This window comes from Cupressus sempervirens, chromosome 7, assembly GCF_028749045.1.
Source record: "Cupressus sempervirens isolate cs-2001-9-10 chromosome 7, ASM2874904v1, whole genome shotgun sequence".
Lineage (NCBI taxonomy): Eukaryota > Viridiplantae > Streptophyta > Pinopsida > Cupressales > Cupressaceae > Cupressus > Cupressus sempervirens.
Genome location: NC_143124.1, coordinates 130,918,873 through 130,990,961, shown reverse-complemented (window position 1 = coordinate 130,990,961; position 72,089 = coordinate 130,918,873). Strand labels below are relative to the sequence as shown.

The window sequence follows — 72,089 nt, the reverse complement described above, 5'->3', positions numbered from 1 at the left end:
GAGAGATGATGATCTCTCTGTACTAAATCCTTTGCATCGGTCAATTCCCAATGGTGCATTATTCCTTTGTATTTAGATCACTCAACTTCTCTTGATAATGAATACAATGTGTATAATTTTCTTTTTCTTATTTTATAAAATCAAAAGTTCTTTCTTGAGGTTAGAAATTTTCTAAAAATTTCCAAGTTTTCTTGAACCTAAACTAAGAAAGAAAAATATTTGCATATTCTATTCATTTCAATGTTCTTCATAAGAGAGTAAATAAGTAAACTAGGTCCTTCTTTAATTTTAAAAAAATAAGAAAATAATTAGAAAAACAACCTCTAACTATAAAATGGTAAGATAAATGATGATTTTTATATTTTTGATTAAGAAGCAAATGAAAGACTTGATCTATGTACAAAAGAAGCTCCTACAATTGGCCAAAATAGACCAAAATGGCTAGTAATAGGATATTAACAACATTTTAGCCAAAATTATGACTAATAATTTATTCAAAAATAGGCCAAGCATAGTTTGCAATGAAGAAAAAACTAGGAGAATATATTTCTCTATCCTCCCCTATTCGTGGTACTAATACATGAAGCTTTAGCTCCAAATCATGCATAATAGAATAAGTGATAATATTTCTAGTACTAAACCTTACCTTATCATAGTCTTCACATGTTTCTCTATCTACTCATCTTTGACATTCATAGCATCTACCTACTTCATAGTCTTGGTAAAGATCCTACATTGTTTCTCTTCAAAAGCTAGGGCTTTGGGGAAACCCTATGACACAATATATAAGAGGTGACTCACTGGAGGTCTTCCCAGTCTCAAAATTGATACTAGACAAATTGATTTCAATACAATTATGGAAAAGACTCTGCAAAGGTATCACTATTATTTATATCATTTTCAATATTACCTTCCTAGTGAGAATCACTCAAAATTTCAATATTTTAAAAGTTGTGATTATGAACTCCATCCAACCTAGTGGATCTTCTAACACTCAAACCATTCTTATCATGTTTGATGTTTCTAAATACTGCTCATGAATCTTATCCTAGTAACCAAATTGGGTATAGAACCAACAATTGTCTCATTTCATTTCATATGATGACATCTTATTCTTTCAATCAATAAAGCATGGTATTTATGATTTCACTTTTTCTATTCATGTCAATAAGCACATTCGAAAGGGATAATTACCTCATAGGAAAGAAATTTTATGGTAAATAATTTGGGTTTGGACTTGTCACTACTTTTTTTAATAAGTTTCTAAGGCTTTATGACATACATTTTAGGTAGCCTGTGATACTGTTGGAAATATAAGAGGAGTAACTAAGAGGGGATGGGTGAATCAGTTACCACTAAAATAATTCTAGATCCCTTCTATGTCAATGCAAACTTCATTTTAACTCATAGCTTAGTTAGAACTAGATATTCATTGTAAGTCGGCTAACAAAGAAATCTTATATTAATCATGTCTATTTAACCTTTAGTAACTTAGTTGTAGAAAGATAAAGCAATAAGAAAATAACATGAACACAAGAGACACCAAGATTTAATGTGGAAACCCAATTTGGGAAAACCATGAATGCAACTATTTACAACTTTTCACTCTTCTGAAGTGAGCCATGTTAGGAGCCAACCATGTTAAAGGATTTGAATCATCTTATTAGGAGTGGCCTTATCAAAGGTCTTCAAGACACTTCAATCTAGAAATGCAACCTAGTTAGAGGATTTAAAAAATGATTGTTAAGTCAACTCTATTGAGAGATTTCTCCACTGCTACAATTGTTAGAGACGTGCAATGATTGACCTAATTAATGAAGCAACTGGATTGCAGATTCAAATCACTATTTAGATTTATCCTCTAGATCCTCTTTGATCAAAATATTATTTTTAGCTCCTTGGATGTTTTTCCTTTACTCAAAAATCCTTCTTTATTTGCATCTTACCTTCTTCCACACATCTTCCTTTTTTCATACTTTCTTAATTCACAACTTGAACTTTCATATATATGAAACCCAATATCAACTTGGTTTGAATAGACTTTCAAACAAACAAATAATTTCCACTAAGTCAACTGGCATAAACCAACAAACAAACAAAACTGATTTGTTGAAGGTCACTGACATTGAAGACTAGGTCACTCTATTACCACTAAGTTCCTTGGCAACCAACCTAACTTAGTTTATGTAGGATTCCTTTGGTGACCAACGTAGCTCAGTCTTCACTTGATCATTGGGATTCTTCTAATCTTTTTCATGGTGTATACTAGATTCTTCTAAATTCAGTTCCAAATAATAGTGCTCGCTTAGAGTATAACATTTTTGTAACATCAATGACAATATACAATTGAATAATTGTTATCAACAATCGCCCTCTTCAACATTGATGACAACACAACATGTCATTAATAAAATAAAACTTAGAGAAATAAAAAAAAAGATTTATAATATCTTATAATATCCTTAGTTTCATTCTGATTATCCATTCATGAGAACAACCTCTGAGATTCTCCCTCTATCATCCTATCTTCAGACTCTATTAGATAAAGTTCTCCATCTTGTAGATTACTATCTTTGATTCTTCTATGATTATATCAAATTCTCCCTCAATGAATATATGGCACAATACTCTTCCTCATTGACATCAAATGCCAAAGACTCCATACAATGACTCTTCAATGTACCTAATGTACTGATTCATATGCCATGAGCTCTATCTCCTTTGCATCAACTTGATAGATCTCCAATATAGTTGTTTTGATGCATCACTAATTTTTACTCTAGTGAGAATTAGATAAGAGAATGACCCCTAACTTTCCTATAAGATACAAAATTACATCCTTAGGTAAAGGCTTGGTAAATATGTTAGGAACCTACTCCTTTGTGTTTACACATTCCAATCTTACCTCTTTGTCTTGCACTAATTCTCTTAGAAAATGATACTTGATTGCAATGTATTTTCTCTTGGTGTGCATTATTTGATTTTTAGATATATTGATTACACTTATGTTATCATAATAGATAACCACTGGATCCTTAATTTCTTCCTTCATTCCTAAGAACAATTGCTTGATCCACATTATGTTGGAGCAATTAACTTCTACAACAACATATTTTGCTTCTACTATAGACTGAGAAATGTAATTCTTCTTTTTTCTTGTCCAAGATACTAACCTTTTTCCATGAAAAAATGCTCCTGTATTGGTGCTCTTCCTATCATCAATACTTCCATCTCAATCAACATCATTAAAGGACTCCAACTCAAATTTTCTTCCTTTCTTGTACCATAAACTGTAGTCTTGCATGCCTTTTAGATATCTCATCATTCTTTTTATTTCTATTATATGATTTTCCATGGGATTTATAAAGAATCTTGCAATTATACCAACTGCTAATGCAATATCAGGTCTTGTGTGAACAACATACTGAAGTTTTCCAATTATAGATCTATAGGTAGTCTAATTTACCTCTTTTGAATCATCATTCTTAGATAGCTTATGTCCAATAGAGATAGGTGTTCTAACTAGTTTCAAATATTCCATTCCAAAAGTCTTCAGTATCTCCTTGACATATTTTGAATGAGAAATGTAGATGCTATCCTTCATTTGATGAACTTGTAATCCAACAAAGAATTTTATTTCTCCAAACATTGACATTTCAAATTCTTTCCTCATTTCTTTGTAGAATGACTTCATAATTCATCAAGACCTATAAATAAGATTTCATCCATAAATATTTCTACTAATAATATATAATTGTGTAGTCATTCTTTAATATGCAAAATACTGTTATCACTAGTTCTTTGAAAACCAATATTTACCAAATACCCATGTAGCCTCTAATACCATGATTTAGGAGCTTTCTTTAGACCATATAAAGCTTTGTGTAATTTACACACCATATCATTTTATTTTTTGGATCAATGAAACCTTTAGGCTGATCAATGTAAACTTCCTCTTCTAGAGTTCCATTCAAGAAAGCTGATTTTACATCCATTTGGTACACTTTGAATCCTTTAAATGCAACATATGCAAGTAGTGTTTTAACTCCTTCAAGTCTACAAAAAGGAGCAAATGTTTCTCCATAGTCTATGCCTTCTTCTTGAGTGTATCCTTTACACATTAGCTTTGCCTTGTTCCTTGATACTTCACCATTTTCATTCAATTCTTTTCTGAATACCCACTTTGTGCCAATTACATTTTTGTCCTTAGGTCTAGGAACAAGTGTCCAAGTATTATTCCTTTCAATTTGATCAATCCTTTCATTCGTTGCCTCTATCCAGCTTTCATTATTTAATGCATCTTTAATAACTCTAGGTTCAAATTCAGTAAGCAAGCATGCACCTTTTAGTTTTTTCCTTGTCATTATTCCTTCTATTTGATCTCCAATTATTTTCTTAGGAGCATGATGCCTTCTGGCATATCTAGAAAGTATAGGTATATTTCTTCTAGATTCAAGACTAGATTGACTTGGTTCTCCATTCTCAAAGGTTTTATTAGTTTGCAAAATTTTATCTATTCCTGTTGGTTGAGACTTGGTTCCCACAGACTATAACTCGGGTTCCTTTTACTAGAACCTAGCTTGAACTATCTCCAGCTTGGGTTGCACTAGATTTACTTCGATTGAAACTAGATGTAACTCAGGTTGCACTAGCTACAACTTGGTTGACATTCCAGAATTGGGTGACTCAGGTGGAGACATCTACTAAATGTTGGGTAAATTATCAAGCTTGAAATAGAGAAATTTTTTGTAGTTTTCAAGTTCCTTGCTTCTTTATTCTTCACTCTGTTTTGCAAACTTGTTGATTTTTACATGTGCACTCTCTACAATCTTGTGAGTAGAAAGATTCAAGCATTTATATACTTTTCTTTTGTTGGAATATCCAAGAAAACTACCTTCATCACTTTTCACATCAAAATTTCCTTTCCTTGTCTCTTTCAAGATATAGCATTTGTTTCCAAATACTTTGAAGTAATAGACATTAGGTTTATAGCCATACCATAATTCATAAGGTGTTTTATTTTTACCTTTATTTAGTTGAATTTAGTTCAAGGTATGAATAGTTGTGTTGATTACTTCTTTCTAGTATTTGGTTGCAACATTGTTTCTCTATCCTCAATGTTCTTGCACAATCCATGATGGATCTATTTATTCTTTCTATTATGTCATTCTATTGAGTTGTGCCATGTGCAAATACCTATCTTTTGCTTCCTCTTTCATTGTATAATTTATTAGACATGAATTCCTCTGCTCTATCTAATCTTAGGCATTTTAACTTCTTACTTATTTCTTTCTCAACTCTAGCCAGACACCACTTGAATTTTTGGAAAGCTTTAGATTTATCCTTAAAGTAATTACTTTCATCATTCTAGAATAATCATCTACAAAAAAAATGATATATTTGTCTCCATTATAGCTTTCAATACCTATGAGTCCACAAAGATCTGTATGAACTAGTTCCAAGATTTCTTTAGTATTCAAATTCTTACTTTTGAAGCTAGTTTTACCAATCTTTCAAATATGACATTGTTTAGATATGGTCATTTCAGGTTTCTTCAGGTTTGGAATACCTATGAATCTTTTGTTCTTACTTATAGTAATCAAATTATCCAAGTTTACATGACACATTCTTTCATGCCATAACCAACTTTCCTCTACTTGTACGACAAAGCATGAACCTATAGTGAGATCAAGATAGAATAGATTACATTTAGTTTGATTTCCAGTTCCAACTAGATTTCCTTTACCTTCCAAAAGCTTGGCCTTCCCATTCATGAATTCTACCTCGAATCTAATGTTGGTCAGTTGTACCACACTTCGAAGATTATTTCTGCGTCCTTCAATCCAATAGGAATTATCATAATTGATTCTATTAGTAAATGCAATACAACCTTTTCCCTTCACATAAAATGGTTCATTGTTTCCAAACTTAACACTTCCACCGTCATAGTGCTCCAAGTGTTCAAACTTAGTTTTATCACTAGTCATGTGATGAGAACAACCACTATCTATTATCCATTTGTCATTCTTGCTAACATGAGAAATAAGTGTTATCTTTTCATTTTCCCCATCATCTTAGTCATCTTTAGTAACAATATATACCATTTCATCTTCATCTTATTGTCAGAATCTTTAGCAATATAACAAGATTCCTTACCTTTGTCTTTGTAGTATTTGTAGCTCTTGAAATCTTTCTTTCCTTTGAACTTGTTGGATTTTTTGTCATCTTTACTTTCCTTGCTTGGACACTTTATATAAATGTGACCAACTTCTTCACAAAATAAAAAATAATGGAATTTTTCCTTTGTATTTACCTTTGCCTTTTGTTAACCTTCTTACAGGTAGGGCTTCAATGGCTTCAAGGTCATCATCAAATTCTTCTTCTTTTTCACTGTCAGACTATTTGCCTTTTGTTTTTCATTTGTTTCCACCAAGAGTTAGTTTGGCTTTGAATGTTGATTCTATATGGGGAGAAAGCCATTTATAACCTAGCCTTGTTGCCACATACTTGTTTTCTAGGAATTTTAGGCTTGTGTCTCCAATAGTTTCCAAATACAGATTCATGATTTCTTGCCATGCTTTGAAGTTGTCTTTGTTCAACTTTTAACTTAGGTCCTTGAAACCTTTTCTGTAAGTACCAATGGCTCTAATACCAAATTTTGGAAATATAAGAGGAGTAACTGAGAGGGGAGGGGTAAATTAGTTACCATTAAAATAATTCCAGATCCCTTAGCTATCAATACAAACTTCCTTTTAACTCATAGCTTGGTTAAAACTATATATTCACTATAACTTAGTTAACAAATAAATCTTATATTAATCATGTATATTTAACCTTTAGTAGCTTAGTTGCATAAAGAAAAATTAGTAAGAAAATAACATGAACACAAGAGACACCAAGATTTAATGTTGAAACCAAATTTGGGAAAACCACCAATGCAACTAGTCACAACTTTTCACTCTTTGAAGTGAGCCCTATTAGGATTCAATGTTGTTAAAAGTTACAAAACACACTATTAGGTGAGACCTTGTTAAATGATTTGAATAACCTTGTTAGGAGTGGCCTTGTTAGAGATTTTTAGGACACTTCAATCTAGAAATGCCACCTAGTTGGAGGATCTACAAAATGATTGTTAAGTCAACTTTATTAAGAGATGTCTTGATTGTTGCAATTGTTAGAGAGTAACAATGATTGACATGATTGACAAAACAACTAGATTGCAGATTCAGATCACTATTCACATTTGTCCTTTAGATGCTCTATAATAAAAATATTCTTTGTAGCTCCTTCGATGTTTTTCCTTTAATCATAAGTCCTTCTTTATTCACATCCTATTTTCTTCTACACATCTTCCCTTTTTTCATACTTTCTTAATCCACAACTTGACCTTTCATATATATGGCACCTAATGTCAAGTTGGCTTAAATACCCTTTCAAACAAACAAAATAACATCCACTAAGTCAGCTACCAACCAACTAAGAAACAAAACTGATCTACTGAAGGATGTCTGACATTGAAGACTGGGTCAATTAGTTGTGTGGCTACCATCCATAGATACACCATGAATATATACGATATATAGAACACACTAGAAAATAACCTCTTTGAACACTAGTCGATCTACCACCATGTACACTGGCTTATGGCATACAACATGTCATTAGTATGGATCTTGATATTGTAAATCCTCATGTAATATTAGCTATTCAATTTTGAGGTCACCGAGGAAATCTATTATTCAGGTAAATCCATTTATCCTCAAAATAATATCAGATAATTATATTTTTTGAACCATTGAAACATGCTTCTTCAAAACTATTGTAATAACAAAAGTGTGGTTTAATGTTCCTTTCAAAATTGATGTAGGAACATGGGATCTTTTTTAAATGTTATCTTGAGTATTACTTATGTCTTTGGAATAATATTCACAACCTCATTGATTGTATAAATTATAAATATTTAGAAATTAGATAATATTAATATTTTAATATGTTGTGTAGTATTCAGTTCCTTGTACTTTAATGAATGAATTTTTTATACATTTTCATATACTTCATTCTATCATGAAATAGATCAACATGCATAGCTTTTACTTCTTTTCTATTGTCATTAAATCAATTCTCTTGAATTGCATCACATGTATATAAGTTCTTTGACCTCATTCACATTTCTTCTAGTATTTAATCTTAGACACATTACTTCTACTCCATTATGAGTAGTGTTTTTGGTATTTGTACTCTAGGTTGAATTCTGACTCTTGATTTAATCCATGCTTATTCTCTACATCATGTATGATGTCTATATCCCTTCTCAATAAAATTTTAATATACCAACCTCATATATATCTCTTTTGATCCATTATCAGTCGTGTGTTGGGTATTAATATAACTCTCAGTTACATTCCTGCTCTTGATTTAAGCCCCTTTTGTTCTCCCCCTCATGTATGATGTCCATGTACCTACTCAATAAAGGTTTCCTATATGACACATTCCATGAGATGCACATTTGTTTGACAACATTGTTATTCAAAGATTTGTATGCGACTTTGTTGGAATATATCCTTATTCTTATTTCTACTTTAATAGAGAACTAAATACATAGGAATAACATGGAATGAAGAAGATCCCAAAATGGTATGAAATTATACCTACATGCTTGGGAAACAAGAGATTAATACCAATCATGATGGAATGAGCATTAACCATCTACAAATCTCAAGGATTGACCTTATAGAAAGAAAAATTCAACATTGGGAAAGGTAGGTATTTTTTAGTGTAATTTTTTTATTTCCTAGTAGGTTATTTATTTTTCCCTGTAGGTTATTTATTTTTCCCTATATTACTAGGTTTTTCCTACACTTTTATTAATCTTTCTTACGTTGATAAATCATGTCTTATTAGGTGAGTTGTTTTGAGGTGTCACCTTCCTACATGTGAGCATCCATTAGCTATCTTGGGAAGATACTTTTCTATCTTTAGTTTGATAGATGGTTGTTCCTCATTGGTCAGTGTTGCCACCTCCTCCTTCTTCCTAGTCTATATAAGCATGCTACCTAGCTTGTATTTGCATCTCTCATTTTTTCATCCTCTTAATGTTATTTTGCTTCTAGCATTTGTTGTTGTGATGTGGAGCCTAATCAGACTCAGAGGTTTATTCGGTGTGATTTTCTCCCCATATTATTTCTATGGGGGTTTGGGGGTAGCACCCCTATGAGGTCCTAGGGCAGCAACCCTGAAGCCAAAAATGCCCTTATATTGTAAAAGGCATTGGCTACTATTTTTCTATTATCCTAACCCTAATTTTCTAAGTGGTAAAATCTTGTATAAAAAAGGCTTAGGGTTAGGGATTTTATAATGTAATGGTGATATTGTAGCTTCTTGCTATGGTGTTTAGCTATAAGGGATTATGGATTGTAATCAAGTTGTAATCAGTAGATAATAATAATATTGGATTTGTCGTTGGTGAATGTAGCCCATGGATTAGGTGAACTGTGTTAAATCTTGGTGGCTTGTGTTCTCTTTTATGTGATCTATTATTTTCTAATATCTTTTATATTTGTATGTAACTATTATTTTTGTATGAGGTCAATCCTAAAATTTGTATTTCTCTCTTGGAGACTAACTCTGTGTTGCTATTTTGATTTTGTATCATTTGGATTCATAGTTTAGATATATATTCTTTGCACTAGTTTTCCAAGTTATTAATCTTTTCAGATTCTAACATGGTATTAGAGCCATTCTATGTGCAAGGGTAGATTCTAGTTTCCAGTATGCTCTTCTCTTGCATCTTCAGATGATCTTGCGAATTTGAAAAGTTTGACAAAAATATTTTTAATCTCTAGGGTTTACACATGTGTTTTATGAAATCTAGGTGATTGGAGCATTTTTTATTATATTGGTAACATTTGTGGTTGTTCCAATGCATCCAAGAGGCTTGAGAAATTCAAATTTGGCTTTCATTTCATCGAGATTGGAAATCATCATACAAGTTGGAAAACTGGGGTTTCAATCTCAAATCTGACAACCAACTTCCATATTTGTTGTTTTCAATCAATATTGCAAGTTCCAGCATGCCATTGATTTACTTATGTAGCTGATTCAACCATTGTATGTTATTTTTTTGTTGTTCGGGTCATTCTTTTGTTGCTAAAGGCATCTGATTTACACTAGAGCTACATCTTCTATATATCAACAAGAAAAATATTTTTTGGGTTTTGTTCGTAGCACCAAAAAACCATCTAGGTATCTTTTATTTTTTGCATGCATTCTGTATATTTTGCAAAATCAAGTGCAAAATACTATAGTAGTACCCCTCTCTATTGGCAGTCATAGATTTGGAGGCAATTTTCAAGTGCCTTGTTCTTGCTCATACAGACTCTGATTCTGACAATTTTTGTTATGATCTTGCCTTTTTTTTCTGCTCTATCCACTAGTCTAGTCATTTTTTAGTTTTCATGCATAAAGCTTTTAGAAATTGCAGATTCTCAGTTGTGACTTTGCACAATTCTCATTTTGAGAACTTTGTAGGATCATAACTTTCTCATACAACCTTGTATTGAGGTGATTATTATTTTAAAAGTGCATTATTTTTTGAGTAGATCATGGTGGTACTATTTATTTCTCCAAGTATTGTGCAAATTTTGCATTTTCAAAATATGCTCTTTGTGAGGGTTTTGTAATAGATTTAAATCAAGACCACTTAGTATTTCTTGCTAGTAGTACTTCTAAATGCACTAATATAAAGTGTCAAATCATATTTCTTTTGGGGGGCGGGGGGGGGCGGGGGGAGTTTCTTTGATTGAGTAAAAATGGGGGCCATTGTCGTGGCTGGGTTCTCTTCTTTTTAGCATTTCTTCTTTGCATTTCTTCATCATGGATCAAACAAATATGCCCATCCTAACTCCTTACAATTACTTTGAGTCAAAATCATGCATGAAAATTTACTTAAGGAAGGCAAGATTAAATAGGATAACTATGAGACTTGAAACTGAACCTAATAAATATGAAGATAAGTCTAAGTGGTTTAAAAAATGTGATGAGGCATATAGAACATTGTGTTTGTCTAGTTCTCCTAACTTGCTATTTCACATTGAGTCTTTAGATACACCAAATGAAATATGGATAGAGCTAGAAACACTATTTGGCACACAACATTCAATGAGGGGTCATATGTTGGAAAATGAACTAATTAGTTAAAGTCCAAGCAATTTCAACACAATTCAGGATTCCTTCACTAAATTGAAATCACTAAGGCTTCAGTGAAAACAATGTGGAATTGAAAAGAAAGATGAACAAATGATTCTTAGTATTCTCTATAAGCTAAGTTCATAGTATTTTGTATTTGTCTCTACCTTCTATGCTACTAAAGGTGCACTTGATATTCAATTCACCATGCCATCTTTAGATGATTTTGCTATCAATCTCACTAGAGAACAAGACAAGCTACTCTAGATTGGCACTCTTAAGTCCTCTAAGTCACATTCCTTGGCTACCAACCAAGGCACAAAAGAAAAACAAGGAAAAAGTAGTAAAAAAAATAGTAAGGATAAGAAACAAAAGAATAGCAAGGAGAATAAGGATTAGATACCAGTTTTTTCAAAAGCAACAATTGATACTCCATCTTCCAAGGGTGATAAGCTTAAGAAAGAAAGGGTCCAATGTGCCTATGTAAAATACCCAATCATGATGAACATAAATGTTTGAATAAATAAATTTATCACTTGACACACATTCTTGAGAAGACTAATATTAGTGTTCCTGAATCTATCAAAAAAAGTTCTAATGTAGGGTCTAACAAGGAAAAAGAAAACAAGGAGAAAGGAAAGGGCAAATCCCTTATTGTAGTGGCTTCCTCACCATCCACTTGGGTTCTTGATTCGAGTGCTTTGCACCACATGGCCTCATCTAAGGAAGAACTTACATCTTTGGAGTCATGTACTATGCCTTCTATTTTGATGGGTGATGACACTCCTATTAAGGTGTGTGGAATAGGGTCTATTGATGTGGAGGATAGCACTTTCCATGATTCTCTTTATGTACCCTCATTATGAACTAATCTCCTATCGGTATACCAGATCACTCACATAGGTTTAGGCAAGTGGGTTGATTTCACTCCTAATTTAGTGGAGATATGTGAGTTACACAATGATTCTATAGTTTTAGTTGGGAGAGCAAATCATCAGTCAATGACTCTATTTTTTTTCTCACTTTTTTCCTAATTCTTCTTTGACTATTTTACTCACTCACTCTAATTATGTGAGTAAATTATGGCATGAGTAGTTTGGCCATCTTAACTTCCGCTACTTGCATCAACTCAACCAATAGAGCATGGTCACAGGGTTGCCTTCAATTCGGTTCTCAGGTAGTGTTTTCTTAGGTTGCATTCTTAGAAAGCATCCTAAGGAAAAGTTTGACAAAAGTAAGGCATAAAGAGCTTCACAGATACTAGAGTTAGTTCATAGTGATTTGCTTGGTCCATTTCAGCATCCTTCTTTTAGCAGGGCTCGATATGTCCTCACATTCATTGATGACTTTTCTCAATATACTTGGGTGTACTTTCTCAAATAGAAGTCAGAGGTATTTGATCATTTTTTTGGACTTCAAAACTTTTGTAGGGAAGCAATTCGAAAAAGCCATCAAAATTTTGCATACTAACAATGGTGGTTTGAGAGATTTTTCACTTTAGAGGGGATTGATTTGTAGCATTCAGCTCCATACAATCCTCAATAGAATGGTGTTGTAGAGAGGTGTTACAGAATGGTATTGCAAAATGAAAGAATAGATTCTTGAAGGAAATGAAAAACTGTATGATCCACTCTAGATCTCTTCTACCATAGTATTGGGAAGATGCCATTAATTATGCTTGTTATATCTAGAATCATGTTCCTTACTGAGCCTTGAAGGGAGTTACTCCTTTTGAAGCGTGGAGTGGTTGGAACCCATCAGTTAAGCACTTTCATGTTTTTGGCTCTCCTGCATGGCCCCACTTTCCCATAGAGTAATGCAAGGCCTTGTATCTACAGAGTAGACCTTGCATATTTGTACATTATCCTAATGGTGTGAAAGGTTATTAGTTGTTCCACCCTACTACACAAGTTATTCATTGAGAGGAGTGTTTAGTTTGAGGAGGGATCTTGAAGATCAATTTCTATCACTTCTCCAACTCCTTCTACTTTGACATTGGACTCACTTAGAATACATGATAGATCTTCTGATGAGTTAGATTCACCTGAGCAGTCTTCTACCTCCATTCGATGCAAAGAGTGATTCAGAGGACTCGCCTCCTTCCTCTCCTAGTCATCATTCAAAGGTTGATTATTCCTGTCCAGATTCTCCATCTTCCAGCCCACTTTGGGCTAGATAGACCTTGCATTCTATAGGTGATTGGGTTGGATATCCATCAAACACCATGTAGACTCGTTCATAGTTATAGGATGCACCACATGTCTTCATTGCTACTACCTCAAATCCATAGTCCTTTCATGAGGCTTCTAGTATTCCTTAGTGGGAGATAGCTATGCAAGAAGAGTATAGTTCCTTGATGAGGAACCACATTTGGGATCTTGTCCCTCTTCCTAAGGGAAGAAAACTTGTTTGATGTAAGTGGATCTATCAGACAAAATTCGTAGTAGATGGGTCAATTGACAAGCATAACACTCACTTGGTTGTCAAACGATTCTCCCAAGTTCCTAGGTTTGACTACTCTAAGAATTTTGTGCTAGTTTCCTAAATGAATTCCATTTGATTTGTTCCTTCCATTATTGTAGCTAATCTTTGGGAAGTATATTAGATTGATGTGAAGAGTGATTTTCTTCATGATGACCTTCATGAGGAGATCTACGTGGAGTAGCCACAAGGATTCCTTTAGGATTCTTCACTTGTGTGCCATCTTTGGAAGTCTCTCTATGGCCTCAAACAAGCTCCTTGGGCCTGGTATGCCAAGATGGACTCCTTGCTTCCATTAGGTGGGTTCACTTGGTGCCATTCTGATCCTAATGTCTACATTATATAGGGTGATTCACTCCTATTTTTGGTTTTGTATGTTGATGATTTGTTGATCACAAAAAGTTCTTCACCCACCATTAAGGTTGTCAAAGTTTTCCTTCATGACATTATTTTGATGACTGACTTGGGCTTGTTGCATTACTTTCTTGGGATTGAGATCTTTCAGTCTCCTTCTGGGATCACCATCACACAGTCCAAGTATGCTCTAGATTTACTCTCAAGGTTTCATATGGATGACTATAAGCCTACTCTAATTTGCTTCCTTTCTAGAGTCAAACTAGAAGCTCAACATTCTTCTCCACTTTTTGATGGCACTTTCTACTAACCACTTGTTGGGAGTCTCATTTATTTGACTCAATACAAGACCCAACATCTCATATGCTATAGGCATGGTCTCTCAATTCATGCAGGAGGCTCATGAGATGCATCGAAAAAAAGCCAAGTGGATTCTTCACTACATTTAGGGTTCTCATAGTTGTGGGATTCACCATGTAGTAGGTATTGAGCTTGATTTGGTGGGCTGTACAAATTTAGATTGGGCAGGTGATTCTTAGTATTGCAAGTCTACTTTAGGTTACAACTTCTCACTTGGTTTAGATCCTGTTTATGGGTCAAGAAAAAAGCAGTCTGCTATTTCTCTATCTTCTATTGAGGCTAAGTATTAGGGGCTATAAATACTGCCATTGAGGTCATTTGGCTTCAACATCTTCTGACTAAATTTGGTATCCAGATTAGATGGTCATCGGTCATATTTTGTGACAACCAAAGTGCCATTTAGATCTCGTAGAATCTGGTCCATCATCAGTGGGCCAAATGCATAGAGATCCACATGCACTACATCCGAGAGCTCATCCATGGTCATGTCATTGACCTTCTCTATTGTTTGACTTCTGAGCAGGTTGTTGATATCTTCACCAAACCCTTCATTGAGAGAAAGTTCCTTCATTTGCAAGCTTTGTTGGCATTGAGGGATGCTTCATGTTTTGGGGGGGCCTCTTCCTCTCACTCAGAGTCTTGATTTTTTTTGGGGAGTTTCTTTTCTCTCTTTTGGGAAATTCTATGTATATGGGTACCTCATCAGGCCCAAATTCTTGGGACCCATTTTTACATCCACCTAAGCTTAGCTTATGTGGGGGTGTTAGTGTAGTCTTTTTATTTCCTAGTAGCTTATTTATTTTTCCCTATATTGCTAGGTTTTTCCAACAATTTTAATAATATTGGGTAGGTTAATAAAGCATGTCTTATTAGGTGAGTGGTTACAAGGTGTCACATTCCTACATGTGAGCTTCCATTAGCTATCTTGGGAAGATACTTTGCTATCTTTTTTTCGATAGATGGTTACCCATCATTGGTTGGTGTTGCCACCTCAGAAAAGTTTGACAAAAATGCTTTTAATCTCTAGGGTTTACACATGTATTTTATGAAATCTAGGTGATTGCAACATTTTTGGTTATATTGGAAAAATTTCTTGTTGTTCCAACACATCCAGGAAGCTTGAGAAAGTCAGGTTTGGTTTTCATTTCACCAAGATTGGAGATCGCCATAAAAGTTGCAAAATTGGGGTTTTAATCTCAAATCTGACAACCAATTTGGTAGTATATTTGGTATTTTTTTATGTATTAGATGAACTCTTCATATTTGAATCAAATACAATGGCTTGTGTAAGGCTCTAACAATACAATTGTGGTAGTCTTCTATAAACATTTCTAGGGAAGATTGAAAACCTAAAATACAAGGCTACATCAATTTGATTTATTAAACCCACATTATTATCATATTACAACTAACTAGTAAAAAAAATATCTACATTCTTACAATCAACAATAAAGAAAAACTTAACTATATTGAGGAAATCCATACCCCATGTTGTTTCTTCCTCTAACTTCCTTCCTATTGTCTTTTGAACCTCTGTAAAGGGGTACAAAACCATATCAGCCTTGTGAGCAGATATTCTACCATCAATGTAAATATCACGATCATATGAATTTAACATTCATATTATGTAACATTAAAAAGGAAAGCCATTAAGAAATATATTTCTACAAATAACTTCCCTAGAGAATGTAAAATTAACATATAAATAAACAAGTACATAATCACATGATTTAAATTGCAGAGATCTAACATGCTTGGCAACACCAAAGTCAACAATTTGATTTGGCCACTTAGGATGTACAATTCCATTTGTACATTTAAGATCTATGTTCAATGAAATGACAAAAAGTGAGTCAGTAGCATTGATATCCAGAATCTCAACAATCAATGTTCTAAAATAAATGCAAACGTCAAATTTTTAAATAAATAATTGCAGTATAATCTTTGGAAAAAATTCACTTGCATAACTAACTATTTAGATGGTTAGACTTTATAGACAAATTAGCTAATTAGAAGCTTATTTTTGTTCTTTAATTATAAATTATAATGCATATATCGTGAGTTTCTACCAAACTATTTTGACAATAAAATGACATATAAATAAAAATTTGAAACATATAAATGATTATAAAATAATTGAAAATGAAGTTGTCAAGCCCAAGTTCAAGCAAATTTCAGGTTGGAATTTCTATTCCAAATTTTTATGTGAATTCGACAAGAGTTTTACCACTTGTCAGTCATTATTATACCAAGAGTATAGCTTGACACATCCTTGTTCATAACACTGGGCATTGTATATTCATGAATATATTGAAGCCACTAGTAACATCCAAGGGAATTTGCAATCTGATATTTCATGAAAGAGTGTAGAACTCAAAGTAAATGCATTATGCTTTAGAATAAATTCAAGTGTATGGAGCTAACAATTGAGAGAACAATTCTATACATATCCATAGGCTAAGAAAGAATTACCTTTTGAACTCATATAAAATGCTTCCAGTTTGACCAAGTTATTATTGTTTACTTTATACAAAATCTCCAATTCTTTTGAAGCTTCACCCTTCATTTGTATTATGGCATAAACCTTACCATCTAAAGTACCTCTCAAGATCCCTCTATGTTACTGAGGAGGTTAAAAAAAATACACAAAATAAAAAGTTGTGAGACTATTAGGGTCCCTTTAGAAAATATATAAGATTACTTTCTTGATATACTTCCAAAAAAATACATGCACTAAAGAATTTTAAGAAGCTTGCCATCTTGATTTCATATCCTTACTGTGGTAATTTGTCAAAGTAGGTAAAATAGGTCTATATATTATAATATGACTCCATTAACATAACAAATATGCACACTACCATTCTTGTTTTGGAAGTTGCTATTTAAGGTATCCAATTGTTGATGGTTCTATTAATAAGTTTGTGCCAGTAGTAGAGAGAATGGTTAAATAAAGATGAAATACATTCATTAGTATACTTTTTAAAATTCTATACTAGTGATCCTTTCATTCTTGAAATCGGAGCTAAGGAGTCTTAAAGGTAGCCTCTATAAGGCATGGAACAATGTTGAGTTCAATATCAAACATTTTAGATTTTGCAAATGTCATGTTTTTCTCAACAAAATGGACAGTCTTGAAACATTTATGGAAGATATAACAGCAGAAGATGGGATCTTCAACAAATTTTGATCTTTTTATTCTTATGCAAAAGATGCAAAAAGTACATAACTCCACACAACTCATGAATGAGGCAAACGTCGAGCAATCATTTTGCATGATGCTTAATGATAGGAATCCTTTCAAACTCCTCTCTTGAAAATCTGATCTGGCATCAACTCCAAGGTTCTAGGCAATCTTGCAACCTAATGGAATATGCTTAGTAGAAAATAATTTTGACTGTTCATGAGGAGGCCTTTTCCAGTTCAAACCAATTTCAAATAAGATGATCAATCTACTTGCCATTTCAAAATTAACCACAAAAAGAGACATTTTTGGTATTTTTTTTTTTAAATGAATGCAATCTAACAACAACTATATGATTTCCTAATTTAACCAAGGGTTAGCAAAGAAAATAATGAAGATAGGGTGACAAGAAGTTTAAGAAAATGACTTCAAAAGTAAATCCCTAACAGACATAAGGCACAGAAACTACACATCTGTAAGTTAAGCCTTTGAAAATATTGGTAAGTAACCAATGAAAATAGGAGCAACACTTCCTTAATTCCACTAATGCAATCATCAATGGGAATTAAGTAATCGTAAGATATTTTACTTTTCATTAGATTGCAAGGCAACAAAAAGTGCACTCATGCAAGACAAAAAGCTATGTAGGAACCATAGGGTGATCCCTTCTCCAACTCAGTACGTCCGCAAAATTGGTAAACCTATAGCAAACACTAGAATTAAAAGATTTCTCAATCAAAATAATGCAATAAAACTATTGGCTCCTTTACACTCCATGAACATACATTCACAAAATATAACACACTCAAGCAAGAATAACTACACTCCAAATGAGAGCACCAATAGCATATATTATTGCATCAAAATAATGGCTTGGAATACATATTACATTCCTGAATTTATAAGAAATCTTCTCTTGAAATTGTGTTGAGAGTGAGAGATCTCTTCATGTAAATATATGCTTCAAAACTAATAAAAAAAATCTATTTATGTACAAACTGACTCCCTAAATGGTGCTAACTAAGATTCCACATTATTTATAGCATTTAATGGGTGTATGAGTCTTTACATGTCTTAAAAAAAAGAAAGAATGAGAATATAAGAAGAAAAAAGCCATCAGACAATGTAGAAGTCCTTGAAGATGCAAAAAATAGAAGCTCAACCTTCTTTGGAGGTTTGCAAGAGTTGAACTACTGTTAGAATGCATTTTTGGAGCATGGAAAGCTCTAAATTTAGAACTGGCAATTAACTATTAGTGCACCTCTGAGGAAGCACACCCTGGGAGAAGCACACCTACTTAATTCTTCAAAAAATCAAAGTTCTTAGTTTTGAAAATGACTTCTAGGATTTTCTCAGACGAGGTCTAGGAGTACTCTAGTGTACTTATTTTTTCCCTTTTTGATGATGTATACCCTCTTTATAACCAAAAATTTTCATATATTTGAACTCCTCCTCCTTCTATCTAAAATTTCAAGGTACCTATGTTAAATCTTGTCATTAATGGTTCCATAAGATGAGGAACCTATTTTGGTTCATGTGTCCAACCTCTGTATCTTTGATCTTTTCTTATCTGTAACTATCCAATCCTTCACAGTCAGAGACTAGGTGATCCAAATTATCCAAAATGATCAAATGTTTCAAACATTTTCATTTCTTTTTTAACAAGGTATTCCAAGCATTTTTAACTAGCTTTTTCAGAGGTCTTCTATGCAAAATTTCATGTCGAAACTTTTATTAGTCCCTAAAAATGGGTAGCTAAAGGCTTGTTGTTTTAGGGATTGAAATTAAATTTTTTAATTCTTCTTTCCAACGGTGTAAACAGATTTGAATTCCAAGCTCTTGGTCAAAAGTTATGACTCTGACAAGTTAAGGATGCCTTTTCATCTACACAAAGAAGCAAACACTAGTTATCTCATGTTAGAAGACCCAAATGAGGACTCCCCAGGATTTAGACTGACAAAATTGGGTCAACACCAGATAATTTTCCCCCAATAAGTTAGTTTCTTATGCACTAGTGCATGTAGCACACCTTGGAAGGTGCACTAGTGTGCTAATTTGCCTTGCAAAATTGGCAAAGTACGTAGTTATGCACTAGTGTACATGTGCACCTTGACAAGGTGTGCATGGTATGCATGTGTGCAACTGCACACTTTATGCAAGTGGAAGAGGGGGTGGGGGCGCACACCCTTTGGAGGTGTGTACCTACACATGATTACCTACGCATGTGCATTAGTGCGCCCTTTAGCACTAAAAATCACCATTTAGCACTCGAATTCTCTAGTTCTGACCTCTAGGTTTCTCAGTTAGAAGACTAGGGCTTGACCCAAACTCTAGGTGGAGTTCCCAAAATGAACATGGCCCCAAACTAGGGGTCTACTAAACAAAAGTATTTACTAGGGGGACCCATTTTTAGGAGAAATCGGATGTGCATTGTTAAACCACAACAACAAAAGACAATGCAATTGAATGCATAATAATGTAGAAGCCAAGAAATAGGCATAGAGTAAAGATATTTCATTTCTCGAGCATAAATATAGATTCGTTGTTGAGCATGTTACCTTTGATCGTGTCTCAACATTCTTCAGAACATGTAAAATGTTGAAAAAAGTGGGTTAGTCTTATAAGACTTAGCAATGATGGATGATGTCTATATCAATGTCTATTGACTTCTACATCAATGAACATTCAATCACATCATATAAAAGGTACACACACTATAATGTTGTCTTTAATAAATCTAAAAGATAAAATGTTCTGAAAATCATAATTGCAAAAGTAAAGAATTTCCTAAATGATATATGCAGCCATACAAGGGATTCAAAGATTCAAATGGATAACTATATGTCAATTAGAACAACACAAGATATACAATTTATGAATAAGAGAAATTAAATGCTACAGAGTTCATGATTCATGTATAAAGATATCAATACAGAAACGAAAGTATGTCACAAAGCTTAATGTTAGCAACATTGCACAAAAAAATCAGAATAGTAAAATTGTGTTATATTTTCTTGGTAAATGAGAGTGAACTGTAAAATTATAAAATATGGGGGTTTTTTTGTAGAGAAGGATTAATTAATTTACATCACAAGTAGATTCCTCAAACTGCCAAGGAGAAAAGAGGTACTAATGGTTTTATAAATGAAAGTATATTGCATGATACATTATCATGAGAGTATTCAAGAAAAGTGAGACAACCAACTCATCCAAGAAGCAGTATCACTAAATAACAAGAGTTTAATGAAAAATAATAATATATTCTAAGAGTTCATTATATATATATATATATATATATATATATATATATATATATATATATATATATATATATATATATATATATATATATATATATATATATATATATATATATATATATATATATATATATATATATATATATATATATATATATATATATATATATATATATATACACACACATGAATGGTTTTTAATAGAGCTACACCAAACAAGGCTTCAATAAATAATTCAAGCACATATTCATGCAAATATGGAGAGATATGAGGTGTCTAAAATATCAAGGGTAACTCAAATTGACATCTCAAACTTCTCTCATCACCAAAACAATGCATGAGATTACTACACAACAACAAAATTGCATTCTAAGAAGGTGAGTTCAAAGTAAAACTGGAGTCATTTCAGCTTTTAAAATACATGATATATGTTACTATTGAGTCACATTTTTAATGCTACGTGTGCATATCCAAAAATGCATCAAGAAATGACTACTATAACAACATTGATACACCTACATTGAATATTCAATAGAAAAAACGTTTCTCAACATTCATGAATGCTAGAATATTCAAATGACAAGGGAGATTTAATGAAAAGGACAGAGTAAACTACATCAGTCATACAATAGGACAATAGGATGAATTCAAAAGAAAATAAAAAATTAAGAAGATACATATTTATCTAGAGGATCCAAATACAGATTTATATTGAGAAATACAAATATATCCATCAAATCATTATTTAGTTGTAATAGATTTAGGAACATAACTAAAATAATAAAATTCTTCATTTACCAGCAAAATTTTTCACCTACAAAAACTTTCAAAGTCATAGGAAAAAAAATAAAGTATTATATATCATCGTAAGCCCAATGAAATAGAAAGGTTTAGCATCAACTTCAAGGTTTCTAACACAACTATAGTGAGTCTATTTTAAATCAAAGGAAAAAAGAGTAGTTCTTTGCATATGTCTATATAAAAACCCTATTTAAGGAGGGGAATAAGTGATCATGGTGGACTTGAGAGAAAAGTCTCATTCTACTTAAAGAGGATATAAAACATTAAACAACTTACAAAGACTTATAGAGGAAATGGGACATCTAGGAGTTATAACTGATACAGGTCATGCCATGACTTTAAAGTGCTTGGAGCTATTGGTAGCAAGGTATGGATATTTGTGACCTGCATTAAATTTTTTTTTACTATTTCAATAGTTACAAAATACAAAATCCTAATGGTGTTGGTCATAGAAGAAACAATGTCAAAATCTTAGCACTTGATTAGAAACCAAAGAATTAAGACAATATTAGGAAAATGAGCTTTTAATTTATCATCTAGGCCATTATACTATTACAAAGAATTAGATAAAAGCTCTTATTTTACTAATATAGAGTTTTAGCCTTCTAAAATAAACTCATTAAGGAGACACTTATAAGCCAAGATGATTTGAAAATTAAATTTATAAATATGAGGGTTCTCAAAGAGATAAGACTATTAAAAAATGACGCTAAAAAAAGAAAAAACTCATAGCATAGTATTCTACAAGAAATTACTAAAAGACTCTGGAAATGATTTACCCCGAAAAAATAGCATTATGAACCACAACCCAATACACAAACAAGCATGGAAGTGATGATATCAACAAAATGTGGACATGTTTAAATAAAAGCATAAGCCACAAGGGAACCTAAAAATGATTATATTTGTATAACAGTAGCAGGGTTATGTTTTAAGAAAATTAAAAAAAAAAATTGAAACTTTTCAAAATGTTATGAATCACCAAAGCCTGCAAAGAACAGAGTAGTAGAGGTTTCATGCCAAGATATCTTATCAAGTCAAAGGGCAGAAGAAAGGTGGTCATCAATCTTAATCACAAATTCAAAGTGATTTCAAGCTCTTCAGGATATTTTGATCAAAGAAATAGAGCCATGTCAAAAAGCCACAATATATAAACCAGTATAAGAAAAAAAAGATAAAGAAAAGATACATCATCTCAATATGAGGAAAGGAGCATATACAACAGCAGTGTTACATGGTAAAATTTTATTCTTAAGAGCCCATAGTCGATTCAAAAGTGCATTGAATAGCCAACACAATGTTATTTACTCAACTAAGGTTCAATTAATGAGTTCATAGTACATAAATATAGAAGAAATGAGCCCCATGATGGCAAAGTGAAGAAAATGCAAGGATATAAGTTCAACTCATTCACATGAAGTATATAATGTTTTCCACATATTTAGAAGCATGAGACTCTCATTTATGTAGTCAAAGCACCAGAGACCCTTATTGGGTTAAAATGATAGGGTCACAACATTATAAATAGCTAGAGGGTGTACTAAATAAGACTCAAAACCCAAATGAAAATTAGACTACCCATAATTTGATGTAAGAGAGAACTTCATCTTCAGTGAATTCGTAGAAGAATAGAAAAAAAAAATAATGGAAATGAAAATTTAAAAATAAGTAAGGCATAATTATATTCAAGAAAAAATTCCCTTAGTAAGTTGAGTACATTTCAAATCTGTACATAGAATCTAGAAGATTACATTACATAGAAAATAGGTAATGGATTTGTCAATCAAAACCCAAATTTCTACAATGAAGCCTCCATTATGGAGGTTGAAATATCAAAACCCTCGTTAAAGTTTATCCCATTCCCTCCAAAAGATTAGATGCAAAGGTTTTAATGTTAAATCTATCTCAAAAAAATAGTATTATACAAGCTTATAGGGCAAACTTTGAGTTTTAAGGAAAAAAGCCATCAGAGAGAAATCTCAAATGAGTGTATTCAGGCATACCTACAAAAAATTATCAGAGAAGCTACATTAATTTCCCATCAGAGGCCCATTAGTAGGGAACAAGAATCACCGGTGACTATATAAAAGCTCTGCGAGATTACAAAAATATCTGATAATTTCTTCCATGGCAGGGGTGGGCGCTGATTCCTCCACATGCGCCAATCCGGCAAGGTAGGTTATTTTGCTTCTCGACCATATCATTTCAATGGAGATCTGAGATCATGTGAAAATATGTAATGCAAATGGTTGATTAGGGCTTTACTATTCGGTGATGCAACGTGCTCCCCTACCCATAGGTGGTTAATTATGTGGTGTTCCATGTGGTTAATTATGTGGTGTTCTAGGTGGTTAATTATGTGATTTTCAATATTATCTTACCAAGCAACGCAGGTTGTAAATCTTGCATGATGAGCAAAGAATCTATCTGCACTTTCCATACTCCAAAGTTTTGCCCAGAAAACTTTTCAATCTTCCACATGCACCAATCTGGCAAGGTAGGTTATTTTTCTTCTCGACCATATCATTTCAATGGAGATTTGAGATCATGTGAAAATATGTAATGTAAATGGTTGATTAGGGCTATACAAAGCCCTAATATCACTCACGGGTTAAGTGCATTTTTTTACACATGCCAATCTGGCAAGGTAGGTTATTTTTCTTCTCGACCAGATCATTTCAATGGAGATCTGAGATCATGTGAAAATATGTAATTTAAATGGTTGATTAGGGCTTTACAAAGCCCTAATATCACTCACAGGTTGTAAATCTTGCTTGATGAGCAAAGACTCTATCTGCACTTTCCATACTCCAAAGTTTTGCCTAGAAAACTTTCCAATCTTCCACATGCACCAATCTGGCAAGGTAGGTTATTTTTCTTCTCGACCATATCATTTCAATGGAGATCTGAAATCATGTGAAAATATGTAATGTAAATGGTTGATTAGGGCTTTACAAAGCCCTAATAGCACTCACGGGTTAAGTGCATTTTTTTACACACTAATTTTTGTGGGAATAATCTCTTTGAGAAAAGCAAATAGGATTATTTGAAGGGAATGTACAATCTTAGTTTAGGTATTTTTAGAACTAATATTAATTAATTAATAAAAAATATTACTTAAATACTTTTCTTAAATAATATTCAATTATATTATAATATTATAATTGATTAAATAATATTATTTTTTTAGTAAAATATAAGAGTTATACTTTTAATTATTTTGCAATTATTAATTGTAAAAATATGTTAACTAAAGATTATGTATTTTTTCTTAAAGGTGAAGTTATTTGCATAAATGTTTTTAGTTTATCTTTTCTGTGAATTCTATTACAAGAACTATCTTTACTGAAAAGAAGGGATACAAAAATTGGCTCTATATTTATAGATGGCATTTTAAATGTTATTTTTGTGTTCATGTTTTGTTTTTAACAGATACAAAATTTAGTATTCCATTTTCAAGTGTTAGTGTAGTTTTTTATTTTTTCTATTTTGCTAGGTTTTTCCTACACTTTTAATAATCTTGCTTAGGTTAATAAAGCATGTCTTATTAGGTGAATGGTTGTGAGGTGTCACCTTCCTACATGTGAGCATCCATTAGCTATCTTGGGAAGATACTTTGCTATCTTTAGTCCGATAGATGGTTGCTCCTCATTGGTTGGTGTTGCCACCTCCTCCCTCTTCTTAGCGTATATAAGCATGCTACCTGGCTTGTATTTGGATCTCTTGTTTTTGCATCCTCTTAATGCTATTCTGCTTCCAGCATTTGCATTACTCTCTTGGAGACTAACTCTATGATGCTATTTTGATTTTGTATCATTTGCATTCATAGTTTAGATATTTACTCTTTGCACTAGTTTTCTGGGTTATTAATCTTTTCAGATTCTAACATGGTATCAGAGCTTTTCTATGTGCAAGAGTAGATTTTAGTTTCCTTATTTGAGAGATTCGGGGGGGGCAAATAAACTTTATTGTAGTTTTTTGTTAAAATGAAGTATGCTCTTCTCTTGCATCTTTGGATGATCCTGAGAATCAGAAAAGTTTTGACAAAAATGATTTTTCTCTGGGGTTTCAATCTCAAATCTGACAACCAACTTACATATTTGGAGTTTTCAATCAGTTTTGCAGGTTCCAGCATGCCATTGATGGACTTAAGAAGCTGATCCAGCATTTGGATGTCATATTTTAGTTGCTGGGGTTATTTTCTGATTTTTGGAGCCATTTTTTATTGTTAAAGGCGTTTTATTTACACTACAACAACATCTTATGTTCATCAGAAAGAAAAACACTTTCAGGATTTTGTTCGCAGCCCCGAAAAACCATCTGGGTATCTTTTAGATTTTGCATGCAAGCTGTATATTTTTTAGAATTGAGCATGCAAAGCTACAGCGATACCCCTCTCCATTGGCAGTCGCAGATTTGAATGCAATTTTTCTTCAAATAAGAGGATGAGCGAATTTTTGTAGCACTTTCAGCCCAAATGGACATTACCATTGGATCCAAAAGGCCGTTTGCAATCAGGATTCATATAAAACTTGTCATTTTTTGACACAGAGCTCCACGAGGCTAATTTTTTTACCCGCAGGCCCTTCCGTACGGTCATACGGACGATCTCGGCATTTTTAAAAAAAAAATATTTATTTTCGGCGCTCCACCAGGCAGCCACCCAGTGGCCACTGGTGCACCACCCAGCGGTCGTCGCTGCGCAGCTCGTCGGCCGCTGCCACCGACAGCGCCGCCGCTGGGCCGCTGCGGCTCGGCGCCGCCCGCGGGCCACTCCGGCGCCACCTTTCCACCCTCCTCCGCCGGTTGCTCCTCCTAGTTCCACTGCCTCCACTTAGCCCGCCTCCACTCCAATAGTCTGCAGCGTTCTACCGCGTCAGCGCCACTGCCAGCGTGACACGTGGCAGGTGTGCCACGTGGCACATTAACACGTGGGCCCTGCCACGTCATTTGCCTGCCACGTGGCATCCACGTGGCACTGCCACGTGGCCTCTTTTTTTGCTATGACAGCTAACAGGCCGTCAAATTTATTCCAGTCAAATGCTGACGTCAGCGGTGTGTCATCATCCTTGCTTGCACTCTCCTTCTATTTGGTTTTGGATCTACTTGTGGTTTTTTGGCCATAACTTTTGCATACGGAGGTATTTTTCCGATCTGAAAGAAGTGCCAAAAAGCTGGTTCCGAGATGGAGATGCTGGTATAGGTGTTTTTTATTATTGATGTAGTTTGGTTTCCTGTTATGGCAGTCAAAGCTGGATGTTCTATTTTGCACTCCGGGAGGCGTATCTTGAGCTTCCAATCTCTGATTTTGGACTTCTTTATATTGTTGGAAAGCTCTTTCTGTGCTCTTTCTAGTGATGCTGGTTGTTATTTAGATTCTATTCCAGACACATCCTATTCATTCTTTTGCATTTTAGCATTCTGGTGGATATTCTGTTTATTTCAGGTCCGGAGATCGATTTTGTTGCTTCGTTTTGGGCTTTACCTTCTGTTTTTTCAGCCTTATGTTTTTTCTGATCATTGTTGATATTCACTGTAAGCATCTTTATGCAACGCACTGAGATAAAGTGCTACTCTTGCGATTCGGGATCCTTTTCATCATTGTGATTCGTTGTACTCGCACTATTATATAAAGTGTCATGGGGGGGATAGTTGTTTGCCACTTATAGGCCCTCTTTCTCTAATTCCTCATGCAGTGTCGATGACACATGCCTTTATTTGTATTTGTACCTCACTCTCGATGTGTTTGGCTCCTGTGTTGTAGGAGATTTTTGGCCCATCTTTTCAGCTGCCTGTCACCTCACCTACCTTAAGGGGAGGTTATATTGTTGTTCTATGCTTCTTTGGTTGATGGTTCGTGCCTTCTATTTCCATGGAGGTTCCTTTGGTTGATGGTTCGTTCTTCTATTTCCATGGAGGTTCCTTTGGTTGATGGTTTGTGCCTTCTATTTCCATGGGGGTTCTACAGATCAACATTTTGACAGAGTTTTGCGATTCTTCATGCTTCAGTGATGCTGCTTCTTCATGATCACTCCTTGTTCCTGTTTTAGGGGACAATTTCCCTAGTGGGAGACTTCTTCAGTTCTTCACTAGGTTCTTACCTCTTTTTGGGGGAGGGTTTTTCCCTTGTGGTTTTCTCTCTTTTCCCACTTTCAGAGGTTGTATCTTCTTGCATTGTACTTGGGTACCTAACATGGCCTCATTGTCGGGACCCATTTCTACATCCACCTAAGCTTCGCTTATGGGGGGTGTTAGTGTAGTTTTTTATTTTTTCTATTTTGCTAGGTTTTTCCTACACTTTTAATAATCTTGCTTAGGTTAATAAAGCATGTCTTATTAGGTGAATGGTTGTGAGGTGTCACCTTCCTACATGTGAGCATCCATTAGCTATCTTGGGAAGATACTTTGCTATCTTTAGTCCGATAGATGGTTGCTCCTCATTAGTTGGTGTTGCCACCTCCTCCCTCTTCTTAGCCTATATAAGCATGCTACCTGGCTTGTATTTGGATCTCTTGTTTTTGCATCCTCTTAATGCTATTCTGCTTCCAGCATTTGCATTACTCTCTTGGAGACTAACTCTATGATGCTATTTTGATTTTGTATCATTTGCATTCATAGTTTAGATATTTACTCTTTGCACTAGTTTTTACGGTTATTAATCTTTTCAGATTCTAACATCAAGTGTATCTATAGACTACTAGAACTATTCTGGATGCTCCATCCTAAGAAAGCATGAGCAATAGAATGATCTCTAAAGATGTCTCTTCAAACTAAAAAATGATCTTTAGAATGAACAATAGTAACATGTTCCTTTTTTGCTTGTAAGGCTGAGTAATAATGAGTCATAAAATTGCACAAATTTCTAGTACGTTATAGGTTTCATAGAAACTCAAATTCAAATATTCTAACATCAACACGGTTTCATTGTTTCATCGTCATATTTATGCAAAGGATTTTTGTCAAAAAAAATTCAAGAGAACTCATGAGCCCTGCCTTTAGCAAGGTATGTTGCGTGGAATTAGTTCTCTCTCATATACAAGAAAAATAAATTAATGGACACAATGAGTTCAATGATGCTTCATCCTTGGGGAGAAATATAAATTGCTGATAAAAAAAGTTAGGTTGAGCATCTTAAATATTAAATGCCTTTACTATAATGAAGTATAGTTATAAATAAATAAATAGATAAATAATTTAAAAAAAATTCAATGTGTAATTTATATATATATATATATAGGTAGGTGTGTGTGTGTGTGTGTGTGTGTGTGTGTAGATAGATAGTTATTGTGTGTGTGCATGCACGTGTGCTAGATAAAACATGTTAAAGTAGTGTCAATTTCACTATTTCATAATTGAAGTATGATAGAGTAAGTTAGTATTTTTAATTTTATTGGTATTAAAATTATTTATTGTATTTATTTTTTTTAATGCAAGATTGAGTTATTTGATATAAAAGAAAAGTTAGGAACTTGAAGATTAGAGTAATTTTAAATAGACTCGGTCCTATAAATCATGTTCAGTCATAAAAAAATGTAATCTATGAGTTATGTGGTAGCAAATACTAATACATGTAAATTTTACAACTAATGGTTTGGGCAAGGTGATGTGACTATAAATGTTGTCATACTAAATGTTGTAATGATACTAATAGTACAAAAGTGATGGGAAAATTCTGGATGGTATAGAGAAGGGACTATGTATGGTGGTCAAGTTGGAGAAATTTTTCGGCTTCATAGCTAGCTCCCAAAACATGTTTGGCAAAAATTTTCTGACTTGAACTATTCTAGTAATGGAGTGTCGATGGCAAGGATGTGACAATTTTTAGAGTGACATTCATGAGGTAATAGCCTTATCAACTAGATGAATGATAAATATAATTTAAATTATAAATATTTATTATTGTTATTACTAAATAATTTTATTCAAAGATTTAATATTTATCTAATAGAGGTTCTCACTATTTACTAAATACTAATATATTAAATGTAATTATAATAAAATAATGTTATATTTTATACAGATGGTTATTAAATGAAATTAATTTGATTAATAGTGATTCTATGTTGAGATTATAAAATACTTAATTATAATTAATATTATTTGTATACAGAGATAGATTTGGAATTTTCTTTTGAGTGTGTGGAGGTTTTTTCATCTTCAAGAGTTTATATATAGATTTTGAGTGCAAATTGGGGTGATTTTGAGTTCATTTCTTGTTCAAGATCGATTGAGAGGACATACAAGGAAGTTAACTAATAATGATGTATTGTTAGGACAAAGACTCCATTAATGAGCAATAAAAGTTATACATAGTTAAAGAATATTTTAGTATGATTTAAAATTCATCGACCATTCATTTAGTCATTTGTTTGGGTGACTAAATATTAGATACCAATTGTTTATTCATTTATTTGATCATTTATTTAGCCACTTATATTAGTCCATCCTTTTGATTTTAGCCAATGACCAAATTAATCATTTATTTAGTCACTTATAAATTACAAAATATTACTAGAATTTGATCACCTTTAGTCATGTGACTAAAAGTTTTAGTCATGTAGTCATTTATTTTCCAAAATTCTACTAGTGAAGGGATTCATGAAGATGTGAAACCACCTATTGATGGTCCTATGCAAAGATGTGGAACTTAGACTGTAGAACATATCTCTTTGAAGTCATTCACCAGGATGATATAAGGTTAGAACACAAGTGACTACAAACTCTTGAGAAGCATATTGTTCAAAACCATCACAAGGCTTCCAGAATGATAGATCAGGATTTGCCATTCAATATATTGACTACATTTGTTGAACTTTGCATACTCTTTTCCAAGGCGTGTTCAGCAATTGTATATATTTAAACATTGTGTGCCTAGCAAGATATGTTCAATACTTGTGTGCATTTTAATATTGATGCTATTGAACCCAATTATTTTCCTTCCTAAGAATATTAGGGTATAGATGATTGCATATCTATATTGGAAATAACCTAATATATGTGAAATTGATATGTGATGCCTATCTTATTAATATAAATTGAATATAAAATATTTTTCTTTAACCTCAAATTATCTATAATATTTTATATTGAGACTATCTTAATAAGTTAATTTAATTAGTTTTTATCAAATTTAGTATACTAAATTTGTACAATTTTCAATGGCACAAAATGGAAGTGCAAAATACACAATTAGTACCTCTAAAATAATAACTAGTAATGCTATGATTTATTTAATCAACATCTTGCAAGGACGTAGAATGAATGACTACTAATGATATACTTTATTTTATTAGCAAAACTTGCAATAAAAGTGAATACCATTAAATAGTCACAATTTAACTCAGAAGATTGTCTCAAAAAGAATAAACTATCCACCAAAACAATCTACAAACTCAAAAACATAAGTGAACTGCACCCAATTTTTCAAAGTCAACATAACCCTTGCACCACTTGGTTCATGTGCTGGCATGAATGGTGAGCATCTGAATAATCAATAAGTTTTGTTAATTTAAAAAGGGTTTTTAGGTTTAAAATTACAGTAATGATCCCTAAAAAATTTCATGGCTTAATCTAAGTTTTTTTAGCACAATGTACACAACCATATAGATAAAACCCCTCTCATGTGAACATTTTGAAGTTAGTCATTTTTCCTTGACTTTTCCACTCTAGGACAAGAGTAGTCTTAGCCACACAAAGATAAGCACCACCTAAGATGCAACTTTCATAATGTTTACTATTAAATAGACCTTTGGAAAGCTCAATCATATAGAGATATTAGTTAAAAAACATATGCATTAGAAATATAAACTAAGGGGAGGACCCCATGTGGTTGCTAAAATTATTTTTTCTAGAAGCTGCTACTCCATTTTTTTACCAAAAATTTGTGAAGTTGGTGGTTTCGTGTAAGCAAAATTTGTGCTTATTTTTAAGCATCCTCTTTTAAATCAAAATTTTAAATGAATATCTATTGCAAATTAGATTTGGAAGAAAAAATTTAGGCAAGAGGAAAAACATTTATGAAGATATCTATGAAGTAATACATTTACCTGGAAATGCAGTATATTATCAATCTGCTCTGGACGCCAAAGCCGATATGATGAGTGCTCACTTGTCATCTCTCTTCCCATGTCCCTCAGATGATCGTGCATCCGTCTCTTCTTCTCATTGAAGGTGTTATGTTTCTCGGAAACTAGCTCCACAAGACACTTATTTACAAGTGTTTGTAAACCATGCAGGCCACTCCAACCCGATCCATCCCACAGTGCTATAGCTGTGCTTTTGCATTCGCCGATGAGAAAACAAGCCGCATCCAAGAACATCTCTCTATCTTCTTTATCCAAAGCATCATAGCTAACCTGTAGCCTTTCTGTGATGTCGCTAGGCAATATTCTTGAGATTTTATCTAATTGGGATTCCCAGTAAGCAATGGAATCCTCACCATGTAACTGTCCCCCTAATACCTTCAGAGATAAAGGCAGACCATCGCAAACCTGGATGAATTTGTCAACCAGAGTGTCAAATCTGGTGGGTGGAGAAGACTTCTGGAAAGAATGCCTGTAGAATAAATTCTTCGCTACTGAGCTCTCAAGTCTTGGCACTTCATAAATGTTTGAGATACCCATCGGTTAAAGAACATCCCTTTTGCAGGACGTCACAAATACCATAGTTTGGGATCCGAGGTTGAGTTTATTTGGCAAAAGAGCATACAACTGATCGATGTGATCCAGGTCATGCAAAACAATGAGGGCCCGAAAAAAGCTCAAACAATTTGTGAGTACCACTTTGCCTTCGTCAACACTGTCTAATGACAAATTTTCAATGCCAAGGTCTGTAAGAAGCTTTTTCTACTTCTGAGGTAAAGCATTTCTGGATGCCGCATCCTGCACGTCAGGAACAAAACCGCATTTTTGAAATGAGCAAAAGTTTCTGTTGAAGAGCTCTTTGGCCAAAGTGGATTTCCCAATGCCACCCATGCCCACGATCCCTGTGAGTTTTTCACTGTCTTCTTCACTTGTGACTGATTCGACAGAAGCCTTGTACTAGTTCATCCAAACCAAGTGGATATTCGGCTACATGTATGGGATCTATTTTCATTAATCCCAATGCTCTATTCACAATGTTCTTCAAAACTTTGGCCCCGTCCCTAAACATTATGGGCAAAAAATAAAAATCAAAACAAAACACACAACACGAATTAAGTAGAACCTATATATTGTAGAATCTGAAAACAAGTAAAGAATATAGAGTGTAATACAGCACACAAAACAACAATTATTTCCACGCACTAATTAAAATTAGATTACAATCATTTAAAATGAATATATTGCGTGTTCTCCAACGCTACAAACTCCTTCTACGCAGATATTCACTCTATCATAAACAATGCAAACTGATACAATTTTTTCAGTTCCTCTTGCATGAGCAGATAAATATTAAAGAATATATAGAATACAAAAAATTATCAGTTCCTCATGCATCACTTTTATTAACATATATGGAATACAGAACTTGACTATCGAGGAGAAAAAGAAACAATACATACTTATTATTGTTAACCTGTAAGCCGGAAAGGGATGAAATTTTGTGTATTGCCGCTTTCCACTGATCGAGCCTTTCCTTGGTGTATCTATCTTTCTTTGCATGTTGTGAGAACGCATCGGCATATATTCCTTTTCCTTGATCAATATATCTGAGATCAGAGGGATCAACATGATAGAAAATGGGAACGATTGTAGCAGGGGCTCTGATTTTGAGCATGTAAACAAGCTCATCCAGACACCATGAGGATTGGGCATAGTTGGGAGAGAAAATGGCAATGTGAAGAGAGGCACTGTTCATTGCTGCTTGTATTTCTCTCTATATCACATCGTCGGGCCGAATTGCACCTAAATCGAGGAAAGCGCGGAATCCCTTGCTATCAAGGGTTTCCTTAATTTTTTTTCGCGAATTTGTATTTCGTATCGCTTCGGATGGTTAATGAAAATCTGCCAGAGCTCCGTGGACGCAGGCTCGGAGAATGGTGGTAACTGGTCAAATATGTTTTGGCAATCAGCCTCATGTAGCATTTGCCAGTTGAGTTCAATAGATCGCATAAACCTGCGGAATGGAATGAGGCAGATCTATACCAAGATGTTTAGAATGGACAGACACCATTCCTGCAACAATTTAGGGATCTCCATTAAAAAGTTCCCATTTTGCCTGGGCCTTGAAGAAGGTTCAGGCTGCTCAAAAGCGTCTTCCAGTTCAGGCTACTCAATAGTGTCTTCGAGCTCAGGCTGCTTAGTATTGGAAGCTATTTCAAAGGATCCAAATTATCCTTAATACAAAGAAGAGACAGAACCACGGTCACAAATAGAGGGAAAGAATGCTACGTGAGAAGAAAATAAAGATTTGGAGAAGAAGAAGAGTGAAAACATAGAAAATGGCCTGTCCAAAACCGCGTGAGTTCGTACAACTTTTTACAAAGAAGCGTCTCCATTGAAGACGGCTACCTACGGATGGGGCCATGTTTGCGTAGATTGCACCATACATAAAATAGCATAACTATAATTGCAACAAACGTACATATATAAATAGTCTAAATTAATAGATGGTAACATGGATGACAATGGATGACAATGCAAGTGCTCTAGGGCACCGGCTATCTAATTGATTATTTTTAATGTATCATGCACATTTTAGGCATCATGGCATACATAGGCATTATGGCTGTAACAAGTGATGGAAGTGGAAGTAAAACATCTATGAGAACCATGCACTATCCTATCTTGCAACTGTGAGGCAACTTAGGGAAAAATACCTGATTTAGAGAAAACAGTTTTCCATACCATATAGAGAAAAATACCTCATATAGAGGAATATTTAATATTCATCCCCAAAATCAATCAAAAAGATTTAAATATAAATTGATATAACATATATTCAGTAATCTTGAACTTCCAAAGTTCATCATGGAATTTTTTTATTTTTATTTTTTAAATTTGCAAGTCAAAAATCATACTCATAATCTTCTAAATAAAGCATAACCAAATCTTAAAAATATTTTGTAGTCTAAGAGTCTTGCAGAATTACTATTGTAATTGCTTGATACTTGGACAACATGACATGTTGGATGTAATCTTATGATTCTATTATGAGAAATTGGTGTTTTGTGGATCTGAATATCTGTGTTATTGTTATATTATGATATGTGGTTAATTGTTGATGGCTAGGATTTGGGGATTCTCCTACCTTTTACAGCATCAGTTTTACTTATAAATGTTATTTAAAAATTAAAATGTTGTAAAGATAGACAAAGTTTAAGAGAGATTTAAAACATAAAATATAATAGTAATTTAATAACTATATTTAAATATCAACGCATTTAACAAAGATAGATCTAAAATTTATATATAATACATCTTCACCAATCCATAAAATAACAAATATAAAATTAATTTAAAAATGATATTATTTATTTTGAATTTTTCTACACTAATATACAAATTTTCTTTATGTTATTATTACTTATTGCAATTGCTCTCATATATTTCTATTTTATCTTTTCAATGAATTATAAGTATATCAAATATGATTTAAAAACTTCAATTGCTAATTGCTAATAAGTAAGCCAAAATACATAATAATAAACAAGAATTTACTTAATTGAGAATTAAAGTTAATTGAAAATGTCTCAAGTAAATAGAAAAGCGCGGTTCGGAGACACGTGGTGGATGGAAATGAAGCAACACTACTAAGTACAAAATATTTGTCTATTCTTCAAATGTACCTTCTTTGTTGATCTCATCAAGGATAATAATGAGAGTGACAATAAAACTCTTACTTTTCTTTTCTCCTTTTCTTCTTTATAATCAAATTTTCATCTATGATATATCCCATTTGAGATTATGTAAATGCAATAGTGATTCAATTTACTCTAATGACAATACATATTTTGCTAATCTTAACTAATTTTTGTCCAATATTTTATTAGCAACACTTGCAATGAAAGTGAATACCATTAAATAGTCACAATTTAACTCAGAAGATTGTCTCAAAAAGAATAAACTATCCACCAAAATAATCTACAAACTCAAAAACATAAGTTAACTACACCCAATTTTTCAAAATCAACATAACCCGTGCACCACTTGGTTCATTTGCTGGCACAAATGATGAGCATCTGAATAATCAATAAGTTTGGTTAATTTAAAAAGGGTTTTTAGGTTTAAAATTACAGTAATGATCCCTAAAAAATTTAATGTCTTAATCTGAGTTTTTTTAGCACAATGTACACAACCATATTGATAAAACCCCTCTCATGTGAACATTTTGAAGTTAGTCATTTTTTTTTGACTTTTCCACTCTAGGACAAGAGTAGTCTTAGCCACACAAAGATAAGCACCACCTAAGATGCAACTTTCATAATGTTTACTATTAAATAGACCTTTGGGAAGCTCAATCATATAGAGATATTAGTTAAAAAACATATGCATTAGAAATATAAACTAAGGGGAGGAGCCCATGTGGTCGCTAAAATTATTTTGTCTAGAAGCTGCTACTCCATTTTTTTAGCAAAAAATTGTGAAGTTGGTGGTTTCGTGTAAGCAAAATTTGTGCTTATTTTTAAGCATCCTCTTTTAAATCAAAATTTTATATGAATATCTATTGCAAATTAGATTTGGAAGAAAAAATTTAGGCAAGAGGAAAAACATTTATGAAGATATCTATGGTTTTTCGAATTTAAATAGTTGCACTTTTTCAAAGATTATTTTGAAATTATTAGTGGTTGTTGCTCCACGATAATAAGAAAATATTCCAAACTATCCTTTCATCTCAATTTAAGAATTACATGGGAACATGATAGTTGCTTAAATTTAAATAGAAATTTATCATAATAAGTTGCATGGGAACATGGGATAAACACCAAGCAGAGAAAATGATCTATTGGAGTTAGACCCATGCATTAATTGAGATGCACATGGTGGGGTAGCAGACAAATCATTTTCATTGCGCTGATTTAGGTAGATGTTGCTACAATCACTTTTTCATTTCATAAGTTCTAGGAATCTTAGGTCATGATACATGATAATAAATTGATGGGGGTTAAAGCACACACTTGTGTCACCCTTTTGTGAAAGAAAAGGCTAACAAAAGTATAACTGTTCACCTTAAATGATATAAAATTGGTATTATTATTTAGAATTTGAAAATGAGGTAAACTAATGAAATGTGTAGAAATTGATCAAGTTTAGCATTATAATTTTTAGAAATTATTTGGATTAAGAATTGATATATTTCCATAATTTTTATAGATAATGTTTTAGTTGCTGAAAAATGTTGAAAATTAGGGGTCTAGTTTCCACCACAAAACTATATGGAAATAAATATATTTCTCTTTGATCTTAGACTATGTTATAGATAGCATATATATCTAGAACATTCAAAAATAAAAATTGTCTTTAGACTTAAATTCTCCCTTTTATAATAAATCAAAGTTCAACTCACCTAAAATTGATAGTTTTTATCTCCCACCACATTTTTCAAAACAAATCTATTCTAACCAGAATAAAAATTATACATTCTAGAAGAGGACTCTCTCCTCTACAATGTCATATGAGTTTTAAATTTTTATGATATGGTTTACTATTTTTTTCTTTCTCAAAATTGATATCTTTACGAGTGTTAAAATATGTGCTTGTAGAATTTTTTAATTATAACATATGATATATAATTAAAACACGATAAACTGTATATGAGAACATTCTCGGCTTTGGTCTCTATAAAATGGTGTTTATAAGTTATTAAAAATATATCATAAAAAAATAGTAAGAGTTATTGAAATGTCTCTATATCATATCTTTGAAAAAATTAATTTTTAGATAGAAATACTCAAATTCAGTTGTTTTTATTAGTCAGCCTAAAAGGTGACACAACTTTGTACTTTTACCCATGGATATGCCACTAACAAATAATATCAAAATTACAATGGGCCAAAGTCGACAATTACATGCATACATAGCATAGAAAAATTTCTTCTGCTACTTGGCATGAAAGGAAATGGTGAATTGCAAATGCCAAGTCATGGTAACATCAAGTAGTTAGACCTTCGAAAAATGTAACTTTGGTTCCCTGCAACCACGAAGTGCCTATGAATTCCCCAACATTTTTGTCAAAATATTGGAACAGATATTTGAATAAAGAAAAACTGAAGACAATGGAAAAATAGTGGTAGCCAATCAATTTAAAAACTAAAAATTTCAATTTAATAAAACAATTTATATTACATGATTCCCAAAGAACAATAAAATGTTGGGAATGCTATGTAACTAATGTTTGCCTCTGTGACCTAATGTTGGGATTCACCCCAACTCTCAGTCACCTAGCCTATTCTACAATTCCAACAAGATATAGATATGATTTTTTTTGTTGTTGAGTTTAAGGAAAATTATTTACTTGATCTTCAAAAGGAAAAAAAAAAATTTACGACATAGGCCAACTCCTAGATATATTTATTTCAATTGTAAATTATTTGGTGTAGGAGCACCTAAGTAGAAAGGAATACTAGGAGGTTACAAGAGGATAGAATTTGTATTATGAATTTTATAGTGTTTTCAATGTATTAGGAGTCTATTTGAATCATAAGTAAGGCTATGTGAAGCCATTTGTATGACATTGATAATATTGTCTTGTTAAGGTCCTAATTTGGTCAAGAAGGTTAGAATATGAAAGAATGACTAATAAATGGTAAAATGGATGTAAAATAGCTATTAAAATTTATTTTAGGGTAATCAAATGTCCATGCAAATATTTATTAATTTTGGAGTTAAATTTTCAAATTTGTCACATTGACATAAAAAAATTGTAATGCAAAATTGCACTAAATGCATAAAACATTGTAAAAGGTGCAATTATGTTGTAAAGGGTAGGGTTATTGGTTCAAAGGGTGGTTGGGAAGATATAAAGTACCCCAACTAGCATAAAATCATTGTATGTGTGTTCCAAACAATGAATGGAAAGAGGAAGATCATTTTGAATCAATCAACGTCTTAAAAATGTGTTGTTTTGATTGGTGTTAACTATATTTATGTTGAGTCTAGGTTGTGTATGGACCACTACAGCCTAGAAATATCATACAAAGTGTTTATTGTTTAAATTAAGATGAATACGCTTCATTTTAGTTTTTTTTTTTGAATGATTATGTGGACAAATGAATAAGTTATGAGTATTTTGGTGAAAGTGGTTGTTTGTAGATTTGAGAATCTCATCATATTGAAGGGTTTGGTATGGAAGCATTTGGACAAGTTTGAGAACCAAAATAGATTCATTGGAAAGATATGTGAATCCACTTTTATTCCCTTTTGGTTTGAGTCAATTGTATGCAGATTTGGGAAAGCTGTGGATAGTTTAGCAAAAAGAAGTTTTTGTATACCTCCAATGGAGTTGCATAGAATGATTTGTTCTCTCATAATGATTTATACATTGAAATAATTAAAGGATTATATATTATGAAACTATATTTGTATATGGTTACAACTTGATAAATTCATTTTGTGTAATTTGAAATTGTCTTGGGAAAGATATTGGATGCCCTAAGCAATGTCACAAGTTTTGTTTCTCATTTATGATAGTAAAACTGGGCCTTGGTGTAGAGACTATAACTTGAAAATGATTTATTTAGATTGGGCTCAATTGAATGGATATTATTTAGATTTATTCTTAATTTCAATCAATATTAACTAATTTTAATTGACCCTGTGTAGACTACAATGGAAACATAATATGACGAAACAAGCTGTCTTATTTTGGATACAAAATACCAACTAGTGTGGAAGTTTACTATTCATATTCCATTTCTAGATAATTGCATCACTAGTTGTCCATTGTGAAGTATTTCCTATTTATCACAAGTTATGGTTTTGTACAATTAATTCTATGTAAATTGTCTTCTCACAAAGATGAGCCACTATAATAGAAAGTTGTATGATTCCCATCTCTTAAAGGGTCCATAATATTTGTCGAAAAGCCTAAGGTAGTTGAGGATTGAATTGAAAATCTAAGTTAACCACTCAACTAGTGGCCTCTTACATATTCTATTTTTCTTAGATGAATGACCAATGTTCCAAAATTTATTTAGGACTTTATACCCAATGCTATTTATACCTAGACAAGATCTTACTAATAAAAATCTTTCCATACTTTCACAAATCTATAGTTGGATTTTTGTCTTGCTTCATTTCTTGGGATATATATTTTCCCTGCTATTGACTTGCTCTATTTTCTCCATGTCAAGCCCTATATTTTCCTTGCTATTGGTCTACTCTATTTTCTCAAACCCAAGACCTATTATACTTGGTTATGATATATCTCTACTTTTCCTCATCTAACTTCAGGCAAGAACTTCAACGCATTGTATCTCTTGTGAAGAAAAACTACTAGAAAAAAATATAAGAAGCATCCAAATAGATAAGAAAAATAGAATCTGAAAAAAAAAGTCTACAATCAAAATCATGAAAGTATAATATAAGTTAATAAAGTAATTCAATTTTCAATAAAGTAAATAATTGTGCGCTTAATAAAGCATTAAAAGCATCCATCTCTCACTATAAAACGTTATATATATATATATATATATATATATATTGTTCAATCTATCAAAAAAAAAATTTAAAACAAACTCCATTTAATCTACCCTAACTACCCTTCTCGCTAATTCCAATTGAGGCTTACCCTGTACATTATTAGCCTGAAGCCAGACTGATCAGCACATTAGATAGAGTAAACTATTCTAGAAGTGCTAATAATTTCTTAAAAGCCTCCATGACTCTTTTTCTGCTTCCCTCAACTAGCACCTCCTTCTCTATCCTGATTCCTTCCAGTGTGACGACCACTATATCTCCACCATTTTCAAGGTGCAAGTATATTTGTACCACTTTCCTCTCCTCCCTGTTTAGCTCCTTTCCCTCCCTATAGCAAAAATAATTAGTCTTGCGTACATAGCCCAGCGGCTGGGCCTTCCTGACCATAAGATCAGGAAACTCCAAAGAGTTCAGAATGGGCTCCACGACACAGCTAACGCTACCTTGTATAAATATTTCTCTCGGCCTTTCCTGCAAATAGTAATTTTTTCAAGTAATTAACATGAACATTTATATAAATTTGGAAAACTCTGAATTTGTGAAAGTTTTCATTACATTGATATTTATAGATTGAATACAAGACTTGAGAGCTGATATGGTGTCACATACGAACTCCACCACTTCCAATCCTTCAACTTTCTCCAAAATTTGTATAACGAAATCCTTCCAGTGGGTCTGTCGAAGACATAGATGCTTCAATAAATTGCAGTGTTGCAGGCCTTCTACTTTCTTAACTTTCGGGCATTCTATCAGTCTAAAGTATTCCAGCGAAGCCAAATCAGCAAAGCTTGATAGCTCTTCAAACTGTGGACAATATTGTATTAGCAGCTTCTCAAGGCATACGAAACCACTAAGATAGCTGATGTTCTTTAGCACTTCGTAATGGTATATTGACAGCGTTTACAGGGTCACTAGCAGTCTCTCTATCTCGATTAAATGGTGATTTTTAGGAAACTTGTCTTTTTGAACGATGCTATTGTCCCCGACCTCCAAATTTTGGAGGTTGGGCTAACAGTCACTGGAAATTGATAGCACGGAGACTAGTTTGTAGTCTTCTTCCTCAGTACCAAATTCCATTGTACCTTCAGAACTTACAATTTCAATCTTTTTGAACGAGGGAAAGTGAACAAGAGAAGTCTGCAAGCCTTTCATCACCCGGCTCTCAATTTTGAGCGACCATAAGTTGACAAGTTGACCAATGTTACTTGGTGAGATTCTCAACTTAATGCAACCCGTTAGATCTAATTTTGTCAACGATGCCTGATTCTTAATTTGATTAGGCAAATCTTCTAATTCTTCACAACCGTTGAATCCGAAGTACTTGAGCTTTTTGATGCCTTCAAATACATCTAAGTTTAGTTTAAGCTTGGCACAACCTTGTAAATTTAGATGCTCCAGCTATATCAGCCTCTTGAATGAATCTGGCAAAGTTCTCAACTACTTGCACAGTCCCAGATTTATGTGCTTCAATCTGTTTAAATTGTCGAAACCCTTAGGCATTAAGGATAACATTTCACAACTTGATAAATCTAGATATCCTAGGTGTATCAGCTGCCCAAAAGAGTCCAACAACGTGCTCAACTGGCTACACCAAATTAGACTTATGCGCTTCAATCTATTTAAATTACCAAAACCAATAGGTAGCGAGGACAAACCATTAGTAGTTGAGGAGAATGGAATCTCTAGATCTTCTAAGTGTGTCAACTTCTTGAAAGAATTTGGTAAAGTGCTCAACTACTCGCAAAATGTTAGACTTAAATACTTCAATCTTACTAAATTCCCAAAGCCATTAGGCAGTGAGGAGAGCGTTTCACATTTGGATAATCGCAGATGTTTCATCTTTATCAGCTGCTGGAAAGAATCTGGCAAAGTGCTCAACTGTGGGCAAGATAACATTAAATACTTCAAATCTTTTAAATTGCCAAAACCAGCTGGTAGTGAAGATAACTTTGGACAGTATAAATATAAATACTTCAGCGAATGCAGGCCATAGAACTCTTCTGGCAAACTGCTACCACTAAAAAAAGGGAAAGCATTTTAAGATTTTGAAGACGTCCTATTAAGGTTGGAAGCCGATGCAGAAGCAAGTGAATGAATTAGAAGCTGAGTTGCGGAAACGAAGAGCATGTCACCAAAAAAGAGATGTTGATAATTCCTTGGATGTGGAAAAGAAAGATGATCCAGTAGAAGAGCAAGAGGATGTAGAGGCAATTATTTGCGAACCTAAAGTTGAAGAAGGTGAATGAGAAGAGGAAGAGCATCAAGATGACAAGATTTGCGAACCTGAAATAGATCAAGAAGATTTGAAGATTGCAGCAATGGAGGAAACATATAGTGCCTTAGTTTGAGATCAAGCAAGTGAAGGTATTAAAGCCATTGTTGACGACATGAAAGAGGCAAGCAAAGATGACTATGTCAATGAGGTAAATTCTTATGAATCATGGGATGTTGTCTTTGATATGAGTTTGAAAAATATTGATGATGGTTTGCATGAGGATCTTGTTAGTGTGTGTGGTATGCAAAGGAAGATTGGTATGGTGTTGCTGGGCTTATTACATGTGTGACTAATTCAACAAGATTGAAAGAGGATGAGATTTATACTTGGACAAAGTTCATTGCAAAGGAGTATTTTCAGCAACAAACACTTGTTCTAGCTAGGTGTTGGAAAAGAAGAAAGAAGGAAATATATCGGCACCGAATACTTGTTTCAGCTATGTGTTGGAGGAAAAGGAAAAAATTTGTCAACAGTGGCTACTTCATTTTGTGGATCCATATTCACAAAATTTTTCCTACCATGGGAGTCGGATGCTGGAGCATCATGCATCAGCAAAAAAAAAAAAAATGTGGAAGACTTGTATGTTGATTTTCTTGTCCTTATTGAGGTGGAAGCTTGTGGTGAAGATGAAGATGGTTCAATATCTTTCTTTTGACATCAAAGTGTGGGACACACTTTTCTATTTACCAAGGGAGTCTGATGTAGGAGCATCTTGCATGGGAAAATTAAATTATTAGAAAAAAAAACAAAACAAAAAATTGAGGAGAGAGAAAGTGACGAAAATGGAAGGAAAATAATAAAAAATAGAAAAATAGGAAAAATGGAGAAAAGAGGAATTTCTATTTTCAAGGTGCATGAGTGGCATAAATAGAAAATAATAAAAATAGTTGTCATTCCATTAATCGAGGTGTGTAGGTGGCATCTTAAAAGTTTGTGGAAAGATCCTTAAATCATGTATTTAATATTTGTTGGGTGCTTAGTTGTATTTGGGTGGGAATTTAATATTTTTTTAAAGGTAGTTGTATTTACCTTTTATCCCACATTGGTTGTGTTTGTAATGTCTTGGGTTAGAAGTGCCTATTTAAGCAAGGCTTATTATCATTTGTAATCGAGTTGGAGAAATAGAAGCTCTTCAAGTAGAAGCTCTTTGTATGTAAACTCTTGTAAGGAAGCCCAAGAAATAGAAGTTCTTGCGTTGTAAGATCTTCAAGTGTAATATCTTCTAATGGATTTCAAGTATTAATGGATGCTTTATGAAGAATTTTTGTCATCTCTCTATCTCCATATTGTTGCATTTTTGGTTGTGAGTTGGTATGGGTGATGTAGCCCGTCATCAGTGGTATTAGAGCATACCTTTGTCAGTGGTAGCAGAGCAGTCCCGTCATCACATCATCAAGCTCTAAAACACTTAAATGTCTTAATGGAAGCCAAGATGGAAGATTTCTTAATGAATGGGTATGCCAGCGAAGCCAAACAAGATGCTCTGATAAATATGCAAACTCTTACGTGAACTCATTTCTTTGCACATGAAGTGTATTTAGTTTTCTTGAGGTTCGCATTAGCTGATGAGCGTACTCTTTGAAGGCCACAAAAGTAGCTAGAGGTTGTATCCCTCTGATTTGTATTTCTTTCTGAATGAAAAATACGAGAATACAAGATATTTCAGTCAACTCTGCCGCAAGCAGAGGCAGACAAAACAACAAAATATTATTTTTAGGATTTCACTAAGAAATAATTAAAGGGGAGCCAGTAATACATTTACTTGGAAATGCAGTATATTATCAATCTGCTATGGATGCCAAAGCCGATATGATGAGTGCTCACTTGCCATCTCTCTTCCCATGTCCCATAGATGATCGTGCATCTGTATCTTCTTCTCATTGAAGGTGTTATGTTTCTCGAAAACCAGCTTCACAAGACACTTATTTACAAGTGTTTGTAAACTATGCAGGCCACTCCAACCCGATCCATCCCACAGTGCTATAGCTGTGCTTTTGCATTTGCAGATGAGAAAACAAGCCGCATCCAAGAACATCTCTCTATCTTCTTTATCCAGAGCATCATAGCTAACCTGTAGCCTTTTTGTGATGTCGCTAGGCAATATTCTTGAGATTTTATCTAATTGGGATTCCCAGTAAGCAATGGAATCCTCACCATGTAGCTGTCCCCCTAATACCTTCAGAGATAAAGGCAGACCATCACAAACCTGGACGAATTTGTCAATTAGAGTGTTAAATCTGGTGGGTGGAGAAGACTTCTGGAAAGCATGCCTGCAGAATAAATTCTTCGCTACTGAGCTCTCAAGTCTTGGCACTTCGTAAATGTTTGAGATACCCATCGATTTGAGAACATCCCTTTTTCGGAACGTCACAATTACCATACTTTGGGATCCGAGGTTGTGTTTATTTGGCAAAAGAGCATACAACTGATCGATGTGATCCACGTCATCCAAAACAATGAGGGCCCGAACAGAGCTCAAACGATTTGTGAGTACCACTTTGCCTTCGTCGACACCGTCTAATGACAAATTTTCAACACCAAGGTCTATAAGAAGCTTTTTCTGCTTCTCAAGCAGAGCATTTCTGGATGCCACATCCCGCACGTCGAGAACAAAACCGCATTTCTGAAATGAGCAAAAGTTTCCGTTGAAGAGCTCTTTGGCCAAAGTGGATTTCCCAATGCCACCCATGGCCACGATCCCCGTGAGTTTTTAACTGTCTTCTTCACTTGTGACTGATTCGATGAAGCCTTGTACTAGTTCATCCAAACCAAGTGGATATTCGGCTACATGTATGGGATCTATTTTCATTAATCCCAATGCTCTATTCACAATGTTCTTCAAAACTTCGGCCTCGTCCGTAAACATTATTGGCAAAAATAAAAATCAAAACAAAATACACAACACAAATTAAGTAGAACCTATATATTGTAGAATCTGAAAACCGGTAAAGAATAGAGAGCATAATACAGCACACAAAAAAAAATTATTTCCACGCACTAATTCAAATTACATTACAATCATTTAAAATGAATATATTGTGTGTTCTCCAATGCTACAAACTCCTCCTATGCAGATATTCACTCTATGATAAACAATGCAAACTAATACAATTTTTTCAGTTCCTCTTGCATGAGCAGATAAATATTAAAGAATATATAGAATACAAAAAATTATTAGTTCCTCATACATCACTTTTCTCAACATATATGGAATACAGAACTTGACTATCGAGGAGAAAGAGAAACAATACATACTTATTATTGTTAACCTGTAAGTCAGAAAGGGATGAAATTTTGTGTAGTGCCACTTTCCACTGATCGAGCCTTTCCTTGGTGTATCTACCTTTCTTTGCATGTTGTGAGAACGCATCTGCATATATTCCTTCTCCTTGATCAATATATCTGAGGTCAGAGGGATCAACATGATAGAAAATGGTAACGATTGTAGCAGGGTCTCTGATTTTGAGCATGTAAGCAAGCTCATCCAAAAACCATGAGGATTGGGCATAGCTGGGAGAGAAAATGGCAATGTGAAGAGAGGCACTGTTCATTGCTGCTTGTATTTCTCTCTGTATCACATCGCCGGGCCGAATTGCACCTACATCAAGGAAATCGCAAAATCCCTTGCTATCAAGGGTTTCCTCAATTTTTTTGGTGAATGTGTATTTCGTATCACTTCCACGATGGTTAATGAAAATCAGCTAGAGCTCCGTGGACGCAAACTCGAAGAATGGTGGGAACTGGTCAAATATGTTTTGGCAATCAGCCTCATGTAGCGTTTGCCGACTGAGTTCAATAGATCGCATAAACCTGTGGAATGGAATGAGGCAGATCTATACCAAGATGTTTAGAATGGATAGACACCATTCGTGCAACAATTTAGGGATCTCCATTAAAATGTTCCCATTTTTCCTGGGCCTTGAAGAAGGTTCACGCTACTCAAAAGCGTCTTGCAGTTCAAGCTGCTCAATAGTGTCTTCGAGCTCAGGCTGCTCAAAATTGGAAGCCATTTCAAAGGATCCAAATTATCCTTAATACAGAGAAGAGACAGAACCACGGTCGCAAATAGAGGGAAAGAATGCTATGCGAGAAGAAAATAAAGATTTGGAGAAGAAGAAGAGCGAAAACATAGAAAATGGCCTATCCAAAACCGCGTGAGTTCGTACAACTTTTTACAAAGAAGCGTCTCCATTGAAGACGACTACCTATGGATGGGGCCATGTTTGCGTAGATTGCACCATACATAAAATAGCATAACTATAATTGCAACAAACGTACATATATAAATAGTCTAAATTAATAGATGGTAACATGGATGACAATAATTGCAACAAACGTACATATATAAATAGTCTAAATTAATAGATGGTAACATGGATGACAATGGATGACCATGCAAGCGCTCTGGGGCACCTGCTATCTAATTGATTATTTTTAATGTATCATGCACATTTTAGGCATCATGGCATACGTAGGCATTATGGCTGTAACAAGTGATGGAAGTGGAAGTAAAACATCTATGAGAACCATGCACTATCCTATCTTTCAATTGTGAGGCAACTTAGGGAAAAATACCTGATTTAGAGAAAACAGTTTCCCATACCATATAGAGAAAAATACCTCATATAGGGAAATATTTAATATTCACCCCCAAAATCAATCAAAAAGATTTAAATATAAATTGATATAACATATATTCAGTAATATTGAACTTCCAGAGTTCATCATGGAATTTTTTTATTTTTATTTTTTAAATTTGCAAGTCAAAAATCATACTCATAATCTTCTAAATAAAGCATAACCAAATCTTAGAAATATTTTGTAGTCTAAGAGTCTTGCAGAATTACTATCGTAATTGCTTGATACTTGGACAACATGACATGTTGGATGTAATGTTATGATTCTATTATGAGAAATTGGTGTTTTGTGTATCTGAATATCTGTGTTATTGTTATATTATGATATGTGGTTAATTGTTGATGGCTAGGATTTGGGGATTCTCCTACCTTTTACAGCATCAGTTTTACTTATAAATGTTATTTCAAAATTAAAATGTTGTAAAGATAAACAAAGTTTAAGAGAGATTTAAAACATAAAATATAATAGTAATTTAATAACTATATTTAAATATCAACGCATTTAAGAAAGATAGATCTAAAATTTATATATAATACATCTTCACCAATCCATAAAATAACAAATATAAAATTAATTTAAAAATGATATTATTTATTTTGATTTTTTCTAAACTAATATACAAATTTTCTTAATGTTATTATTACTTATTGCAATTGCTCTCATATATTTCTATTTTATCTTTTCAATGAATTATACGTATATCAAATATGATTTAAAAACTTCAATTGCTGATTGCTAATAAGTAAGCCAAAATACATAATAATAAACAAGCATTCACTTAATTGAGAATTAAAGTTAATTGAAAATGTCTCAAGTAAATAGAAAAGCGCGGTTTGGAGACACGTGGTGGATGGAAATGAAGCAACACTACTAAGTACAAAATATCTGTCTATTCTTCAAATGTACCTTCTTTGTTGATCTCGTCAAGGATAATAATGAGAGTGACAATAAAACTCTTACTTTTCTTTTCTCCTTTTCTTCTTTATAATCAAATTTTCATCTATGATCTATCCCATTTGAGATTATGTAAATATAGTAGTGATTCAATTTACTCTAATGATGATACATATTTTGCTAATCTTAACTAATTTTTGTCCAATATTTTTACAAATGCATTTGTGAATTCTGGATTTAACACCAATTCTTTGGGTTAAATTTATGTGCCAAACCAAACCACGACATCCATCAGACCATCATGTGAATGTATGATTACAAATAAATCTTGAAAAATTCTCACTATATCTTCAATTACAACTATATCTTCTAGAATTCTCACTATCATTTTCTAGCATGGGTGGATTAGTTCATGTTAAAGTTGTCAATAATCTTTAAGATGTGTTAAGTGCAGGGCAAACTAAAAGAAGAAATAAATTAATGAACAAAAAAGAGAGGAAAAATAGGAACATATAAGAAGATACAACAAAAACATGAAGCACACCATGATGGTTATGAATTCAATTTCATTATAACTTTCCACAAATAGCACAAAAACAGTGTGTGTTCTAGAAGCTTGCTTTACTATAACCTTAATGTAAACTTTTCAAACATGTAACATGTTCACACACCAAGTTATAAACATATAACATCTTCTATTTTCTACCAAACTCAAATTCATATTCTATTTTCCCCAAAAGAGAGGGACTATAGAGCTAGGGGAGACAACCAAGTAGCCACCCAAGCTAACTTTGAGCAACTAAGACTTCTAATCCATATGTTAAAATCTATCAATTTTTTTCAATGAAGCGCCACAGGTGAGTGAAGAGCTTAAATCTAACCCTTTAGATTTTCCACATTTACGAAGTTCACTATAGAACTTGTGGAGTGTGAGGTGGTCTAAAAGTGTCATTTTCAAATGTTCAACCATAACCCATTATGTTCATACCCATATGAGCACTCACCAAAAATATAGTACTTTTTGCACACATGAACCAATCAAGCTAAAAAATGGTTGAAACTATTAGTACTTGTGTGATTACTATTAGTACATATGCTATCATTTTTCAAACTTTTGTGAACAACAATTGAGAGAATCTATAACAAGAGCTCTAGGAGAGTTTAAGTCCCCGTCTTATGTTATAGGTGAAATATATTACAATTTTTTAATAATATAAAGTATTAAATATAAGTGCAAGGAGGAGATTTTTTTAAGATAAATTATTCGGTATTAAGTAATTTTGAGAAAATCAACGTAACAATGATGAATTAATTTAATATAGCAATGTTAAAAATATAATGTGAATTGATTAATAAGTGTATTGATAATTTGATTTTGATAATGTAATGATGAAAGATTCAAAAAATTAATAATAAATATAAATATGATTTGTGAAGAAAATAAATTCATATTTGCATTCAAATGTTACTTTGAATTTTGAACTAAAAATAAAATTATAAAAGCAATTAAGTTGTGCGTTTTGAAAAACTTCCTCTAATTTTGACTCAATTATTGCAATTAATTTAATTACTATTTAATTGAATTTATTTTAATTATATTTATTTTTAACTTTTCCTTAATTTGAATTTTTTTATTGGCTGAGTTGAATTTTGCAAAAGATTTTATTATTTTTTCAACTGAAAAAAATAACAATTATAGAATTTCTAAAAAATTTTGAAAAGTTTTTTTTGAAGAGTATCAAATATACCGTTTGTTGTTTAAACGTTCCCATGTATGAACATATGAATCTTCAAATACCATGGTTTTCCCAAAGCTATAGTGGAGCTAAAGAATTGTTTCCCTTTGTACCCAAGATACAAGGAAATCAACATTTTAATCACAAAGTTAAATAGTTGTACATTTAGATCATATTGATGAGTAAGTTAAAATAAAATAACTAGCCACAAAGACCTATAAATGCTTGGCATTTATGCAATAAATCATACCTTACTCTGACGTCGTGTCCCATTGCATTGAAAGCCAGGCACCCTTGGTAGACAGAGAAGACAAATAAAATAATTTATTTTATCATTTTTAATTAGCCACATTGCATGTGAAATCTTCAAATGGCTTGTTGAGTATGAGGGCAATTCGACACAAAATCCAATATTAAGATCTTCAACAAGATGTGTCTTTAAATTTATTCTTCAATGCTGTGGATTGATTACGATTTGACAGCTAAGGAGATGACATAAATAGCTGGTAAGGTACTTGGAAATAATCTCCAATAAATCAACTACATTAATAATCGAACCTATTGCCACCAAATTACAATCTTGTCAGCTCTGTCTACAGATGTTGATTTTTTCTCAATAATAATATTCATAAAATGAATAAAACCTCAGCATAATAGTATTAGCCAATCATAAATTTATAATTAGCAATATCATAATATTTTTTTTTTAATATAATTCCTCAAAATTTGCAATATGATAGGCTATTACCAAGAAAAAAGAAATTAGCAGGTGAAAACAAAACATTAGTTCCTACCTTTTTGACCTATTTTCTCCATCTCAAGCCCTATATTTTCCTTGCTATTGGTCTACTCTATTTTCTCAAACTCAAGACCTATTATACTTGGTTATGATATAGCTCTACTTTTCTTCAACTAACTTCAGGCAAGAACTTCAACGCATTGTATCTCTTGTGAAGAAAAACTAATAGAAAAAAATATAAGAAACATCCAAATAGATAAGAAAAATAAAATCTGAAAAAAAAAGTCTACAATCAAAATCATGAAAGTATAATATAAGTTAATAAAGTAATTCAATTTTCAATAAAGTAAATAATTGTGCACTTAATAAAGCATTAAAACCATAAATCTCTCACTATAAAATGTTTTATATATATATATATATATAGTTCAATCTATCAAAAAATTAATTTTAAAACAAACTCCAATTAATCTACCCTAACTACCCTTCTCGCTAATTCCAATTGAGGCTTACCCTATACATTATTAGCCTGAAGCCAGACTGATCAGCACATTAGACAGAGTAAACTATTCCAGAAGTGCTAATAATTTCTTAAAAGCCTCCACGACTCTTTTTCTGCTTCCCTCAACTAGCACCTCCTTCTCTATCCTGATTCCTTCCGGTGTGACGACCACTATATCTCCACCATTTTCGAGGTGCAAGTATATTTGTACCACTTTCCTCTCCTCCCCTTTCAGCTCCTTTCCCTCCCTATAGCAAAAATAATTAGTCTCGCGTACATAGCCCAGCAGCTTGGCCTTCCTGACCGTAAGATCAAGAAACTCCGAGGAGTTCAGAATGGGCTCCATGACATAGCTAACGCTACCTTGTATAAATATTTCTCCTGGCCTTCCCTGCAAATAGTAATTTTTGCAAGTAATTAACACGAACATTTATATAAATTTTGAAAACTCTGAATTTGTGAAAGTTTTCATTACATTGATATTTATAGATTGAATACAAGACTTGAAAGCTGATATGGTGTCGCATACGAACTCCACCGCTTCCAATCCTTCAACTTTCTCCAAAATTTGTATAACAGACTCCTTCGAGCGGGTCTGTCGAAGACATAGATTCTTCAATGAATTGCAGTGTTGCAAGCCTTCTATTTTCTTAACTTTGGGGCATTCTATCTGTCTAAAGTATTCCAGCAAAGCCAAATCAGCAAAGCTTGACAACTCTTCAAACTGCGGACAATATTGTATTAGCAGCTTCTCAAGGCATACGAAACCACTAAGATAGCTGATGTTCTTCAGCACTTCGCAATGGTATATTGACAGCGTTTGTAGGGTCACTAGCAGTCTCTCTATCTCGATTAAATGGTGATTTTTAGGAAACTTGTCTTTTTGAATGATGCTATTGTCCCCGACCTCCAAATTTTGGAGGTTGGGCCAACAGTCACTGGAAATTGATATGACGGAGACTGGTTTGCAGTCTTCTTCCTCAGCGCCAAATTCCATTGTACCTTTAGAACTTACAATTTCAATCTTTTTCAACGAGGGAAAGCGAACAAGAGAAGTCTGCAAGCCTTTCATCACCCGGCTCTCAATTTTGAGCGACCATAAGTTGACCAGTTGACCAATGTTACTTGGTGAGATTCTCAACTTAATGCAACCCGTTAGATCTAATTTTGTCAATGATGCCTGATTCTTAATATGATTAGGCAAATCTTCTAATTCTTCACAACCGCTGAATCCCAAGTACTTGAGCTTTCTAATGCCTTCAAATACATCTAAGTTTAGTTTAAGCTTGGCACAACCTTGTAAATTTAGATGCTCCAGGTGTATCAGCCTCTTGAATGAATCTGGAAAAGTTCTCAACTGCTTGCACAGTCCCAGATTTATGTGCTTCAATTTGTTTAAATTGTCAAAACCCTCAAGCACTGAGGATAACATTTCACAACCTAATAAATATAGATATCCTAGGTGTATCAGCTGCCCGAAAGAGTCTGGCAATGTGCTCAATTGGCTGCACCAAATTAGACTTATGCGCTTCAATCTATTTAAATTACCAAAACCAATAGGTAGCGAGGACAAACTGTTAGTATTTGAGGAGAATAGAATCTCTAGATCTTCCAAGTGTGTCAACTGCTTGAACGAATCTGGTAAAGTGCTCAACTAATCGCAAAACGTTAGACTTAAATACTTCAATCTTACTAAATTCCCAAAGCCATTAGGCAGTGAGGAGAGTGTTTCACATCTTGATAATTGCAGATGTTTCATCTTTATCAGCTACTGGAAAGAATCTGGCAAAGTGCTCAACTGTGGACAAGACAGCATTAAATACTTGAAATGTTTTAAATTGCCAAAACCAGCTGGCAGTGAAGATAACTTTGGACAGTATAAATATAAATACTTCAGCGAATGCAGGCCACAGAACTCTTCTGGCAAACTGCTACCACTAAAACAAAGGGAAAGCATTTTAAGATTTTGAAGACGTCCTATCGAGGTTGGAAGCCATTGCAATTTGAAAGAGAAACATACGATAAGCTTTCTCAATTGTAGAGGAGGATGCATGCAAACATCATTATACTCAATTCAGTTCATTATTCTACTGAATTCAATTGAGAAAAATATAAACTATCAAAAAGCTGTTACATAAAAACCACGGATTCAAACTACTTACATCCATATTGACCTGCCACAACTCCTCCAAGTCATTAGCATCATCAAGCTAACACTACCTTGTATAAATATTTCTCCCGGCCTTCCCTACAAATAGTAAGTTTTGCAAGTAATTAACACGAACATTTATATAAATTCATAAAACTCTAAATTTGTGAAAGTTTTCATTACCTTGATATTTATAGATTGAATACAAGACTTGAGAGCTGATATGGTGTCACATACGAACTCCACTACTTCCAATCCTTCCACTTTCTCCAAACTTTGTATAACGGATTCCTTCCAGTGGGTCTATCGAAGACATAGATGCTTCAATGACTTGCAGTGTTGTAGGCCTTCTATTTTCTTAACTTTGGGGCATTCTATCAATCTAAAGTATTCCAGCGAAGCCAAATCAGGAAAGCTTGACAGCTCTTCAAACTGCACACAATATTGTATTAGCAGCTTCTCAAGGCGTACGAGACCACTAAGATAGTTGATGTTCTTCAGCACTTCGCAATGGTATATTGACAGCGTTTGCAGGGTCATTGGCAGTCTCTCTATCTCGATTAAATGGTGATTTTTAGGAAACTTGTCTTTTTGAACGATGCTATTGTCCCTGACCTCCAAATTTTGGAGGTTGGGCCAACAGTCACTGGAAATTGATAGCACGGAGACTGGTTTGCAGTCTTCTTCCTCAGCACAAAATTCCATTGTACCTTCAGAACTTACAATTTCAATCTTTTTCAACGAGGGAAAGCGAACAAGAGTAGTCTGCAAGCCTTTCATCACCTTGCTCTCAATTTTGAGCGACCATAAGTTCACCAGTTGACCAATGTTACTTGGTGAGCTTCTCAACTTAATGCAACCCATTAGATCTAATTTTGTCAAAGATGCCTGATTCTTAATTTGATTAGGCAAATCTTCTAATTCTTCACAACCGTTGAATACCAAGTACTTGAGCTTTCTGATGCCTTCAAATACATCTAAGTTTAGTTTAAGCTTGGCACAACCTTGTAAATTTAGATGCTCCAGGTGTATCAGCGTCTTGAATGAATCTGGCAAAGTTCTCAACTGCTTGCACAGTCCCAAATTTGTGTGCTTCAATCTATTTAAATTGTCAAAACCCTCAGGCAGTGAGGATAACATTTTACAACCTGATAAATCCAGATATCCTAGGTGTATCAGCTGCCCAAAACAGTCCGGCAACATGATCAACTGGCTGCACCAAATTAGACTTATTCGCTTCAATCTATTTAAATTACCAAAACTAATAGGTAGCAAGTTCAAACCATTAGTAGTTGAGGAGAATGGAATCTCTAGATCTTCCAAGTGTGTCAACTGCTTGAAAGAATTTGGTAAAGTGCTCAACTGCTAGCAAAACGTTAGACTTAAATACTTCAATCTTACTAAATTCCCAAAGCCATTAGGCAGTGAGGAGAGCGTTTCACATCTGGATAATCGCAGATGTTTCATCTTTATCAGCTGCTGGAAAGAATCTGGGAAAATGCTTAACTGTGGGCAAGACAGCATTAAATACTTCAAATCTTTTAAATTGCCAAAACCAGCTGGCAGTGAAGATAACTTTGGATAGTATAAATATAAATACTTCAGCGAATGCAGGCCATAGAACGCTTCTAGCAAACTGCTACCACTAAAACAAAGGGAAAGCATTTTAAGATTTTGAAGACATCTTATTGAGGTTGGAAGCCATTGCAATTTGAAAGAGAAACGTACGATAAGCTTTCTCAATTGCAGAGGAGGCTGCACGCAAACATCATTATACTCAATTTAGTTCATTATTCTACTGAATTCAATTGAGAAAAATATAAACTATCAAAAAGTTGTTACACAAAAACCACGGATTCAAACTACTTACATCCACATTGACCTGCCACAACTCCTCCAAGTCATTAGCATCATCAAGCTCTAAAACACTTAAATGTCTTAATGGAAGCCAAGATGGAAGATTTCTTAATGAACGGGTATGCCAGCGAAGCCAAACAAGATGCTCTGATAAATATGCAAACTCTTCCATGAACTTATTGCTTTGCACATGAAGTATATTTAGTTTTCTTGAGGTTCATATTAGCTGATGAGCGTACTCTTTGAAGGCCACAAAAGTAGCTGGAGGATGTATCCCTCTAATTTGTATTTCTTTCTGAATGAAAAATACCAGAATACAAGCTATTTCAGTCAACTCTGCCACAAGCAAAGGCAGACAAAACAACAAACTATTATTTTTATGATTTCACTAAGAAATAATTAAAGGGGAGCCAATAATACATTTACCTAGAAATGCAATATATTATCAATCTGCTCTGGACGCCAAAGCCGATATGATGAGTGCTCACTTGCCATCTCTCTTCCCATGTCCCTCAGATGCTCGTGCATCTGTATCTTCTTCTCATTGAAGGTGTTATGTTTCTCGGAAAGCGGCTCCACAAGACACTTATTTACAAGTGTTTGTAAACCGTGTAGGCCACTCCAACCCGATCCATCCCACAGTGCTATAGCTGTGCTTTTGCACTCGCCGATGAGAAAACAAGCCACATCCAAGAACATCTCTCTATCTTCTTTATCCAGAGCATCATAGCTAACATGTAGCCCTTTCGTGATGTCGCTAGGCAATATTCTTGAGATTTTATCTAATTGGGATTCCCAGTAAGCAATTGAATTCTCACCATGTAGTTGTCCCCCTAATACCTTCAGAGATAAAGGCAGACCATCGCAAACTTGGATGAATTTGTCGACCAAAGTGTCAAATCTAGTGGGTGGAGAAGACTTCTGGAAAGCATGCCTGTAGAATAAATTCTTCGCTACTGAGCTCTCAAGTCTTGGCACTTCGTAAATGTTTGAGATACCCATCGATTTAAGAACATCCCTTTTCTGGGACTGGGATCCGAGGTTGTGTTTATTTGGCAAAAGAGCATACAACTGATCGATGTGATCCACGTCATCCAAAACAATGAGGGCCCGAACAGAGCTCAAATGATTTGTGAGTACCACTTTGCCTTCGTCGACACCGTCTAATGACAAATTTTCAACACCAAGGTCTGTAAGAAGCTTTTTCTACTTCTCAGGCAGAGCATTTTTGGATGCCGCATCCTGCACGTCGGGAACAAAACTACATTTCTAAAATGAGCGAAAGTTTCTGTTGAAGAGCTCTTTGGCCAAAGTGGATTTCCCAATGCCACCCATGCCCACGATCCCCATGAGTTTTTCACTTTCTTCTTCACTTGTGACTAATTCGACGAGGCCTTGTACTAGTTCATCCAAACCAAGTGGATATTCGACTACATGTATGGGATCTATTTTCATTAATCCCAATGCTCTATTCAGAATGTTCTTCAAAACTTCAGCCTCATCCCTAAACATTATGGGCGAAAAATAAAAATCAAAACAAAATACACAACACAAATTAAGTAGAACCTATATATTGTAGAATCTGAAAAGAGGTAAAGAATAGAGAGTATAATACAGCACACACAAAAAAAATTATTTCCACACACTAATTAAAATTACATTACAATCATTTAAAATGAATATATTGCGTGTTCTCCAATGCTACAAACTCCTTCTACGCAGATATTCACTCTATCATAAACAATGCAAACTGATACAATTTTTTTAGTTCCTCTTGCATGAGCAGATAAATATTAAAGAATATATAGAATTAAAAAAATTATCAGTTCCTCATGGATCACTTTTCTCAACATATATGGAATACAGAACTTGACTATCGAGGAGAAAGAGAAACAATACATACTTAACATTGTTAACCTGTAAGCTGGAAAGGGATGAAATTTTGTGTATTGCCGCTTTCAAATATCTGTCCCAGACCAAACCATGACATCTATTAGACCATCATGTGAAAGTGTGATTATAAATACATCTTGAAGAATTCTCACTATATCTTCAATTATAACTATATCTTCTAGAATTCTCACTATCATTTTCTAGCACGGGTGGATTAGTTCATGTTAAAGTTGTCAATAATCTTTAAGATGAGTTAAGTGCAGGGCAAAATAAAAGAAGAAATAAATTAATGAACAAAAAAAGAGAGGAAAAATAGGAACATATAAGAAGATACAACAAAAACATGAAGCACACCATGATGGTTACGAATTCAATTTCATTATAACTTTCCACAAATAGCACAAAAGCAGTGTGTGTTCTAGAAGCTTGCTTTACTATAACCTTAATGTAAACTTTTCAAACATGTAACATGTTCACACATGAAGTTATAAACATATAACATCTTCTATTTTCTACCAAACTCAAATTCATATTCTATTTTCCCCAAGAGAGAGGGACTATAGAGCTAGGGGAGACAACCAAGTAGCTACCCAAGCTAACTTTGAGCAACTAAGACTTCTAATCCAGATGTTAAAATCTGTCAATTCTTTTCAATGAAGTGCCATAGGTGAGTGAAGAGCTTAAATCTAACCCTTTAAATCTAACTCTGACGTCGTGTCCCTTTGCATTGAAAGCCAAGCACACTTGGTAGACAAAGAAGACAAATTAAATAATTTATTTTATCATTTTTAATTAGCCACATTGCGTGCGAAATCTTCAAATGGCTTGTTGAGTACGAGGGCAATTCGACACAAAATCCAATATTAAGATCTTCAACAAGATGTGTCTTTAAATTTATTCTTCAATGCTGTGGATTGATTACGATTTGACAGCTGAGGAGATTAAAGAGATTAAATTTCCACAATCCATAGCAATTACACTGATATATTTCTGGATTTGATTGTGTAAAGATTTGATGGTAAAAATCTTTACACAATCAAATCCAGAAATATATCAGTGTAGCTGAGGAGATGACATAAATAGCTGGTAAGGTACTTGGAATTAATCTGCAATAAATCAGCTGCATTAATAATCGAACTTGCTGCCACCGAATTACAATCTTGTCAACTCTATCTACAGATGTTGATTTTTGCTCAATAACAATATTCATAAAATGAATAAAACCTCAGCAAAATAGTGTTAACAAATCATAAATTTATAATTAGCATATAATAAATTTTTTTTTAATATAATTCCTCAAACTTTGCAATATGATAGGCTATTACCAAGAAAAAAGAAATTAGGGGTTGAAAACAAAACGTTAGTTCCCTGCCTTTTTCACTAATAATAGACATAGTAGTCATTAGAATGTGGGCCACTATTAGATCATCTCCCCTAGTCCAACTCTAATTGGTGAACCATTTCTAATAAAATAATAATAATTAAAGATAATTATCTTACCTACCGACATGGAGAAAAGATTGCAGTTCAACTCTGCACAAGAATGCTCACTGGAAAGTTTTAGAGGAAGGATTTTGAAAGTTGGGGAAAGGTGGAACCATGGATGTAAGGGGAATCAAAAGTCTTATCAATAGTCCTCATCCGGTAAAAGTCATGGAGGGAAGATTCAATGTATGAAGAGAAAAACAAAAATCAAACAAACTGTACTCATCCACCTATTTCACATCATAATTGTCAGTGCCAATGTAGTCAACAAGTTGGGGAAAATTGGAAAGCAGAAGTCTTATCAAGACTATTCACCATGTCGTCTCACATCACACTTGTCGAGAAATTTGCAATCTTATCGACTGTAGTCATCCATCTTTCTCCCAGTAAAATAGTGGACAAAGACAAATTCTTTACCACTGTCGCATTGCAGGATAATTCTTGACTACAAAGGTTTAATTAACTGTAGGTCAAACCAAGATGGACAGCCATGGGCCTACTGTTCGAAGGCGAGATATTTAATTTGAAATATTAGTTGGAAAGGGACATGATACAACTTGACATGCACCAGAATGAGTAAAATGAAAAACAAAACATTATTCTCTTTGAGGGTTTGGAGAAGAAGCCTGTGTTGTTGATACAATTAATTTTAATAGCTCTTTCTATATTGTAAAAGTAATTTTTTTAATTAAGACTAATTAATATAAAGAATCAATATTCTAATTGATTGTAGATTTCTCATTTTTTTCATAGTAATAGGGAAAATGATCTAGTAGTCTCCTATGCTAACTTTGGGAATCTAATGCTCCTAATTCATACGTCAAAATTTATCATTTTTTGGGTGAAGCTCCATAGGTGAGTGAAGAGCCTAAAGCTAAATTTTCAGGTTTTCTACATTTATGGAGCTCTTTGTAGACCTTGTAGAGTGTGAGGTGGTCTAAAAGTGTCATTTTAAAATCTTCACCTAGAATCCAGAAGTGACCATTGGAATATGGGTGACTAATGAGTTGTCTGGCCTACAAAATCAATGTAGGATGCAGATCATCCATTTTCACTCATTATTCATAGAATCTTTGTTATTACATGACTTGTACATACCGATTAAAAAAACCCTAATTGACACTAAAATTGTAGACTTATTCACTACTTTCTCTCCAAAGACTTATTAGTTATTTGATTAGGTTGAGTGTATGTGTACCTCACACATGTAGGAGCTCAATTTATTTGAAAAATGTAAAATACATTACACCCATATTTTTAGGCTTTAATTTCTCCATCTTTAAATTTATTGAATATCAAATTACATGTTTAGTTATTAGTCTTGTTTGTTTATTTAGATATTTTTGTAAATTATATAGTTATTTTTGTGAGATCTAATTTGATAGGTATTGATTTTTCCAATAATGAAAAACTAGCGATTGCACTCCAATGAAGTGCAATGGTTATCCCAATAGGAAGATATACTTGGATAATATATTGAAGAGAAGGGAAAAAACTATTTTTGAGCATTTTGTAAATATTTCAAATAGAAATATTGTTTGTGTCTATAGCATAAGATGGGTTAAAAATGTTTTTTGTTGACCAAAAAGTGAAACTTTTTAATTAGACACAACTAATTTGAAATCTTGTCCCTATCTATGTTCCACAGGATTTAGTTCACTCAAGGGAAATGACACCAAAAAACCATCATTATTTTAGCAAACAAGTATTAAACATACCCAACCCCATATCAAACTTATGTTTGAATGTTTAAGTTATGGAGGAGTCACATGCTTATCCATAATGGCTAGGGGAAATGACCCAATACTTCAATGGGTTCCAATGATTGTGATAGGAGTTGTTGACTTGATATCTACACTTATTAATTTAATATTCATATTTATTCACTTAATTTCTGATTGTTTGATAACATCGCCCCTAGGTTGCAATTTTGCTGTCATTGTCGAGCTCTTTAGTGCTAGTTTTATGCTGATGGTTAGCAGCATTGTTATGAGATTATCATATATTGTGCTATGGATACAGTTTATTATGTGATGAGATTACTTAGACTCTACATTTCATGTATGTATGATGATTATTTTTGGTGTTCGCAATTATTGATGATGATTATTATATTGCTTTCAGTTATTAATGATGATTAGTAAGATGATTTACCATATGTGTTTTCTTATGGATACTTACCTGATACTTGCATGTGTATGGTGTGCATGTTTGCTTTGTGTGTTTGATTTTGTATGATGTGTCTAATGTGGTTAAGGAAAGGAGTCGTAGTCACCTACTAGTCGGGATCTACACGATGCACCACTTCCTGCCATTGTCTGTTTAGTTTAGTATATATATTATGTTTGTACATGCATAGTTTTTATGCAAGTTGCAGGTACCAGGTATTGACTTCCCTGAATTGCTAGGATGAGCATACCCTATCATATCATCTCAATGATAAGAAAGCGGAGATAAATTTTCAAGTCCAAATCTCAACCCTTTAAGCCATTTGTTCTAATTGGAAAATTAGGACAAGTATCCAAGTTCAGTACCTTCTAAATGCGTTAGATGACGTAATTCATGATTTAAACCCTTGGTTTGATTTTGTATGTATTTTGGCTATGATGGGTTTTCATATTTTTACCTTGTGAGTATTTGATGTATTTTATATTAATTAAACCTAATTAAAAGATTTAATTAATGGTTTAATTTAATAGAAAATTAATATGGTATTTTAATATTTATTTTATTTTATTGAGAAAATTAATTAAATAAAATAATTAAATTTGAAAATAAAAGTTAAAAGTTTAAATTTGGAATGTGACAATATTTATTTTAATAATAATATATATTGGAGTTAATTTTTAAATAAATGACTAAATAATATTATTATTAAAGCTAATAAATATTTTAGCAACTAGGTTTTGGAAAATAAAATTTAAAAGTGAAAAATATGTTTAAAATTATTAAACGATTCTAGATTTCATGTGATTAAAATATAAATATATTAAGATTGAAAAGTGGAATTATTAAAGTTAGTGCATCAGATTTAATAAATAAATAAATTAAATTGGAAAGAGTAAAAATAAATATTAAATTAATTAATGTGCATTATTTTAATATTTGCTCAAATAGGAGTTGGAAAATTCTCGAAAGTTGTCATGTAGACAACATAAGAGTTTGCACTCTAAGAATGCACAAGTTGTCTACACTTAGGAGTTAGCATTTTATTTGAGCAAATGGTGTCTACAACCTTAAGACTCACCGAGAAGGTTGGAAAAGACCCATGCTTGGTTGTCATACTTATCTACTAGTTGTTTCTAGAGACACTCTAGATGCATCTTAGAGGCCTTTAAATAGAGGCTCTCCTAGTGTGTTTGGACAAATTTAATGGAAGCTACAAACTACAAGCTTAAAGCTAAAAATAGAAGCTTCAATCTTACATGCTCATATTCTTCTTCATGCTCATATGCTCCTTCATGCTCATATGTTTCTACATGTTCATATATTTTTACATGCTCATATGCTTCTTTATGCTTCCATGCTTCTTCTAGCACTTCTAATCACTCGGAGGATTCGGTTGGCTCGGATCTTGGAGGAATTGCGAATGATAGAAAAAAAAAAAATATTTTCTATGGATTTTATATGTGTCTAAATACTCTCTATGATTGAATCTAGAATTTGAAATTGGAATCTAGATATACTATTTTGTTCAGAAGAAAATAATAATAAAACTCTAGATCCAATTAAGGAGAAATAATTAGATATGAATCAGATTTGGGTTTGAATTTATATTAAATTAGAAAGACAAGATTTGAAATTAAAATAGAAATTTTATGGTGAAAATTTGAATGATTAGATGTAATCTTTCTATCAATTATATTTTTAGATGCATATGAATAAACCCTTTTATGGTTAAATTTAGAAAACAATTATTTTAAGAGGAAATTCTTAATTCATCACAAATTGTCCCGTCGCTGCCCTTGGTTAGACCCAAACTCAGTCATTCATTACTTTTTATTGTGATCGAATTTATTCAATCGCTCCAGTCAGAATTGGGGCAACTTGGCCCTCTCCAACATATTTCAATTTCAGCCTGATCCAATGGTTCATTACGGAGATATGGCTGTCGTACTGAGACTATTTTATTCAAGGATAGATATTTCTCCATTTCTCATAACCAAGAGTTCTTTATGCTTAAATTTCACAAAAATAATATATCAAAGCATGGAATGAACTAAAGATATTATTGCAATCTTTCCTTAGTAGAATCTTATTTTTATGCATTAGTTATATATGATTTATTAACTAATCTAATTTAATTAAGATTAGTTAATAGTAGAAGAAGTATAATTAATCTATTTATCAACCAACATAGGAGGTATTTAGTTGAGATATTAATAATGGAGATTTTGAATGAAAACGATAGAATTGATGGAAGGGGATATTGAATTCATTTAATTTGAATATTAAGGGATTAGAAAATGGTTGTCTTTCAGTATTTATTTAATGTATATTAAATACTATTTAATATATATTAAATAATTTAGAGTTGTTTAATGAAGGTGATTTTAAATTAAAAAGATTTTAATTAATATTGAATTAAGATTTAATTAAATATTATTAAATTGACAAGAAGTCATTGTTAGATTATAACATTTAACATTACCATGATTTGAATAGTTATGTTATTGTTAAATAAATTATTGATATACTTTAATGGTGTTAAGAGTTAGTTAACTAATGAAGTTTATGGAGGGATTCTCTAGATCGATTATTTATAGTTTTGATGAGTTTATTATTTATTAATGTTTGTTGGGTCTAACAAACTATTAATAAATAATGGTTTAAATAGTTATCAATAAATTTGATTAGAGTTAATTTAGTGGAGATTATTTAATGATTGAAGTTTTGGATTTGGAGTATAGTTGATTTTTAATGGATATTCAATGAGTTGATGATATAACTATGTTATTAATAATGAAGTTGTGCGATATAGTCTTAATTGAAATGATTATCATTAATACGAGTTTGTTAAGAAAACATTAGTATTCATAAAAAGAATGAAGAAGGTAATCATTATAAATTTGTTAATAAGACTCCCAATATAGCTTGTTATTAAATATTAACAAGTTATTATTATTGAACTATGAGTATGAATATTTATGTATTGGATTATGGTTGACCTTTAACTTACACATTATGGCTAGTTATTCATTAGGTCATTGATATGGTTATGTAATTATTAATTAAATCAATTAATTTGATTTAATGAGATTTAATTAATTAAGTTATATAATAAATTTTTTAATTGATATGATTCTTTTAGCAAAGTTGCAAAGCAATTACATCGAAGTTGATAAGTCTTATTCTAATGACTTGAATAATGACTTAGATATTTTAACGGTTATTAGTGACAATTTAATTATTATAATGATTAAGAGGCTTAAGTGTTAGAGATACTTAATTAAGTTTTAACCATTTAAATGTTAATGGATCATGGATTGTGTTTCTATATTAATTGGTCACTTTAATAAAATTATATTCTTCTTATTCGAAGATTGATAATTGGTTCTTTTATAATTTAACAAATAATGATCCTTGATTTATGTTGAAATTTGAAGTAACATTAAAGAAGAGTTGATTAGAATATGGATCTTGATCAAATAAAGTGAACAATTTAATTAAAAGTCAATGATGATCAGTTTAGTGAACATATATCTTTGAGTTATTCTTAGAATGTAATACTTAATAATGGAAGGATAATGCTATCGGAGAACAAATGAGTTGACTTGTAGGTCAAATGATGAAACTTAAGACACTTGAAAGTATACTTGCAAATAGAAAACTGGAAATCTCTACACATTATTCAAGTATGTGAACTTAGTAAACCAAAACATGTGTTTGCATCGTGTATTCTATATGCTTCTTGTTTTGGGTTTTGGGTTGACTAGTGTTGACCAGTCCTAGGTTGTTACTAGAGGCTCGGGGGTTATGAGATGTGATGACATGTTGATCTTATTTGATCTCGATCTTTATAAGCCCAACCATGATTATGTGATCGTATGCTCTATGAAATGTTTGTATTTGTTCATCAGTCTTCATGTGTGAAGCTGAGATGTATGTGTATGAGCCACTTGAGCTAATCATTTTTGAGTCATCGATCAGTTATCCTTGGATTATTTTCTAGTTTCCATGATGAGATTGAAATGTGGATTTATTTCTTGATGATGTCATGTTGTGACATGTTTGACTCAACCATTTTGGAGTCTTCGATCAGTATGATTTTGAGATATTCTTGGTTACTTGTGGAGAACCAATGGATATTGTGATTTATCTTGAGATATATTTTGGTTATTGAGAACTAATTGATACTTATGATTATCAGTGATGCCTTCAGTTGCCAATAGAGAACTGTTGTGGTCATGATTTTCTATGGATGCTTTTCTAGATGCTCATGGAGATTTGATGATTCTTATCTTAGAGATTCGATGATTCTTATTATGAATATTTGAAGATTCTTATTGTGGATATTTGATGCTTTTATCATGGATATTTGATGATTCTTTTTATGGATTATCTTTTGGATTTTCTTTACAGTCGCTTGTACAGGACTGTGGTGAATTATGATTCCATGAGCTTAGGGTAGGTAATCTACTTATAGTGTCGGAAAGTGGCTTGCAATGGGGGTCGAGGCCCTAACTGGCTGCCAGGGTAACTCATTGTAAGTTTGGTTAATAAGTGATAACATTTACACACTAAATGGGGATTAAATGAACCTAAAAAAATAATTGTTTTAGTTCTCGCCCATGCCTTGAGTGCTTGTACAGGCTAGGATGGGAGTAGTGAGAATGCATGGTTGCGACCATGCATTCCATAGTATGCCTCGTCAGTATGAGAGGATACTAGTGGTTGAATGAGATCAGTATGGACCCGTGGAGTTTAGCTAACTGCCAGGGTAACTTGTACATGATAAATGCGATGACACTCTCCCGCTTGTAGAGTAGGTTTCTTACATGTCATTGTTGTGCCTCTGAGAATTAGATGTCAATTTTGTGTGATGGAACCTTTGAGTTAGTATAATTTTAGGTTTCTTAAATTTATAGAGATTTATGCTTTGTGGTTTTGATAGCCTACTTGAAACTTGAGATTATCTCCTCAGCACGGTGGGAGTGGACCGCTTAGGATCCACGTGGTTGGGTGGTAGTGTTTTTCCACTCTTATCATTTGAGACCCGTCTGAGACACCATGGCTGGAGTATTCTTGGTTGGTATTTATCTTCATTCTGTTCTTGGATCATTATGATAGATGATATATCTTGTGATGGATGTATTTGCTGGTAAGTTCCTTACATTGATGATTTGCATATGTTAGTTGATGATATGTTATGCTTTACTTTTCATGTTAGTATGATGTTTTAGGAGTTACATTCATACTATGATAATACCGATCATCTCTTCAGTGCTTTGGAATGTTACGCATGGAGGGATGGCTAGGATCCACGATGGTCCAATGATGCTATTTACGGTTGGGAGGAACCGTACACTTAGTTATTTATGTTTGTGATATATGGTTATCTTTTATGATGGATGTTTATATCTTTTGTGATGTTGTATCATGTATGATATGTGGTTTCATTTACTTTTATTGCATTATGGATTAATATTGAATGTTGATGTACCTCATTTATAGTGGATGATTGAGCTAAACTAAAATCTAATTACAAAAGGACACTTGTATATTGTTTAAGAACATTGGATGTATCATTGTTATTTCATAAGGATGTGATGTTAGATGAATAGTTAATTTAGATGTGATTCAACGTTAAGGGATCTTTAAAGAATATAACTTGTTATGTATCTTATGTTTACTTTTATTCGAATTGTTTTTATTCCTTCCGCAAATGTTATGAATGGTTTACTTTCATGTTTAAAAAAGAATTGTTTGACAAACTTAGTGAAAATTCTTTGGATCCCTTGACGGGGCATTACATTTGGTATTAGAGTTGAGTTTCAACATTGGGAGCTCTAGGTATATTTGAATGTCACTAGTTGTTAACTAGTTGAACAAAACAAAAACTTTGAACTATCATGTGTATCTCTTTCAAACTGAAAACTTGAAACTAGGTGAACTGAAATAGAACTTAAAACTGTTACTTTCATATTTTCCATACTTCAACACTTAGCTTTCAAAACTAAAAATTTTACTTAAACCTAAACATGGGCAAAACTGAAAACTGGGACTCATTCTAGTTACAAAACATGTATCTTTTATCTATGTAATAAAGTAATATGCCCTAGATTATCTTTGCAAGCATTAAGTTGCTCTTGTTTAGAATGTAATAAAGAATTTATTTTAGTAGTTGTTAAAAGAGTGAATGTTGGATCGATATGATTTTCGGTTTACCATTAAACTAGAATCATATTGTTCTAAGGTTGTTGTAATACCTTCAGTAGAATCATGTTTCCCTACAGAGGGAAAGGGTTCAATGGGACCCGCATAGTGAGTATCTGAATTTCTCATTCTTGTAGGCTTCCAGGAGTAAGCCTAACTCCAAGGGGGGTGGATGTAGTGCCTGCCCCTAGGTTGCAATTTTGTTGTCATTGTCGAGCTCTTTAGGGCTAGTTTTTTTCTGATGGTTAGCAGCATTGTTATGAGATTATCAGATATTGTGCTATGGATTAAGTTTATTATGTGATGAGATTACTTAGACTGTAGTGCCTGCTCCTGGTTCACATTTTGTTATCATTGTTGAACTCTTTTAGAACTAGTTTTATATTGTTGATTAGCAGCATTCTTTTGAGATTATCATATATTGTGCTATGGATTCAGTTTATTATGTGATAAGATTACTTAGGCTCTACATTTCATGTATGTATGATGATTATTTTTAGTGTTCACAATTATTGATGATGATTATTACATTGCTTTCAATTATTAATGATGATTAGTAAGATGATTTATTATCATATGTTTTTTTTATGGATACTTACCCCATACTTGCATGCGTATAGTGTGCGTGTTTGCTTTTGTATGACAAGTCTGATATGGTTAAGGAAGGGAGTCGTAGTCACCTACTAGTCGGGATCTACACAATGCACCACTTCTTACCATTGCCTATTTAGTTTAGTATATATTGTGCTTGTACATGCATAGTTTTTATGCAGGTTGCAGGTACTGGGTATCGACTTCCCTGAATTGTCAAGATGAGCGTACCTTATCACATTATTTCAATGATAAGAGAGGGGAGATAAATTCTCAAGTCCAAATCCCAACCCTTTGAGCCATTTGTTATAATTGAAAAATTAGGACAAGTATCTGAGTTGAATACCCACCGAATGTGTCGGATGACATATTTCGTGATTTTTAACCCTTTAGATTTATTTTGTATGTATTTTGTTCTATGATGGGTTTTTATATTTTATCTTGGAGGTCTATGGTGAATTTTTCATTAATTAAGTCTTAATAAATAGATTTAATTAATAAATTATTTATTTGAGAAAATTAATAAAATATCATGATCTTTGATATTTTGATTGTAATTAATTAAATGTGAATTATTGGAGAAAAAGAATTAAATAAAAAGAAAACTAAAAATTAAAATTAATTATTATTATAAAATAATAATAAAGTAATAATAATAAAAGTTATAATAATTAAAATGAAAGTTATAAAATTTAAATAGAGATTATTTAAAAAGTAAATTAGAGTTATAAGCTTGCATGAGAATTAACATGTGTCATCAACACGGGGGTTAGTGCATCAATTAAGCACAAGTTTTCTACAATTCTATGACTCATCAAAAAGAATTGGAAAAGATCCATGTTTAGTTGGTGACACCTTTCAGCGGTTTCAAAAAGTATTCCAAAAGTTTCTTGAGAGCTCTTCATATTCAGATATTCATAGAAGCTTAGATATAGCGTGGAGAGCAATTGGGGAAGCTACAAGCTACAAGCTTAAAATGGAAGCTTCAAAGCTTACATGCGAGGGAGGAAATTCATATGCTCATATATTTTCTACTTGCTTCTATGCTCCTTCTAACACTTCTAATCACTTGGAGGATTCGATCAGCTGGGATTCTTGAAAGAATTGCAAATGATGGAGAAGAAAGGATTTTCTATGTACTTTTGATGCATGGAAAATTAGCATCAGTATCTAGGTGCACTCGTGATATTCTCATATTCCCTTTGCACTCTTTCTCTTCCTGTCTTCATCATATCTATTTTATGTATCTGAATACTCTCCATATTTGAAATTAGAATCTAGATATTTTATTTGGATGAGAAGGAAAATAATAGAAAAACCCTAGTTCCAAATGAGAAAGAAATTAGATTTTAATCGGGTTTGGATTCGAATTTATATTAAATTAAAAAGACAAGATTTGGAATTAAAATAGAAATTTTATGATTCGAATGATTAGATGTAATATTTCTATCAATTATATTTTTAGATTCATATGAACAAACCCTTTTATGGTTAAATTTAGAGAATAATTATTTTAAGAGAAAATTCTTAATTCATCAGAATTTGTCATGTCGTTGCCCCTTTGATAGACCCGAATTCAGTCATTCATAACTTTTTATCGTGATCAAATTTATTTGATCGCTCTAGTAAGAATTGGCGCAACTTGGCCCTCTCTACCATATTTAAATTTCAGCCCGATCCAATGGTTCATTAGGGAGACATGGCTGTTATACTGAGACTATTTTATTCAAAGACAGATATTTTTTCATTTTCCATAACCAAGAGTTCTTTATGCTTAAACTTCACAAAAATAATGTATCAAAGCATGGAATGAATTAAGATATTATTGCAATCTTCCCTTATTAGAATCTTATTACAATGGATGATTGAGCTAAACTAAAATATAATTACAAAAGGACACTTGTATATTGTTTAGGAACATTGGATGAATCATTGTTATTTCATAAGGATGTGATGTTAGATGAATAGTTAATTTAGATGTGATTCAACGTTAAGAGATCTTTAAAGAATGTAACTTGTTATGTATGTTATATTTATTTTTATTCGAATTGTTTTTATTACTTCCGCAAATGTTATGAATGATTTACTTTCATGTTTTAAAAAAAAATTGTTTGGCAAATTTAGTAAAAAATTTTTGAATCCCTTGACGGGGCATTACATTTGGTATCAGAGATGAGTTTCAACATTGGGAGCTCTGGATATATTTGAATGCCACTAGTTGTTAACTAGTTCAACAAAACAAAAACTTTGAACTATCATGTGTATCTCTTTCAAAATGAAAACTTGAAACTAGGTGAACTGAAACAGAATTTAAAACTGTTACTTGCATATTTTCCATACTTCAACACTTAGCTTTCAAAACTAAAAATTTTACTTAAACTTAAACATGGGCAAAACTGAAAATTGGGACTCATTCTAGTTACAAAACATGTATCTTTTATCTATGTAATAAAGTAATATGCCCTAGATTATCTTTGCAAGCATTAAGTTGCTCTTGTTTAGAATGTAATAAAGAATTTATTTTAGTAGTTGTTAAAAGAGTGAATGTTGGATCGATATGATTTTTGGTTTACCATTAAACTAGAATCATATTGTTCTAAGGTTGTTGTAATACCTTCAGTAGAATCATGTTTTCCTACAGAGGGAAAGGGTTCAATGGGACCCGCATAGTGAGTATCTGAGTTTCTCATTCTTGTAGGCTTCCAGGAGTAAGCCTAATTCCAAGGAGGGTGGATGTAGTGCTTGCACCTAGGTTGTAATTTTGCTGTCATTGTCGAGCTCTTTAGGGCTAGTTTTATGATGATGGTTAGCAGCATTGTTATGAGATTATCGGATATTGTGCTATAGATTTAGTTTATTATGTGATGAGATTACTTAGACTCTACATTTCATGTATGTATGATTATTTTTAGTTTTTGCAATTATTGATGATGATTATTACATTGCTTTCAGTTATTAATGATGATTAGTAAGATGATTTACCATATGTGTTTTCTTATGGATACTTACCCCATACTTGCATGTGTATGGTGTGCATGTTTGCTTTTGTATGGTGCGTCTGATGTGGTTAAGAAAAGGAGTCGTAGTCACTTGCTAGTCGAGATCTACACGATGCACCACTTCCTGCCATTGCCTGCTTAGTTTAGTATATATATTGTGTTTGTACATACATGATTTTTATGTAGGTTGTAGGTATCAGGTATCGACTTTCCTGAATTGGCAGGATGAGCGTACCCTATCATATCATCTCAATGATAAGAGAGGGGAGATAAATTTTCAAGTCCAAATCCCAACCCTTTAAGCATTTGTTCTCATTGGAAAATTAGGACAAGTATCCAAGTTGATTACCTTTCGAATGCATCAGATGACGTAATTCGTGATTTAAACCCTTGATTTGATTTTGTATGTATTTTGGCTATGATGGGTTTTCATATTTTTACCCTGTGAGTCTTTGATGTATTTTCTATTAATTAAACTCAATTAAAATATTTAATTAATGGTTTAATTTAATAGAAAATTAATATGGTATTTTAATATTTATTTTATTTTATTGAGAAAATTAATTAAATAAAATAATTAAATTTGAAAATAAAAGTTTAAAGTTTAAATTTGGAATGTGAAAATATTTATTTTAATAATAATATATATTGGAGTTCATTTTTAAATAAATGACTAAATAATATTATTATTAAAGCTAATAAATATTTTAGCAATTAAGTTTTGAAAAATAAAATTTAAAAGTAGAAAATATATTTAAAATTATTAAAAGATTCTAAATTTCATGTGATTAAAATATAAATATATTAAGATTGAAAAGTGGAATTATTAAAGTTAGTGCATGAGATTTAATAAATAAATTAATTAAATTGAAAAGAGTCAAAGTAAATATTAAATTAATTAATGTGCATTATTTTAATATTTTCTCTTATAGGAGTTGACAAATTCTCGCAAGTTGTCATGTAGACAACATAGGAGTTTGCACTCTAAGAATGCACAAGTTGTCTACACTTAGGAGTTAGCATTTTATTTGAGCACATGGTGTCTACAACCTTAAGACTCATCTAGAAGGTTGGAGAAGATCCATGCTTGGTTTTCATGCTTATCTTCTAGTTGTTTCTAGAGACACTCTAGATGCATCTTAGAGGCTTTTAAATAGAGGCTCTTCTAGTGTATTTGGACAAGTTTAATGGAAGCTACAAGTTAAAAGCTTCAAGTTAACATGCTCATATTCTTCTTCATGCTTATATGTTTCTACATGCTAATATATTTTTACATGCTCATATGCTTCTTTATGCTTCCATGCTTCTTCTAGCAATTCTAGTCACTTGGAGGATTCGGTTGGCTTAGATCTTGGAGGAATTGCGAATGATGGAAAAAAAAAAAGATTTTCTATGGATTTTTGAGGCATGGTGGATTAGCATCAGTGTCCAAGTGCACTCGTGATATTCACATATTCTCTTTGCACTATTTCTCTTCCTGTCTTCATCGTGTCTGTTATATGTGTCTGAATACTCTCTATGATTGAATCTAGATATGCTATTTTGTTGAAAAGAAAATAATAGAAAAATCCTAGATCCAATTAAGGAGAAATAATTAGATATGAATCAAGTTTAGGTTCGAATTTATATTAAATTAGAAAGACAAGATTTGGAATTAAAATAAAAATTTTATGGTGAAAATTTGAATGATTAGATGTAATCTTTCTATCAATTATAT

The 72,089-nt window shown here is 32.9% G+C and overlaps 2 protein-coding genes across 2 annotated transcripts; both read right to left on the bottom strand.

Annotated features, from left to right (window-relative positions):
- Positions 1-32,465: 32,465 nt before the first annotated feature.
- LOC149545858 (disease resistance protein Roq1-like) lies at positions 32,466-33,459 on the bottom strand. Its single transcript, XM_089793851.1, has 2 exons — positions 33,178-33,459; positions 32,466-32,660 (listed from the first exon to the last, which is right to left on the bottom strand). The coding sequence occupies exons 1-2, from the start codon at positions 33,457-33,459 to the stop codon at positions 32,466-32,468; spliced, it is 477 nt and encodes a 158-aa protein (XP_089649977.1).
- A 21,786-nt stretch (positions 33,460-55,245) lies between these two features.
- Positions 55,246-56,540, bottom strand: LOC149545857 (disease resistance protein Roq1-like). The gene is made up of 3 exons (XM_089793850.1): positions 56,360-56,540; positions 55,517-56,218; positions 55,246-55,364 (listed from the first exon to the last, which is right to left on the bottom strand). Exons 1-3 carry the CDS (start codon positions 56,538-56,540, stop codon positions 55,246-55,248), a joined length of 1,002 nt encoding a protein of 333 aa, XP_089649976.1.
- Positions 56,541-72,089: the final 15,549 nt, after the last annotated feature.

Bases quoted from the DNA above. Each gene is read 5' to 3' on its own strand.
- LOC149545858 (XM_089793851.1), bottom strand. From the start codon at position 33,459: ATGAACAGTGCCTCTCTTCACATTGCCATTTTCTCTCCCAACTATGCC. The intron at 32,661-33,177 runs GTTAACAATAAT...TGGATGAACTAG, and splicing joins CATCCCTTTCCGGCTTACAG to TACAAGGCTTCTGTCGAATC.
- LOC149545857 (XM_089793850.1), bottom strand. From the start codon at position 56,540: ATGTTTAGGGATGAGGCTGAAGTTTTGAAGAACATTCTGAATAGAGCA. The intron at 56,219-56,359 runs GTGGCATTGGGA...AGCTTCTTACAG, and splicing joins CATGGGGATCGTGGGCATGG to ACCTTGGTGTTGAAAATTTG. The intron at 55,365-55,516 runs GTGAGCACTCAT...TGCTTGTGGCAG, and splicing joins CATGGGAAGAGAGATGGCAA to AGTTGACTGAAATAGCTTGT.